Here is a 72,089-nt window from a genome sequence, read left to right as displayed (position 1 = left end):
CACTACAAGAAAAATGCGTTTTAATAGCGGACGAAAAACGCTATCTAACAATACGATAGCGGTTTATGAAGCGTTGTATCATCGTCCGTGATAGTAGGTCAGACACATTAGATAGCAGTTTTTTGAAGTGCTACCTTATTGTTATATATTATAGCGTTTTTTGGTATGCAATTAAATATTCTTTAATAGCATATTTTTTTGCTATTATTAACATTAAATTTGGTAATTTTATAATTATTTTTATTTTTATTATTTTAAAATAAAAACAAAATTAAAAATTAAAATTGATTTATATATTTAAGATTTCTTTATTATTTAAATGTATTTACAGTTAATTGTTTTACAAAAAAAAAAAATCTAATTAGATAAAAAAGTACTAAAACCAAACCAAATAAACAAAAACCCTAAACCAAGCTTAAACCTAAGTCCTAATTAACTACCATATGTCGTCTTCTTCATCTTGTTCGCCGCCGCACACCACCATGGCACCACCTACGTGGTCTTCTTCATCTTCCAGTCCTCACCAGCCCCACCACCACCTTCGTCGTTGTCTCTTCTATGCTCTTCACATCCGCCTTGATTCTTCTTCTTCACTGTGGGATTTGAGAGTCAAGCTTCAAAGATGACGCGTACTCGTCGTTGCATCCAGCCACCTTCATAGTCGCTCGCCGTCTTCGTGGTCTTCTTCTCCACGGAGCTTGCTCGCCGTCTTCCTGGTCTTCTTCTCCACGGAGCTTGAGAGGAAGCGTACAGAGTTTCCATGGCTATTGAACAGAGGCGTCGATCCTCCTCTCCAATATTTTTCTTCACTTCTTGGACCCAAACTCAAATAAAAATCAGATCTACTTTGTTGTTTCAGTGAATGTACAGAGACAAATTAAAAATCGTAGAAGAAGAAGAAGAGGAAGAAGAAGAAGAATGAGAACGTAGAAGAAAAGGATAAAAGAATAGTAGATCTCAGAGCTATTGGGAGTAAAGAAGGAGGGAGAATGATTTTAGGCCTTTCAGATCAAAAAGTATTAATGGCTAAAAATTGTGATCCTTGTCAAAAAAATTAACCAATAAAAAAGAAGGTTAAAAATAGATAAAAGATTAATTTTAGTCTTTGGATTAGAATCAATCAAAGACCATTAAAAAGACAATTAAAACTGTTTCTACATTTATTTTAGATTTCTTTTTAAAATTCCTAAATTTAAAGATTAGATTTAAAATTTTTAATGTTGACAAAAAAAGATTTAAAATTTTTAATGTTGACAAAAAAAGATTTAGAATTTTTACAATTTTTACAATTTTAAAAATTTAGATTTGAAAATTATATCTAGTGGATGTATGGTTTATATATGTTTGATGTTAGGAATTAGGGTATAAAGTTTAATTGAGGAATTAAAGTTTGTATGTTTGGAAGTTACATATAATAAATTTCTTTTGGTTTTAACGTGTATGTTTTAGTATTAAAATTTTATAACTATCAAATATGAAGTTTAGGATTTTAGATTTAGAGATTATGCATGATATTGGATTTAATGTATATAGGTTTGGTGTTTAATTTTAAAATATTTAAGTTGATAATTTTATATTTAATATTTGGAGTTTAATTTCTAAAATATTATAAAGACTATTAGTGTATTAGTGTTTAACTTTTGCTTTTTAGAGTATAGGGTTCATAAGTTTGTTTAGGGTTTAGGGATTCAAAAAGTACGCTATTATAGCGTTTATTATTTTATGTGCTATTAAATGTATGCTATCATAGCGTTTCGATTGATGCCGCTCAATCATAGCGTTTCCAAAAATATAAACGCTATCTAAAACTAACGGATATATCAACCATGGCAGAAAGCGAAAAAAACGCTATCATGGTATGCTATTAAAACGTATTTTTCTTGTAGTGTTGCTTAAGTCCATACAATGACTTCACTAGTCGACAGACTTTGTGTTCTTGTCCTGGGACAACTAACCTTTCAGGTTGTTGCATATAAATCTCCTCTTCTAAATCACCATTTAGAAAGACAGTTTTGACATCCATCTGATGGATTTCTAGGTTTCTCAATGCTACAATTGCAATCAGCATTCTGATTGAAGTTATTCTCGTTACCGGAGAATAGGTGTCAAAGAAATCCAAGCCTTCTTTTTGCCGGAAACCTTGCACCACAAGTCTACACTTGTACTTATCTGCTGAGCCATCAATATTCAACTTTCTTTTGCAAATCCATCTACACCCTAGAGCCTTAAACCCTTGTGGCAAATCGGTTAAATAATATGTATGATTTTGCATAATGGAGTCGATTTCACTACTGAAAGCTTCCTTCCATTAATCAGCATCTGGTGAAGACATAGCTTCAGCGAAACTTCTTGGTTCATTCTCAAGAAGAAAGACCATAAAGAAATCTCCACCATAAGATTTTTCCTTATGAGCTCTTTTGCTACGTCTAGGTTCATCTTCAAAGATTTCTGCATCATCAAAAGATGTGCCAGAAGTACTCGCCTCATTTGTAAAGATGTTTGCATCTTTTACTTCACGAGTTCTTGTAGGATTGTCTCTATTCTTCCACAGAAACACATGTTCAAAGAAAGATGCATTCCTTGATTCCATAATTGTATTAACATGAATATCTGGTACATCTGACTTATGAACCAAAAATCGATAAGCACCACTATTATGGGCATATTCGATGAAAATACAATCCACAGTTTTAGGTCCAATTGAAACCTTATTGGGAGGTGGTACTGCTACTTTTGCAAGGCACCCCCACACTTTCGAGCATTTGTACGAAGGTACACCACTTTTCCAAAGTTCATATGGTGTTTTACTAGTGACTTTGTTTGGTATTTTGTTGAGGATATAATTTGTGGTAAGCAAAGCTTCCCCCCATATGTTCTGGGCTAACCCAGATTCCTGCAACATCACATTCATCATCTCTTTAAGAGTTCGGTTTCTACGCTCCGCAACTCCGTTAGATTCAGGTGAATAGGGAGCGGTTGTTTGATGAATAATGTCATGCTCTTTAAAAAACACATCAAATGGTCCATCATACTCACCTCCTCTATCACTTCGAACTATCTTTATAGTTCTATCGAGTTGGTTTTCAACCACGAGTTTATACTCCTTGAATTTTTCCAAGGGTTCACATTTGCTTCTTAACAAATAGACATAACAATATTTTGTACAATCATCTATGAAAGTCACAAAATATTTTTTCCATTTCTAGTCTGAAATGTTTTTAAATCACACAAATCTGTATGAATTAAACTAAGAGGTTCAGTTGTTCTCTCAACATGAGGGAATGGAGTTTTTGTGTGTTTTGCTTGTACGCATACTTCACATTTCTCTTTGCTCAATTTGTATTTCGGAATTAGGTTTAAATTAATCAATATTTGAATAGATTTATAATTTACATGCCCAAATCTGTGCCAAACTTTGAACGGTTCAACCAAATAAGCATTTGGTTCATTTGTAAATAAAACTGGTGTACTGTCTTAATACACATTTTGACCAGTCCATCCTGAGCGTATCCCTTGCCCAAGAAATTATCATTTTTCTTTAGCACAAGTTTATCAGACTCAAAAGTTACTACAAATCCAGCTTTGCTTAATAGCGAACCGGAAATAAGATTTTTTCGCATATGTGGGACATGTTTCACATTTTTGAGAATTATCTCTTGTCCAAAAGTTAACGCAAGTTTCACTTCACCATAACCTTCAATAATGGACGAGCCGGTGTTACTCATTAACAACCGCTCCTCATCATTGCATTTTTGATAGGTACTAAACATGTTCTTATCAATGCATATGTGAGTGGTGGCACCTGCGTCATACCACTAGTCTTTTGAATTATTTTCAATCGTATTGACTTCTGTGACCGTAACACACATGTCATTTTCAATCTGAATGCTCTGATTATTTTCAGCAGACATCTCACTTTTCATAGCAAATGGAATCATAAATGGCAGACCACTCTCAAACTTAATTTGAGGCGTCGGCTCATTTAATCCATTGATGATCACACTACTTGATCTATCAATGATAAATATATTTGTGTCGTAACTCATCCTTGATTTTCAAATCTGCTCACAAAGACTAAGATACAAATTAGTTTATTTCAATAACACTCACAAATAAGTTCAACAATTTGAAAAAATATCCGATTAATTCAATAAAAAAAAATTTCAGAAAAATAAATTCTGAGACCTTAACGTTACGCAAACGATCAAATTTAACGTAATAACAAATCAACTGAATGTTTTTTTTTTTTGCAGCAAATGGCTATTCTATTACTCAAATTTGAGGTGGTCTGGGTAGCCAGACAGGAATAGAACAACCAATAAAACATAAAGATCTATGAAAAAAACGTGCATTCCTAGCTAACAAATCTGCAATCTCATTCTGCGTCCTTGGAAAGTAGCTGATCTTGAAATCCGAAAAACACAACCGAAGAGTTTGAATGATTTCCAGCTCAGTTGAGAAGTTGGGCCAAGCTTGTGGCTGTTCTATCATTGCAATCAGATCCTTGCAGTCTGTCCCAAACCTCTGACAGGTCGAGTGTTGTATCATACTCTCCATTGCCCATTGTAGCGCTTCCAGTTCCGAGTGTAAAACTGTCTCCTGCCTCCTCAAATTCCTTGACCCCATGAGTTGAATCTTCCTCATGGTATCCTTCCAAACCCATCTCATTCCACTAAACTGAGCTGTGAAGGTCCATGAACCATCCACCACACAAATATTACCCAAATTTAAAGCTTGTGTTTCTTCAGCAATCTTTACATGTGGCGAAACCGGTACAGTGTCTTTGTCTATGCCGCTAAACAACTTATCGTTCCTAGCTTTCCCGATCAAACGCAATGACACAAGATATTAAAAGGTCAACTTATAAAACAATATTACTTACTTTTCCACTAGTAACGATAAGAAAATGATAATATCAATAACAAAGAAACGATTGATTGCTGGTTGGAAATTAAATTTAACCAGGAACGTAAACCGGGTAAACCAAATAATTGAAGCACTACACAAGTCAACCTTCGACAAATAAAAGACAGCAATGAACTTTTTGACGCTTGACGTTAAACAAAAGAAAAGCGATGAGGTTGAAGATAACGATTTATATATTTTTTAAGACTTTTAACCAAATCTCATTGAAATCCCGTTTAGAAATATCAATACAGAAGCTTAAATTGCAAAAATATATAAAAATAATCCAATAGGCAAAAAAAAAAAAACTTTACGCAATACCAAATTTCTAGATGAAGGAGACACGGGTCCGATTCCAACACCCTTATAGAAATATCGATCAACACCTGTTCTTAAAAAAACAACTTTTACAATAATCAATCCGGTTACTGCAAAACAATAAACCGATATTTTGAGTTAAGACTGATAGGACCGTATTATATAAACTACGGAAAACTGAATATTATAAAGAATAAAATTGATAAGATTATACCAAAGATTAAGAAAATAATGATACAACTGCAGAATCGAGATATTATCTCTTTCCTTAACTCAAAATACGTCCCGTAGTGCGACGGTTCAATAATGTAATGAGTCCTGGATACAACTGCAAAAAATCTTCTGATTTGCGTCACTCTATCAGAAGTCTGGCGAAACTAGTTTTGTGTATACTCTTAGACTTAAAAGAAAAATCAAAGAAAAAAAAAAGATATAGGGATTTATTTGTTTTCTCTGCCTCAGATGAATGAGATGCTTGAATGTTTCATTACCACTTTTTATAGAAAGATGAAACACGTTAACCATTATGGAGTACTAACGTACACATAGTCATTAATAGCAATAAAGGAAATTGATTCCCATGACTATGATTCAAATACGTTAGTGTATCAAGTCATAATGCTGTATTCACCAAATCAAAACCAACTATTTACTTTAATTGAATTTATATTTAATATTTAATTAAATATCAAAATATTTTATGAACAAGATTTAAAACAAATTAATTGACCTTAAGTCTAATCAATTTATTAAATCTAAATTTAAACCCAAATATCCAAAGTGAAATATTTGTTAAACTTTGTATTTAACCAAATAATAGTTTTATATGCTTTTCATGTCATTCATTTTGTACCTCTATTTCTCATTCAAAACAACTCTGATTTTGACCAACAAATACACTAATTCATAGTGTTCACGGTGACGATTACATCGTGCCCAAATTTCGGTCCTTTCGACAGGTGTCTCTGTCGAAAAACACATCGGAAAAATGGTTCACACCACTTTGTAAAAAACGAGTTCCAACAAAGATAAGGTCTAGTACATGGAAATTCCTTGAAGTTGGTACTAATTTGATGTGGCTTGCAATATTGCAGAGGTGATGGTAGTAAATTTAAAATTGTGTGAGTTCTTGCTGTTTCAAACTTCTTTCACATGTTTATTCTTGTTTTGCTTGAGGACAAACAAAAGAGTAAGTCTGGGGTAGTTGATATATCATGGATTTTTCCACATTTAGACCATGGTATATAATTGTTGTAGAATCCATTATATGGGTTTGGAGTATGTTTTAGAGAGTTTTTAGGTCCAGTTACGTTTTGGAGAACTTTGGTGATTTTGAATTTTTTTGAGGTGCATAACTACACAGATGCATCATATGTTTGGCTATGGATGAAGACTTTCCCATGGTACGATTGGGCCCATATTCTGACACAATATATAGCTATGAATTAGCTTTCCAATTCCACAAGTTTGAGGTCAATCAGCATTTTGTAGCAGTTGTTATGCCCGTTTTACTGAAGAGTGGTCAATCTTCCTCGCGAGAGGAAGGTGTCGGAGAGACGAAGGAATGTCGATCGATGACACAGTCTTCCCATTCATCATCAGTGTCAACAGAAGGAGCCAGATGTTCATCATCCTATAACTGCCTCTCGAATTCTTCATCATCATAATCATCATCAGCTCCACCTCTAACTTCCTCAATAGCGCCACCTCTAATGTCTTCCCTAGCGCCACCTCTAACTTCCTCATCATGGGTATCCTCAAAGAGTGACTGAAATGGAATATCATCTCCTGCTTCTTCGATGATTTCTTCCTCAACCTCACACGAGCATTTGACTCTTCTCCTGCATCGTCTTTGTCTTCTTCACCTCTATCTTCTTCACCTTTATCTTCTTCACCATCCTTTGGTACTTCATCATCAACCTTTTCACCAACAGTCTGTTAAATGTAAATATCAACTCCACCTACTTTCATAGCTTCACTACACATCTGATTAATGAAAGCATCTGAAATGACTTCGGAAACCACTTTCACCAAATCGATAGACTCTTGTGGAAGCTTGTACCATACATGTTTCACCTTACCGCTAGACCCAATGTCTTCACAGAATCCTTGAAACATAGACCATGTCATGTAATCTGGATCGATGGCAATATCTTTATTCAGAAATCCTCCCCGATAGAAAAAGTTGTTATCTTTTCGCTCCATAACCCCTCCATAGTGTAGACTAACCTTCATCAACCCTAGTTCACTACAATCAAACCAAAGATTGAGATTTAGAAACTCAGAACACTAAACTCAAGGAAATCGAAGAGACATTACCTCATCTTCTTCGTCTCTCTGAGAACATGGAGATCGAAGCGACATGAAGAAGAAGAACAAGGTTTAGAGAAGAAGAGAGTTTGGAGCAAATTCAATTTGGGGCTAAATTAAATTTTGGCTTGTTCTCAGTCGATTTGGGATTTTAGGAAGCTTACCGAGCTTTTACAGCTTAAGCACGTGCTCAGTTAACTCTTTAACGTCGTGTTAATTTTTTTCTGTTAAACATAGTTAACGTCGTTAAAATCGCGGTGTCAAACCTGCGAAATTTAATAGTTCATCTATTTTGTTGACAACGAAAATTAGTCTGTGTATATTTCGGAAGCCTAAATAGTTCATGTATTTTGTAGACAAAGAAAAATTAGTCTGGGTATTTTTAAGAAATATTCTCTTATATTATCAAAACATAGTATCCTAATATCTTTCTAAGTATATATGTCCAAATTATGCGTAAGATATATCAAATGAAAGATAATTTCAACAGCTACGCACGGAAATAAAAATTAGAGAGATATGAGAAAAAAAAATATCAACCTTTTCAGACAATTCCGAACATGACACATGTTGTGTTACTGTTCATCCTCTTCATACCAATTTTTTGTTTTCTGCAATTTGATTGAAACCTTTTACCCTTATATATCTCTGAATACGTGATAAAGTGTTACGCGTAATATATCAATAGAAAGATAATTACAATATCTATGCACGAACATACGAAACATGCGATTCCGATTTATAATCAGAGTGATATGAACAAAACAATATTTCCGGTTTACTAAATTCATGCAATATATGCTGGTTTTAAATGCAATAATTTCTAGAAATATTCATGGCGTTCTGATGAACACATGTGCAAATTTTCAATTCATTTCATCATGCCTTCATGGATTAACCTTTTTTAATTATTCTAAGCATTAACCATTTTCCTCATTTCATCATGAACGAATTCTAGTAACTCATATTACTTATCATCCATGATTATTAAGAATGTAAATATGCCATAATCGAATCCAAATGCTCTGATACCAATGTTAGAGATTCCAAATGCGGAAGCTTGTTAAACCGACAACATACATTAGCCGGGTTCAGTGATGAACACTACTTGATACAATCTGGAATTAGATGAAAGAGTCGGGAAATCACAGATGGAAGTCAATCACTTATCACCGTTCAAGTGCCCTTCTAGTTGAATTCTCAAAGATTTCTCTCTCTAAAATGTTTTTACTCTCTCTCTAGATTTATTCATGTTATGAATATATAACTCATTTGGTTCCCTTCTCTTTGCAATGTCTCATATATATAGACATCCAAGAGACACTATGTGAAGAGTCACATATATACAAAGAAGAGACATGTATATTCAACAAAAAGACACATCTTTTAAATGCAGAGTCACATACCTTCATTAAGGAGTTATGAGAATAACTGTTGGGGTCAAAATCGGTCACGACGGAATCAATGTCTAAAAGTCACCGGAAAATATTTCTCGCAATATAAATTTCGTATAATTTTTATTGAAAAGGTTGTAGAACGTTCAAGAATTATTTTATCGACAATAAGAACCAAACATTGTTGGGGTCATAAACGGTTATCTCGAAATAAACGTTCAAAAATTGTGTTTCTGTACGAAAGCTTTCTCGACACACTCTCGACAAATGTTCCTGAGCAAAAGACTCGAGAGAAATGGATCACGGAACCAAACAAGCAGTCTAACTCAGTCATTCGGACCTTTTGGGGTAAAGAACTGCACAGATGTTTAACTATGTATGAAGACCTTACCATTGTTTGATTGAGCCCATAGTTTGAAAAAAGATAGATCTTTGAGTTAGCTTTCCAATGCCACCGTTCTGAGGTCAATCAGCATCCTGTAGAAGAAGTTATGTCCGTTTTATTGAAGGGTGGACAGAGCACACCGTCCAGCTCGGCGGATGGCCGAGCTGGATCGACCACACGACCAGCTCGGCCAGCCGCCGAGCTGAACCAGTCCAGCTCGGCCGATGGCCGAGCTTGATCGACCATGCGACCAGCTCGGTGTATGGCCGAGCAGGATCGTCGACACGACCAGCCGAGCTTGAACGGTCATGCTGTCCTCGACCCGTCCGTAAAGCTTCTTCCCCAAAATTTGATCAAACTTGCTCTTGTCTCACTTAGATCGGAGGCGCCGTTGGAACTTTATGACTTTAAAACCGCAAGAACTCGTTTTCTCATATGAAGTTCGGATTTATCGTATGAAACGGCAACGGTTAACTAAACACCTTGAACTACTTAAATCGTATGAGAAATCCGGGCTTTCTTCGGAATCGACGTCGTTTCAAGAGCTCTCTTCGATGAGTCATGAAAAATGCTTAAGCCGAGAAACGGCTCGAAAAGGCCCAGAACGCGGCTAACAGCCCACTCGCGACTTTGTACGAAATCAAGCCCAATCGATATGACGGTTATCTTTTGTGTTGTAGGAGAAGATCAATGTGAAGTTCAGAATATAAAAGCTAAGTTTCCAAGGATAAACACAAAAGATCGAAGGAAAATGGAAAGTTACCGCGAAGTGATAAACTCAACCAAGGGAAAAAAAGGAAGGGGGAACCGACCTAGGAGGATATATAAGAGGAGCAAAAGCCAGGGGCGAAGAGGACTATTCTTTTGAGACTTAGACCTCTCTGCACTTAGAAACTTTTAGGCATTATTCCCGACATGCTCTGTTTCTATGACTGGCACCCGATTACTAGACGAACTCACCCAGGCAGTTCGATCACTTGTTCTACTCTTTCAATCGAACTACGTTCCGCTTGATCCTCTAAAGGGGTATGTAGGCATCCTTTCATAAGGTTCAGCCCGAAATCAAATCAAAACCTTTTTCATGTCTTTTTTCGTCTTCTGTTATCGAGCTGCGACTCAGCTAGGTTTAAAACTTTTAGGTTGCTAGAACTATGTAACTCGCTGCCAGTTCTTGCGGACAAAGCTTTTATCATCTTTTGTAATGATCGCAACGCTCTTACGCAGATTCAAAATTAGATCAACTTTTTCTAAACTCGTTTATTATCTTTACATATTTTCTGCATTTATTTGGTCACTTGCCGTTGGCTCTCGCTGAGAATCCTGGACCTCTGGGAAAGTTAGGGTTTCTTGACTTTCCTAATTTAAATGGAAATCAACAGTGCGAATTTCGGTTCCCACAGTTTGGCGCTAGAAGGAGGGGGGGGGGGTACGGATTACTCTAACTCATAGCCGCAAAATGCTTGATCAAAACATTGTCTGGAAATACGAAAGACAAAATTGCAGTTCACAACAACGCTGGTAAGACAACTCCAGCCGCCACTGCGCCTATGGCCAACGCTTACGCAAACGCCACAGTTCTTGAGAAAATCAAAAACCTTGCCGCGACTTTTCGCCACAGGAAGTGCAACGAAACGAGCTCTCGATTTCTCTGTCTAAACATAAAGGGAAACAATAAATTTTATCAAACCCCGTAAGTTTGGCTCAATACCGAACTAAAGAAGTCTCAAAGCGTAAGGGTTTTACCAAAACACGTTTTCTGAAAACTTTTCGGAAAAGTAAAACTTGCTCTCCCCAAAACCGCAGAAAAACCCTAGGTTAATCGCGGAAAAAGGAAGCACAGCAATTCGGGTACATAACTCACCGCTGTACTTCTTCCGAATATCTTGCAGAAAAACCCTAGGTTAATTGTGGAAAAAGGAAGCACAGCAAATCGGGCACATAACTCACCGCTGTACTTCTTCCGAATATCTTGCGGAAAAAGCCTAGGTTAGTCGCCGAAAAAAGGAAGCACATCAAATCGGGTACATAACTCGCCGCTGTACTTCTTCCGAATATCTTTCGGAAAACCCTAGAATAATCGTAGAAACATGAAGCACAACAATTCGGTTACGAAACCCCCACAGCTGTACTTCTTCCAAATAACTTTCAAAGAAACGAAGTTGATTTCTATAGAATCACTCGAAACCTGAAACGGCTGACGAAGAATAAATAAAGCAAAACGGGCGATCGTATCCCCACCCCTAAAACTTTTTCTGAAGCCTAAGATTTCGTAAGAATTCAAGTATCATAGTAACAAATTCCGCGAGTTGTCGATGTTTATCACCTAAATCTTACTTCGGAAAAAACTACTCGAAACTTCCACGGATCAATCCCACGGATATGAGAAAGACTTCTGATTAAGTTTGGTTGCAATAATTAACCTCGTCACGACTCTCGTATCGCCAAAACTTGAAAATTTCTTTGCGGAACAAATCTCGTAAAAATTATGCTCGACAACATCTTGCGAAATAACCTTTGCAAAAATTAAGCTCGACAACATTTTACGAAACAACTTTCGTAAAATTAAAATCGATAATATTTTGCGGAATAACTTTCGTAAAATTAAACTCGATATTATTTTTCGGAAAAAACTTTCGTAAAACTAAAGTTGGCAACTTTTGACAACCTTCGAAAATCTAACATCGATCGTAGAAAAAGAATCTCGGATAAGGAAAGAGATGGAGCGAAATCCGAGAATCAAAAGTTCGCCCATCCGCCTCTCTCCACGGTCTCACCATCCTTCCTCTCGCGCCTTGATCTGTCGCCAAAACCTCATCACCTGGCAAGTCTTCCTGATCATCCTTTCCTTGGCATCTCTTGATCGTCCCTGGCTATTCCTAGACGCTAAAAAGTTTTTGACGAGATGCTTATTCATTTTCGTAAATCCAATGATACTAAGAGTGAAACATGGATCACGAAAACCGCAAGATTGGCAGCAGCCTAAACCCAGCCAGGAAAGCAGAGAAGTCCAAGAAGAATCAATATTCTTGCTATTCGAAATTGTCAGACAGACACAAAAAGATTAAGGGAAAATGAGCAAGCAAAACGAAGAAGAGGCTAACCTGAATCTTCGAGTGAACTAAGGTATTTCCGACATGAAATTTTTGAAATCAGACATGAAATTTTTGTTAGAAATTACTAAGAAATAAAAACGCCTTTGAGACTGCCATAGAACTTTAGGGAACTTAAAACCTATGTGGATAGTCTAGCGAACTAGGTCTTAGGCGATTTTTCCTGTCTCGATATATCGTTCCATAATTGTTCAGCCAGATCTTGCAAACCGATCTAAACTCTCTGAAAATCGAGAAACGATCGCCACACATATCCGGCTCACTTTCTAAAGAGAGAAAAAACTAGAGACATGAACATCGTCTTAAAACCGATTCGTTTCTAGCGATTTTCTCAAACCGACATATTCCAAGTCGTCAACCTGGAAACAACCAAATCACAGTCCCAGCATCGTCTCTAAATCGACCCGGATTGTCGATCATTCCAAACCTCGGAAGAAGAAACGTACACAGCCTTTCAAAATATCGGTTCAACCGTTTTCTTTCGTAAAAAAAAGGGGAGTAGGTACGTATACAATTCTCGTACACTCCCAGACTTCAAAAACTTTTGCAAATCGTCAAGAAAACACTTTCGTCAAAGCAAATCGTCCCAAATAGGCAAACGACAATCAAAAATTCGTCTAAACGCTAGCAACATATCCAGACGATCATGAACATAATCTCAAAGACTATACAACATTTCTTGTCGCAATCATGCGTATAGAAAACATGTACCAATATCAAACTAAAACTCGACGATTAGCCAAAGTCTTGAAGCCCCTTTCCGGCTTTATAAAGCCAGTTTCCTATAAAAAATTTCTACAAGGAATCTTCAAGCATAAAATCATTTCTTTCAGTTTCGAACCAGGTGAGTCACGGAAAAGCATCAAAAACATTTGCGACGAGGAAAACTCGAGAATAAATGTAGCATCGAGCACATTAAAGGGAACACTTTCTTCCCGATCGTTGGCTAGATCTACCTCTGGTTGGCCAATTCGTTCTAGAAACGAATGTGTCATGATAATTCTCTAAAAAAACCTATGAAAAACGTTATGTGACTAGATCGTAGTGAAATAAACTTCGGTAACACTCCATGAGTAACTCCAAGCAACTTTCACCTAAGATCGAAATCACAGCAGAAACGTTTCTCGTAAAACCCACAGAAACAACGCTACTTTGACATGTGTGTACATATCATCGATTTACAACCTTCGTAAAACCGGTCCCCATTACTTGCACGAAAAATCCTTCGTACAATCAGATCAAGTCTTACGAAGAAACTTTCGAAAGTAAACATAACTGGTTTTACGAAGAAGTATATATTTTGTATAGCAAACACAAAGCTCTAAGATCTGACTTTGGATGATCAATCTAAACTTTATCTCTTCACATTACGATGTAATGGCCCTGCGGCTCGCTGGCTTCTTCCTTTCTTTTCCTTTGGTCACATCCGAGAAGGCAATCATCCCGCAGCTGACTCCGCACTGGTTATGTATTAAACCTCTTAGGCTTCGTCTTTGATATCACTCAAATTGCCCTAAGGAGTGATTTATATTCTCTCAAATAAGAGGTCGAGTTGTAGTACTTAGGGATCGAATCCACAGGGAGCTAGGGAACCTAATAAATCTAATTAAGTTGATTAAGCTAGGTTGAGTATTATTAAATGTAAAAGACAGGTTTGTGAGCAAGTTAATTGCTCGATTGATTGATTGGGGTTTGATGAAAGGATGGTTTGCTAGACTTAGGGTTTCTCTTCAGGCAATAAGGATTATAGTAGTATAGAGACTAAGGTTGGATATTCTAGAACTCAAACTAAGCAATAATCTATCAACTTTCGCATGTTTAGATTATCTATTACTAGATCTAAGATCTCAACTCTTGCATATTAATCTTGAGAAAGTGTCGATCGACGCTATCAACGAGCTGTCGATCGATACACCTTTCAGACCGTCGATCGATACAACTACCGAGTTGTCGATCGACGATCCATCTAGCAAGATTTAGCGACCAGGTTTGAACTATGTTCACTAGGTTCCTAGAACAACTCTCGTCTTTCTCTAGCAATCCTAGCACAATATGAATGGTTCAGGCAATAGACCATGCTCTCGCTTGCGCCTAATTATCCTAACAACATGATTCTAGTTAGCTACTCTAGAACACAAGCAGTAAGTTCAATTCAATTGATGGATATCCTAACAACTTAGAAAGTCTATATTTTGGGCTAATCCCTCATCCTATCTGAACCCTAAACCTAACATGTGGATCTATTCAGATATGAAGTTGTCACAGAAAATCATAGAAAGAATAGATGAATAGAATAGATAAAAGCAATGATAAAACCAAAGGAGTTTCAGGAGGACTCTGAAGGAGTTCCTCCTTTCTCTCCTAACTAAGAACAATGAATAAAATAAAGCTTAGATAGCGTAACCGTCAACAATGGCTTAGAAAACACATAAATAGGGTTTCAGGTCGTCCAAGGGTATTCTGGTAATTTGTGGTTGCTTCTGGGCTTTAGTCGGTCATAAAATGTGTTCAGCCCATATTTTGGGATCACCGTCGACCGACACCAATATTGTTTCATCGATCGACAGTCCTTCATCTCCTCGACATCTTTCTCTCGCGAGGGAGACTGACCACTCTTCAGTAAAACGAGAATAACTTCAACTACTGGATGCTGATTGACCTCAAACCGGCGGAATTGGAAATTTAACTCAGAGCTCTATCTCATGCCAAAATATGGGCTCCATCTAACGGTGGGAAGGTCTCCATCCATAGCTAGACATCTGACGCGTTTTTGTAATTCTACACCTTAAAAACGCTCCAAAAGACACCAAAATCACCACTTTCCTCCAAATCGTCCATGAACCTGTAAATACTCTAAATAGACTCTATATAGTAGTAATTAGTTATTAAAATACTTATTAACTATGGCTAAAATCGGGTAAAATCCATGGTCTATCAGTCTTCCTCAGACAAAAATGAATCAATTTTCATAAGACTATAGGTAACATTATACGAAACATTTGTCGTATAACTGAAACCTAGAGCGGAGAATCGTTTTCTACGACTATCGGTCATCTTAAGACGGATAACGACCTTGGCTATCTGAGTGAACACATCCTTCACACCAAGCCAAACTATTTGAGAAACCATCGCTCCATCACTTAGCGGCTAAATGATAATCTAGGATTTGTCTAAAATCGTCGCGTGACTATTAAGAGAATAATTATCGTATAACCCACAGTCAAAAATTATATGATAAATTCTTCGTAACGAAACCTAGTCCTAACAACCAAACGGTTAACGGAAAACCTAAACTTGTCGACAATCGACCAAGTTCGATACATTCCACAATTTACTTTAAGCCCGCTATGTTTTACCCATAATATGCGGCATGTAAGGAAAAATTCATAACAAAGCTCCTAGGGCTATACGAAACATCCTAAAAATGCACGAAATAGATCTCGGAAAGCCACACAAAGCACTATGAAGGAAAACACTTCTTCCCATGGACAAATTTACGCGACCCCTCGGTCCTAGTTCCTCGATTGCAAATCAAACTATTAGCATCCAAACAACAATAACAGTTTTGGCTGCATACATCTGCAGATAAAGCAAAAATGTATCTCCGACGTAGGGTTAAGACTAAACTCTTGCAACACCGCGAAACATCTTCAAGCCCGCAAACATTTCAACAACGAAACACGACATGCAAAAGAAAAACAAACTTTCAGTATCGCGAGACGTCGCAGACGATTGAAGAATAAGTTTTTACGACAAGAATACCTTCCTCGATAAAAAAACCTTCTTGGAAGACCAAACAATCATACGCACTAACATCTTCTTAAAAACATATCCTTCGCGAAGAGTCAAAAACGGTAATATCTACCGATAAGTTTGTTACTGGTCTCTAACATCTCTAGGCAGAGTATCAAACACCCTGATACGAGATCCCAAAATTTGTCTCTTGGATAATATTCAAGCGTCTTCAGAAATCATGCAAGTTTACGCACTGCGGAAAACTCTCGAAACAAATCACGAATATAGCAGTTCACACAGAGTTATATTACGAGATGACAACTCGTAGTGTTCCCTCTTCACCCATATAAAATGCCATCGGCAACAACATGCCTGATAACCTCTACACGACATATAAACTAGACCGTAAAGGTCTCGCTGGAAAAAAGGTCATAAGAATCTTAACATCAAGACGAACTACGAAAGGCTTGATCCCTTCAACAAGGGTACGTAGGCAGCCTTCATAAGGCGTAGCCCCATTCTTACCGCATTCCACTCTCAGAAGAACGAGAAGACCACTTACGACGGACCTTTTCAACCATTAATTCCGCCTAAATTGCCTAACTTTCCTAACTTCCCAAGCCACTCGCTTGAACCTCACGCTAAAAGTTCACAACGAGCTGGGGGCTAATTGTTGGGGTCAAAATCGGTCACGACGGAATCAATGTCTAAAAGTCCTCGGAAAATATTTCTCGCAATATAAATTTCGTATAATTTTTATTGAAAAGGATGTACAACGTTCTAGAATTATTTTATGGACGATAAGAAGCAAACATTGTTGGGGTCAAAAACGGTCATTTCAAAATAAACGTCCAAAAATTGTGTTTCTGTACGAAAGCCTTCTCAATACACTCTCGACAAAATTTCCAGAGAAAAATTCTCGAGAGAAATGGATCACGGAACCAAACAAGTAGTCCAACTCGTTCGTTCGGACCATTTGAGGTATAGAACTGCACATACGCGTCCGATGTTTAGCTATGGATGAAGACCTTCACATGGTTTGATTGAGCCATCTTTTGACACAAGATAGAGCTTTAGGTTAGCTTTTCAAAGCCACCGGTCTGAGGTCAATCAGCATCCTATAGCAGAGGTTATGCTCGTTTTATTGAAGGGTGGACAGAGCACACTGTCCAGCTCGGTTGATGGCAGAGCTGGACCAGTCCAGTTCGGCAGATGGCCGAGCTGGATCGACCACGCGACCAGATCGGCCATCCTCCGAGCTGGACAAGTCCAGTTTGGCGGATGGCCGATCTGGATCGACGACACGACCAGCTCGGCCATCCGCCGAGCTGGACCAGTCCAGTTCGAGCTCGGCGGATGGCCGAGCTGGAACGGTCATGCTGTCCTCGTCCCGTCCGTAAAGCTTCGTCCCCGAAATTCAATCAAACTTGCTCTTGTCTAACTTAAATCGGAGGCGCCGTTGGAACTTTACGACTTTAAAACCGCAAGAACTCGTTTTCTCTTATGAAGTTCGGATTTATCGTATGAAACGGTAACGGTTAACTAAACACCTTGAACTACTTAAATTGTATGAGAAATCCGGGCTTTCTTCGGAATCGACGTCGTTTCGAGAGCACTCTTCGATGAGACGTGAAAAATGCTTAAGCCGAGAAACGGCCCGAAAAGGTCCAGAACACGGCTAACAGCCCACTCGCGACTTTGTACGAAATCAATCCCAATCGATATGATGGTTTATCTTTTGTGTTGCAGGAGAAGATAAATGTGAAGTTCGGAAGATAAATGCTAAGTTTCCAAGGATAAACACGAAAGATCGAAGGAAAATGGAAAGTTTCCGCGAAGTCATAAACTCAACCAAGGGCAAAAAAGGAAGGGGGAACCGACCTAGGAGGATATATAAGAGGAGCAAAAGCCAGAGGCGAAGAGGACAATTCTTTTGAGACTTAGACCTCTCTGCACTTAGAAACCTTTAGGCATTATTCTCGACATGCTCTGTTTCTATGACTGGCACCCGATTACTAGTAGTTCGATCTCTTGTTCTACTCTTTCTATCGAACTACGTTCCGCTTGATCCTCAGAAAGGGGTACGTAGGCAGCCTTTCATAAGGTTCAGTTCGAAATCAAATCAAAACATTTTTCCAGTCTTTTTCGTCTTTTGTATCGAGCTGCGACTCAACTAGGTTTAAACGTTTTAGGTTGCTAGAACTATGTAACTCGCTGACAGCTCTCGCAGCCAAAGCTTTTATCATCTTTTGTAATGATCGCAACGCTCTTACGCGGATTCGAAATAAGATCAACTTTTTCAAAACTCGTTTATTGTCTTTACATATTTTCCGCATTTATTTGGTCACTTGCCGTTGGCTCTCGCAGAGAATCCGAAACTCTGGAAAAGTTAGGGTTTCTTGACTTTCCTAATTTAAACGGAAATGGACAGTGCGAATTTCGGTTCCCACGATAATTTTCCATAATTACCGGTTAACCAAACCAGTTCGGTATGTTTCCTAACCATGGGCGCAAACCGACCATAAACTAATAGTAGAGTGAGGATACCATAGATTATTCAGCATATTTCCACAACAAACTCTTATTTCAATGTTGAAGAACTCGTTAGGGACTAGTAGAGGGTTCGACTTGGAATTATCACCTAGCCAATTAATCGGAAATTTTCCCGGGATTAATCCAAGACTTGTTTTTTGTATTTTTATTACAAATAAATTCACGTATACAAAATTGGTATATAAAATAAAATACGTTGTGGTCTAGTGGTGCATAATAATGTTTTTTTTAATAGGTCTACCAAAACACATACAACAAAGTAACATATCAGTATGATATAAGGAGGGCAAGTGTTGAAGGCATCTATTAATAGTCACAATAGTCGAAGTCTTATCTTGAAATTGAGCTTGTATTATTAGCCTACGTTTTACTAAATAGTTCAAATTTATTGGTGTTTTAGTCGGTAAAGAGGGTTCAAAACTGATTAATTGGTTTGTCGGCCGATTATCCAGTTTTCGATTAGATAAGCCGATTTTCCTTAATCGCGACGGTGGCTCACCGCCGAACGCCTAGCCTGATTATTAATCGGCCAGATGCCCATATTTTAGAACATGTGTCTAAGTTGATCGACTTCGCTATTCTCCTTATCAACCATGGTCTAAAGTTTTCCAAACCGTATTGTGACTAAGAATTATGTTAGCTTAGACACTACTAATATCATTTGTCGACACTCGTAAACTTAAAATAAACTTCCTTACAGTATCTTGGGTTGTGTCTAAACCTCCTAGACTAATGTAATCAACACAAAAACCTCTCATCTTGGTAGCTCCTCAAAAAACTCATACTTAAAAATCCCATCAGTCTTGTTCCAAAATTATATTTTAGAATCAAATATACAATACTTCTCTTAAGCTGCTCCCAAGGCAAATAAATCTTTCTTTAATGTTCCAACCAAGAAGAACAATTCCGCAGGTTCCACGTCACACCCTTTGTGCAGTAGTTCATGTCACACTTCATGAACTACTTCAGCTCTTCTCTGATGATGCATCTTCAATCTCCCTCTTTTTAGTTTGTGAGACACATAACTATCTGAGATGAAGACAACCAATCCAACCACACACAAGTATGCAAACATGAAAGTATCCAAAGGATCATGACAAACATAAATTAGATTTACCTAAAGGTTCAAGCATTTAATATATATTTAGAAAAGCAATTATTCATGAAGCTCAAGATAAACCTTGACTTCCTGAACTACTCACTCGTGTTCAAAGACTTGTACTAAGTCTCCTGAACCACTCACGCTTATACCCCTTAACGTTTTGCTTCAACTTTCTATGATTCACAAAAACTCTCTCAGCTAAAAGCACTCTCTTTGTGTTAACCGACACAGTCGATGCCCACATTGCTCTTAATACTTAGAGGGAAACTCTAGACCTAAAGATCTAAAAATATTAGAAAATTTCCTTATGTGTTCTTCAGCGAATTGGTCAATCTCCCTCAGTGTGTAAAGCCAATTTTGTCTTCTCCAATACTTCCCTTAAGCTGCTCCCAAGGCAAATCTTTCTTTAATGTTCCAACCAAGAAGAACAATTCCGCAGGTTCCACGTCACACCTTTTGTGCAGTAGTTCATGTCACACTTCATGAACTACTTCAGCTCTTCTCTGATGATGCATCTTCAATCTACCTCTTTTTAATTTGTGAGCCACATAGCTATCTGAGATGAAGACAACCAATTCAACCTCACACAAGTATGCAAACGTGAAAGTATCCCAAGGATCATGACAAACATAAATAATTAGATTTACCTAAAGGTTCAAGTATTTAATACATATTTAGAAAAGATAACACACATAAATACTCCTCCATACTCATGGAATTCGAGGGTATCACATATGTAATGACTGCTTTTGAATGAGTCCACTCTATGAAAATGAGTTCTCTCTCTCTCTCTCTCTCTCTCTCTCTCTCTCTCTCTCTCTCTCTCTCTCTCTCTCTCTCTCTCTCTCTCTCTCTCTCACACACACACACACAGAGGATGCGGTGAGGAACCGGATGAACTCACGATGATCTTTTGAGTATAAGTAAAGGTCTGCTCTTCTCTAGGATTTTATATGTATCATTAATCAGTGATATAGCATGGTTTTATGGGTTTTGACCATGTTGTAAGTCCACTTTGATAGTCTATATTATGTGTTTTGAAGTCATTTTGGGGTATTTGTAGGTTCATATGTACTTTGGAGCACTTTGTAGATTTTGGAACAATTTGAGATGCAAAACTTTGCAGATGAGTCAGATGTTTAACAACAGATGGAGGATTTCCTACCAAGGGATGAAGCTCATATTTTAACAAAAGATAGAGAATTGAGTAATATTTCCAATGCCACCGGTTTGAGTCGATCATCAGTTAGGTCAAAAGTTATGCTTATTTTACTGAAGAGTGGTCCGTTTGATGCACAAGAGGAAGTTGTATAGGTTGTGGTCTAGTGTCGAGCGACACTCCCTTAGTGACGAAAGACACTACCTTAGCGTCCAACGACACTACCTTAGCGTCCAACGACACTACCTTAGCGTCCAACGACACTCCCTTAGTGTCGAACAACACTACTTTAATTTCGAATGACACTCATCATCCACAACAGCCTACGTGTGACTTAATGAAGTTTCAAGAACTGCAAATTGGCCTAGAAATTCCTTATTTACAAAAGTGTCCAGAATTTTGACCTATATTACTATTGTTAAGCCATTGTGGAGGCTAAGCTTTGTTTTAGATTTCGGAGAGAAGAGAGGAAAATTTTCAGAGATTTCTTGGAACTTCTGTTTTGATTTATGATATTTATTCGGTATTTAACTATGTTTTCTCTAATCATGTCTGAGTAAAATACTTGTTAGGTTTATGGATTTCTATGGCTTAATGTCAAACAAATGATTGGTAGGATTACTCATCGTATTCTGCACCAAAATCGTTTATCATACTAGTTTCTATAGTAGCTAACTAGAACCTAAAATCTTAGGATAGTTGTGAGACACGAGAGTGTAATCAATTACCTGAACCTAATCATGTTGGACTAAATACATATTCGCAACGAGAATTGGTCTAGGAATTTAGTTGAACATAGAATCTGATCTAATGCTTGTCTGAATCATTGAATTCACTAATAAACTTAGGCATCTGATAGGTTTTTTGCAGTGAGAGCTGGGTAACTTACAATTGAATTCGAGTTCTAAAATTGTTCTTACCAAATGCTTGACACCTGTTGGTTGCAATTGGAAATCCCTGATTTGATTTCTCTAGATCTAAAGCTTTTCCCATCTGGATTACAACTTTTCTTTTATTTACTTCTTTGTTTATCACTTTCTATGATTTAGCCTAGCTTAGTCTGAAATAAAAATCTATTGTATGAAACATAGAGTCTCTATTGATTCAATCCCTAAGTACTGCAACTGACCTATGAAATTGCAGAGTTGCTCTCAGGGTAAGTTTGAGCATATCAATCGGCTTTCAAGGGGAATGTCAAGGTGCATTAAATTCCATGTTGACTTTCATTCTGATTTCGTTGGTTGCAAAAAATTTATTGGGAGAAGAGTGCTTGTGCTTCATCTTCCTGCATACTCTCGTCAAGGGATCAGGCCTAACGTAGTTCGATTATTAATCGGGCATCTTTCTATTTTTACGATAGTTAGAGATGTTGGGTCGTGGTAATGTTCGTCCTATGATTGGTAGGTCGATTACATGGTTGAAGATTTGATATCCTTGAAGCTAGCCAAATGGCATGTCCTCGAGATTTTTTTGCTTCCTCGAATCGTTTTGACATATTTTGGAGTCGAGAATTTTAAGCATTGGTGATAAGTCGATGGTATGGCCGTCATGTTGTAGAGCCATAGTCTGCCGAGTATTGCATTGAACTAAGCAAGTCAGTTTATTACGAAAAATTCAATAATTCGTCGAATGTTACATGCGGTTACTGCCAGCTTGATATATCTGACCGAGAAGTTTGTTTCGCCGGCGAAGCCGATAAGTGGTGTAAATTATTGCCTTAAAAGTGATTTAGTGTAACCCTTTCGTTTAAAGTGTCGTAGAATACGAAACTAGCTGAGCTTCCTGTATCGACCGTGACTCGTGGGATCTTGCATCCCCCGACGTCTTACTCCAAAGAATTATGTCAATTTATCTTCTGTTAACTTGTTGAATCATTCGTTCTTCATCGAACATCTTATCTTCTGAGTCGTCGGAGTGTGTCACATCTTCGGGCTTAGAAGTTGGTAGTATCAAGAGACTTTCCGCACCTCTTGTGTCACCATTCGATCCACATCCCTTGATCTTTTGTGCTTTCTAGCTCATTCGGTACAAGGTTTATCCAATCCACCAACCTTAGACTGATCCTTCAATTTAGGGCGTATCATGTGGTATCAGAGCCACTCTGAGGTTTGGAGTTCTTCACAGTCAGCCATTCGTAACCCTTCATCTTCTAAGAGATCATAAGTGTCTTTTGGACTATTGAAGAGAAACCATGAAGAGAAGCCAACCATTCTTAACTCTTCATCTTCTACGAGATCATCTGTATTTGGACTACTGATCAACCATGAAGAGAAGGCAGCGAGCAAAGCACAAAAAGAAAAGTTGTGAGAATGGAGGTACAACAAACGCACAGCCGAGATGATAGCAGAATATGAGTGTGACAAAGAGAAGGAAGCCAAGAAGTCACGACGTGAGAGAGACAAATGGAAGAAACCTGTCAACAAATAGGCCACACAATCTTACTTTTGTTCTAGATCAAATGGAGTTAAACCGAACAGTCCAAAAGCCACAATTGAAATCGGTTGTAGAAACTCCATCGGCCAAAACTAAAGAAAAGAGGAATGAGGGTTTAGAGAGATGTCTGGAGAGTTTCAAGGCTAGGATCCATCAAATTATCACAAACCCACGTCCATCTTCAGTTTTAGGAGAAGATCAGGAGGCCAAAGATATCGAACCAGAGCTATCAACTGTTTATGTCCGAGCAGAATCTAAGTACGATCTCGGTCCTATCTTTGTTGAAGAGGAAGACCCATTTGATTACCCACATCAAGGACCACCTCTTGTCACTAGGAGACACTTGGACGATGATCTTGGTCCCATCTTTGATGAGGTAGACGATCACTTGGACGATGATCTTGGTCCCATCTTTGTTGAGGAAGACGATCACTTGGACGATGATTCTGGTCCAATCTTTGATGAGGAGGAAGAACCATAGGCTGTAAGTGTTCTCGTGGATGTCCACAAGGTGGCTGAAGATGTGGTTGATAGTGGACCAGAAGCTGATCATGAAAAAGATATGACAACCGCTTATGCTTCAGGTGATATTCTCGGTTCTTTATCAAGTGCCAAACTGGTTCAACCATTTGTTTGCAAGGAATACGACCCAGTGGAGCAACTGAGCCTGAAGAGGGTCTACAACACTTCATCTTTGAGCCTGGAATAGGGGCGTGTGCGCACAAGAACAGTAGACACACCTTGACTGAACAAAACCATGTCGGTTCATTCATCCTAGAAGGTCTGGATTTGAGGACAAATCCTTTTAAAGGAGGAGGGGATGATGCAACCCAGATCAGCAGCTATGTCTCAACGAGGAGCTTAAGGTACGAACCAGCTAAGAAACTAAGCAATTGATCATAGCTTGGCTTAATGGGCATTTCATGGTCCTTATCGGTTTGATCCATGAAGTTCTAGACCGAGAGAAGCTATTGGGCTTGATTCAGAACATGGAGGCCTTATGCTCAATAAGAAATCAGTGTTTGGATTTTTCCAAGAAATGGCCACCAAGAAAATACAAGTCATGGTCGTATAATCTATCAATCTGACGGCAATTCCGAGATCTTCAACCATGCGAAATGACGCAACCAGCCGAAGAGTTCTGCGACAAAAACTTTCAATATTCGGTCAACAGTCTTGGTCTTTGGTCAAGTCAATATTCCTAGTCAAGTCTTCATGGTTTTAAGAGCTTTATAGTTTCTAGGATTGACTAGAATATTTATTTCTTCCACAGCCTATTATATAAAGGCTTGCTATTGTATTGTTTTAATCATTCAACTTTTTAATAAAAACTCTTCCTTATAACTTGTTCAATCATTTATTCTTCATCGAACATCTTATCTTCTGAATCGTCGGAGTGTGTCATATCTTCGGGCTTAGAAGTTGGCAGTATAAAGAGACTTTCCACACCTCTTGTATCGACATCCCTTGATCGTTTGTGCTTTCTAGCTCATTCGGTGTAAGGCTTATCCAATCCACCAACCTTAGAGTGATCCTTCAATTTAGGGTGTATCATGTGGGCCTTTATATAATAGGTTGTGGAAGAAAAAAATATTCCAGTCAATCCTAGAAACTATAAAGCTCTTAAAACCATGAAGACTTGACTAGGAATATTGACTTGATACAGATCAGCCTACAACACTTCATACCTTTCCTTTAAAAAAAAAAAAAATCATGATACGCCCTAAATTGAAGAATCACTCTAAGTTTGGTGGATTGGATAAGCCTTGCACCGAATGAGCTAGAAATCACATACGATCAAGGGATGTGGATCGAAAGGTGACACAAGAGGTGCGGAAAGTCTCTTGATACTACCAACTTCTAAGCCCGAAGAAATGACACACTACGATGACTCAGAAGATAAGAAGTTCGATGAAGAACAAATGATTCAACAAGTTAATAGGAAATGTTTTTATTAAAAAGTTGAATGATTTGAAACAATACAAAGAAAGCCTTTATATAATAGGCTGTGGGTTAGACAAAAGGTTTAAACTTATTCTAGGAAATATAAATAGCATAATTATGGTGGACTTGACCAAAGACTAAGACTTGACCGAATTTTGAAAGTTTTGGTCGCAGAACTCTTCGGCTGGTTCCATCCTTTTGCATGGTTGAAGATCTCGGCTTTATCGTCAGATTGATATATTATATGACCATGGCTTCTATTTTCTTGGTGGGCCTTTCTTAGACAAATCCAAACACTGATTTCTTATTGAGCATAAGGCCTCCACGTTCTGCATCAAGCTCACTAGCTTCTCTCGGTCTAGAACATCATGGATCAAACCTATAAGGCCCATAAAATGCCCATTAAGCCAAGGTATGATCAGTTGCTTAGCTGGTTCGTACCTTAAGCTCCTCGTTTAGACATAGCTGCTGATTTTGATTGCATCATCCTCTCCTCCTTTAAAAGAATTTGTCCTCAAATCCGGACCTTCTAGGATGAATGAACCGACATTATTCTGCTCCACTTTTGCTATGTTTTTCTCCAAGGACTGGTTATTGTTGCTTTGATCACGTGTCTCTTCTCCTGGCTCAAATATGAAGTGTTGCAGACCCTCTTCATGCCTTAGTAGCTTCACTAGGTCGTACTCCTTGCAAACGAATGGCTAAACCAGTTTATCACATGAAAAAGAACCGAGAATATCACCTGAGGCATAAGCGGTTGTGAGATCTTTTCATGATCAGCTTCTGTTCCACTATCAACCACGTCTTCAGCCACTCTTTGGACAGCCAGGAGAAAACTTACAGCCTCTGGTTCTTCCTCCTCATCAAAGATTGGACCAGAATCATCGTCCAAGTGATCGTCTTCCTCATCAAAGATGGGACCAAGATCATCGTCCAAGTGATCGTCTTCATCATCAAAGATGGGATCAAGATCATCATCCATCGTTCATCGTCCGAATGGATCTTCCTCTTCGTCAATGATTGGATCGAGATCGTCATTAGATTCTGCTCGGATATAAACAGTCGATAGCTCCGGGTCGATATCTTTGGCCTCCTGATCTTCTTCTAAAACTGAAGATGGACATGGGTTTGTGATACTTTGATGGATCCTAGCCTTGAAACTCCCCAGTCATTTCTCAAAACCTTTATTCCTCTTCTCCTCTTTTCTCGTTGGTGGAGTCTCTACAACCGGTTTCGATTGTGGCTTTTGGACTGCATTCTTTGGACTGCTCGGTTTAACTCCATTTGATCTAGAACAAAGGTAAGATCGTGTGGCCTTTTTGTTGACAGGTTTCTTCCATTTGTTTCTCTCACGTCGTGACTTCTTGGCTTCCTTCTTTTTGTCAAGCTCATATTCTGCTATCATTTCGGCTGTGCGTTTGTTGTACCTCCATTATCGCAACTTTTCTTCTTGTGTTTGCGCGCTGCCTTCTCTTCATGGTTTATCGGTAGTCCAAACACAGGTGGTCTCGTAGAAGATGAAGAGTTAAGAATGGTTGGCTTCTCTTCATAGTTTCTCTTCAGTAGTCCAAAAGACACATATGATCTCTTAGAAGATGAAGAGTTACAAATGGCTTACTGTGAAGAACTCCAAACCTCATAGTGGCTCTGATACCACATGATACGCCCTAAATTGAAGGATCACTCTAAGTTTTGTGGATTGGATAAGCCTTGCACAGAATGAGCTAGAAAGCACAAACGATTAAGGAATGTGGATCGAAAGGTGACACGAGAGGTGCAGAAAGTCTCTTGATACTACCAACTTCTAAGCCCGAAGATATGACACACTCCAGCGACTCAGAAGGTAACATGTTCAATGAAGAACAAATGATTCAACAAGTTAAAAGGAAAGGTTATTATTAAGAAGTTGAATGATTTGAAACAATACAAAGCAAGCCTTTATATAGTAGGCTGTGGGTTAGACAAAAGGTCTAAACTTATTCTAGGAAATATAAATAGCATAATTATGGTGGACTTGACCAAAGACTAAGACTTGACCGAATTTTGAGAGTTTTGATCGCAGAACTCTTCGGCTGGTTGCATCCTTTTGCATGGTTGAAGATCTCGGCATTGCCGTCCGATTGATGTATTATACGACCAAGGCTTGTATTTTATTGGTGGGCCTTTCTTGGAAAAATCCAAACACTGATTTCTTATTGAGCATAAGGCCTCAATGTTCTGCATCAAGCCCATTAGCTTCTCTCGGTCTAAAACTTCATGGATCAAACCGATAAGGCCCATAAACTTCCCATTAAGCCAAGCTATGATCAGTTGCTTAGCTGGTTCGTATCTTAAGCTCCTCGTTGAGACATAGCTGCTGATTTGGGTCGCATCACCTACCACCGAATCTATGAATAATGTCTCTAAACCTTAGCCACCACAACTATCATTCATTGTTTCGTTAAATTTTTAATATGTTGTGATTAGTTTCTTTTATAATATTGTGTTTTACTTCTTCTTAAAATGTAATTTTATTTATAACACTATAATATGTTGTAATAATTGTATTAGTTATAAAATTTAATGTGAAAACTATTTGCTTTAATAGTTGTATTAGTTGAACTATTTTTGAAAAAAAATGCATCTTCATTTTTTTGCTCCGCATTTTTTGCACCTGTGGAGCCAGAGGGTTGCAGTAGATCGAAGAGGATTTTAAAAGTATTTTCCAAAATATATTTTTTAAATTTCAATAATTAAGAAGTTGAACCAGATGAACAAGTATTACATGTCTGATATATAATACAATGTTATATCAGTTGTACTAGTATTACATGTTTGGTATATAAAAAGTTGTACCAGTAATACCAGTTCTTTATATGTTTAGTTATAAGAGTTGTACCATATTTTATAACTAAATTATACTGCAATTTCATGATTTAACTTATGATAATATCATATTAAACTTTCAAAATGATACACTAAAACTGAGTCTTGCTCTACTGTCAAATTAACAGTGGTTGGTGAAGTATGTTAGATCTAATTTCAGAGGATCAGATTACACTTTATTTCTATGGGATCAATCCACTTTTGTGTTATTTCACCTTTTCTGGACCAATCTTAATAACTAAACTGTCGTTTGGATCGAGATGGAATGACAAGTATTAATGGAAAATTCTATACTGAATCTATGAATAATGTCTCTAAACCTTAGCCACCACAACTATCATTCATTGTTTCGTTAAATTTGTAATATGTTGTGATTAGTTTCTTTTAATTATATTGTGTTTAACCTCTCCTTAAAATATAATTTTATATATAGCACTATAATATGTTGTAATAATTGTACTAGTTATAAAATTTAATGTGAAAATTATTTGCTTTAATAGTTGTATTAGTTGAACTATTTTTGAAAAAAAATGCATCTTCATTTTTTTTTTGGCTCTGGAAGCCGAAGAAGGCAACTGCGGAGCCACAGGGTTTCAATGGATCGAAAGGGATTTTAAAAGTATTTTTAAAAATATAATTTTTAAGTTTCTATAATGAAGAAGTTGAACCAGTTAAACAAGTATTACATGTCTGATATATAATGCAAAGTTATATCAGTTGTACTAGTATTACATGTTTGGTATATAAAAAGTTGTACCACTAATACCAGTTCTTTATATGTTTAGTTGTAAGAGTTGTACCATATTTTATAACTAAATTCTACTGCAATTTCATGATTTAACTTATGATAATATCATATTAAACTTTCAAAATAATACACTAAAATTGAGTCTTGCTCTACTGTCAAATTAACAGTGGTTGGTGTAGTAAGTTAGATCCAATTCCAGAGGATCAGATTACACTTTATTTCTATGGGATCAATCCACTTTTATGTTATTTCACCTTTTCTCGATCAATCTCAGTACCTAAACTGTCGTTTGGATCGAGATGGAATGACAAGTATTAATGGAAAATTCTAGACTCTGGGTTTTTAGGCAAAAATTAGTGTAGAGAATAATAGAAAAGAGAAATAGAGCATATATATATCAAAGTCGACGGCGGCTCAGAGAAAAATAAGGGATCATTAAGGTAAATCACTAAATATTTTTGAAGTCCTTAAAAATCTCAGTAGCCAGAGCGACTGATCCAATTGAGAACGGCTGCTCCGGATAAGAAATTTCCAAGTTTCACTCTTCTATGCATGCATTTCTACAAGAGCCATCCAACCTACTCCGGATGTTATCAAAAGAAATATACCTTCACCGAGAAAATGAAAGATGGTACATAAGCCATCACAAGTCGAAAAACAATGCATAAGCATTCATGTTTGGTGTTTGGACTACAACAATAATAGTACATAATAATTGCCAATAAGACATAAAAAAAATTAAAATAGTTAGGAGAGTCCCTTATAAACACATACCAATTTGGTCAGTTGATTTCTTTTTCATATGGAATTTTAAAAATTCTATAATGAAAAATTTGAACCAGTAGTACCAGTATTACATGTATAGTATATAATATGAAGTTGTACTAGTTAAACCATTATTACATGTCTAGTATATGAGTTATATGTTTAGTTACATGATATGTACCAGCTGTAGTATCTTCTATAACTCACTCCTTTAGCAATTTCATAATTTAACTTAATTAGCATCATATTAAACTCTTAAAAACATTCATTACACTAACATTTATTTAAAACGTGATGCACATTTAAAACAATACTAAATAAAATAATAACATAATTGTCTTAGTTTTGAGTTGTACCATTTTGTGCATAGTTGTACTTTGGCGGTGAAATCGAAAAGTATTAGTTGTAGTAATAATAAATACAGTTACCTCAGTGGTACCAATTATATATGTTTATATGCATGTGCCCGGTTACAATGAAGTCATCAATTTCGTAAAAATACATTTCATGTATGTTTTCCCAAAATTATGTGGATTGTCGACAAACAATTTAACAAACCTTAAAAGTATAAGGTAAATGATAAAAACTTAAGTGATGGTGTAGAATTGCAAAAAACAAAACAAAAAACCATAAGAAATAATAAGAAACATATCCTAACATTTACCAATTTGGCTATTTGATTGTTTTTTCATATGGAATATATTATATGCACTTTGCGCTAGATGTTTATAATATATACATTTTTTTTTTATATCGAATATATAATACCTAATGGAATATATAAATTTCAGAAACTGAATAGTTGTACCAGTATCACTTTTCTCGTACAACTATTCAAGTATAACATGTATGGTTTGTACCAGTTTTACAAGTATAACATGTATGGTTTATACCAGTTTTTCATATGTTTAGCTTAAAGAGTCGTATCAATCTATGTCCAACATATTTTAGAATCATCAATTTTGTAAAAAATACTTTTCTAACAAAAATTGTAAAAAATATGAAGTATGTTTTTCCAAAATATTGTGGCTAACCAAATAAGATAAACCATAAAAGCATAAGGTATATTATAAACTTATAGGGTGGTGTAATTTTATTGAAATATTTTTTTATAAAACCTTGATAAAATTAGGAGAAACTATTTTGGTACATAATGGTATATACCGTTGATTTTGTCAATTTTTAAAATGAAAAAATTGTGTCACATGTATCAGTAACATCAATATATATAATAGAAAATTATACTAGTTCTACTAGTAATATTTGTTTATAAAAAAAAAATTATCTCATGATTTTAATAATTTTTTTAAGTCATCTTAGAATAATTTTAGATGCTTATATTATATACATTTACATACTATATTGGTTGGATCGCACATTTAAAAGTTTGGGGTTAATACAAGAGGATTCATCTGTACATTGAAAACTTTAGGGGTTGAGAACAACCTAAAGCTAAAGGACCAAAGGCGCAAACAATGAGGGACCATTTCAAAATATTAAGGAAGTTGGGTTGGAGAGGATTGGTCGCAGATCGATCTCTAGTTTGAGTCAATCGGGAGCTGGACGCCACTGTTTTAGTGGCTGCGACGGAAGGAGCTTAGAGCGGTGTAGGAGATGGATTGCATCCCTCCACAAGGTCCATCGAATAACAAGGTCTAGCCCATCAAGCTGCGAACTTACTTGGGTCGGCGAGTAAAGTTGTCAGCTCGGTCTGAGAGTGTTTTTAGCCGACGACCAAGCCGACCAAAAGCACACGGCTCGGAGGAACTCCACCAAGGCCCGAATACTCGGCCTTCTCAAGTTAAGGCCCAAAAGGGGACCGGATCTATGGCACACAAGGACGGAAAGCCTATAAAAGGAGAGGAGGAAGCAACAAGAAGGGGATCGACACTTCACATACACACACTGAGCGGCTAGGTCAAGGGTTTTAGTCATCTCTTTACTCCTAATCGCTTTGTACCTTTTCCGGTTTGCTCTTCGAGCTCCGGCTTGTCCCCTCAATCTCTTGTCACTCTTGTAACCCTTTGATCAAATCTAATTTAACGTCTTTAACCATCTCATTTCCGAGTTCTTTCAACCTAGTCGACTGAATCACGTACAAACAAACGGCACAATCGGATCACGAGCTCGGCCACAGGTTGGAGAAGACAAAGGAGGTCAGAAGCGAGCTTGCGGTGTCTCAATCGGCGATAGTGGTTGACGAGCTTCATCTACGAGACAAACTCCGTGGGATCAGGTTTACGTTGGAGGCGCTGTGTGTTGCCATCGAAGTTGAGACCGGAGACGCTGTGTTTTGCCTCACGCCAAAGAAGAAGACACAAATTGTTTTTGGTTGTAATATTTTTTTCAGTCAATTAGTTTCTTTAAGGGTATAAAATATAAATGTAACTTGACATTATTAAGAGCATTATTATCTCTAAAACCCCTAATGGGGTTCTTAATAATTTTTTAGTAATAAATATAATCTTAAGAGCTTTTGTTAAGAAACACCTAAAATTTGTGCTGCAATGCTAGTTTCTTAGTTAAAGGTTCTTAAAAAAAAATCAAACATTGTTGTATGCTTGTTCTTTTAACTTCTACAAAATCAATCACCAAGATATGAATATATGAGATGAAAGAAGGGAATCCATGAGAAAACTAGAACAATAACGAAGAAAACAAAGCGTTACTGGCAACATGACGATGAAACAACGGATCTACATTGTGAATCATCCAATCATAGGAATCAAAAGCTGTGTGAGAGACAGGATAATCTGAAAAAAAAAACTGACAGTATAAGCATCACTTAGACATGTATACATCATCAAGTTCTTGTTTTACCTGCTCCATCTGTGAAGCTAAACCGAGTGCGAGTTCTCGGGGTAAACCAACAGCTACTCCTCCATCAGCTAAAGCTTCAATGGCTAGGAATATGTACACTGGTCAACTTCCACTGTAACAAGATTGAAGTCTTCAGATGGTAACATGATTACTTGATCGGTGACTTAACAACTTGAGCATTCAGAAACGTTAAGTACCTGAGACCAGTGACAGCATCAAACATTTTCTCATCAGCTTTGAACATCTACCCCACAGAGCCAAACAACTAAGCAACAAGTGCTCCATCTTCTTCCGTCGCGGCTGTTCCAAGGCTCATCACTATTTTATACGACATAATGTTCCACCATCAGTAAGCATTTGATAGTTTCAATGAGAAAATAAACCACATTTAACACTAACACTAACCATATATCTAACACCAACCAGAATCAAGACATGTTCATTTAAGAGTGAGCTGTAAGGGAGGGAACGAACCTGGTGACATGGTGATCAGAACGATGAACCTCGTAGACATTTTCATCTTCTCTCTCCAGATATCATCCAAACAGACAACTCTGAACATTTAAAGACATCAAGAGAGATCATAGAGTATATCAATTTCAGTGAAAAAGGGTTTAGGGACTCTCTTGGTGTCTGCCGTATAACAAAGATTCCTGCATTGGTACAATAATGATCACAATGTATATCAATTTCAGAGAGATCATAGAGTAACCTAACCAACCATCATCAATAAGTCCAGTGAACAATAAAGAACTCCGTAAGTCAATCAAATAGCCATCCAAGATCAGAACACATTGCGATCCAAGATTAGAACAATGATCCAACCGTCATCAACAATTACAGTGAACAAGAAGACGTTAGTAACTCAAACACATTGCGATCCAAGATCAGAACAATGATCAACGATCAATATTAACCGCAAGAGAATGAATCCAAAGGCAGATCGTAAGATTCTCTAGATTCTAAGCAGTTATTCCTCTACGATAGCTTGAGAGTTGATCTACCTTTGTTAGAAGGTTTCTTAGCCATATCAGGCATCGAATCGACGGGGCGGATCACGGATTCCAAACCAAACTTAGAAGAATCTCGCCGATCCTCACCCTCGGAGCTTCCGACGGACCTTCCAGCAAACGTATCGATGAGAGATCAACCGAGGAAGAGATGGAATTGACTCAACGTCGAACTCATCCTTCGGGAGAGAGAAAGAGAAACCCAAACTCTTCTTCTTCTAACACGTGTCTCCAAGATCCGCTTCTTCCTCCGCTTAATTAAGAACCAACTCTTAAGGTATTTTCTATTTTTCATTTATTTTAATTACAATTAAATGCTAAGAACCTCCTTAAGGACCACAGTTAATCCTGGTCTTAGGTCCAACAGATTAATTTAGGTTGTGATACCTTTCTAAAATTCATGTTTTAAGTTTTGAATAATAGCATGACCGAAAAACAAGACTGCAAGATTCATTTTTTGACAATAACTTCTCTGATATAAAATTGGCTTTTTTCCTTCTTCTGACAAGTGGCAGAGGGCTTTTGCGACGCGTGTCATCCATCCATGTATTTTTTTAATACATTTTAGGTCATTTTTCTTTTAGTTGCAATTTGGCCAAGTACTTTATAATCGTGAACTATCTAATCATTTTCGCACTAACTATTATCTTATGAAGTTTGATAATCTATTTTATTGTTCACTAAAATTCAAGATGAATAAAGAAATAAATAAAATAATAAAAATATATTTTACATATTTAATTTATTCACAACTAAAATAACATAATTTTTTGTTATTTTATTATTTTTTACCATTTTCTATTATTTAATTTACAAATTATATATTTATTTAACTATTAAAAATATAAAATGACCAAACTAATAAGAATAAATTATAGTGCAATACATAATCTAAACATAAAACTTTCACAGCATAGAGAAAAAATAAGATACCATAGTAACACTAACTTAATAAATGTTTGGAGCTGAAAAAAGATCAAAAAACACTACAAGAAAACATATTTTTTACTAGGGCAGTATTCGTTGTAAATTCGTCGTAAACGGGGTGTTACGACGAATTAACGTCGAAAGACGTTTCGTTGTTAAACGTCCGTCGTAACGGAGGTTTCGTCGTAAACGACTCGTTACGTTTACGACGAAATATATTCCTCGTAAAGCACAGGGAAAGGATTCGTCGTAAACGCCACGTAAGACTTTGTCGTAAATCCCACGTAATTATTTCGATGTAAAGCACACGTAAATACTTTCGTTGTAAATCACTCGTAAACATTTCGATGTAAAATCCTCGTAAATATTTCGATGTTAATCACTCGTAAATATTCGTTGTAAACTCCATGTAATGTTTACGAGGAGTTTACATCGTTTCTTATTATATTATTATTAATTAGTATATAATAGATTTTAATTTATATTTAATATTCAGAATTTAAAATAATTTAAATTTTAAAACAAAATATGAAATTGGAAAACATATTTTTAAAAAGTCATACAATAATATTTAAATTCATAATACAAACAGAAAAAAAAAACTACATATTGTCGAAGTAGTTGGTGGGGTTGCTCGGCTGTTGACGGGTTGGATCGGACTCTTGGGGATCTCGTGGTGGCATTCCAAGAGCGGCTCGTCTCTCACTCAACATTCTCTGCATAACCGGGTTTCCCACGGCCATCACGTCTAGCAAATCCTCAAGAGAGTCTAAACGAACCTGCTGGCTATCCATTTGAGCCTTCTGGCTATCCATTTGAGCCTTCATCTGAGCAGTCTCTTCATCCCGTCTCGAAGTGTATGACGAAGTTGCCCTTGCAACTTCGTTAACAGAGCCTATACCGACTATCCGTCCCTTCTTTTTAGGAGCCACCTATAAAATCAAAACATATATTAATATAGTTAATTATGTTAAAATATTTAAAATAATGTAAACTAAAATTTTAAGTTACCTCTTCGAAGATTCTGTCGACCTCTTGGTGGACAATGTGACTGGTAATCCATCGGGAGACTCCTGGGTTAGTTGCGTCTCCCGTTCTTCAATCCGACCAGCCACTGTTCGGAAGAGTTTCTCAGATGCAGGATCCACAAAAACTCCGTCGGATGTGGCGTGAGTCATCTTGAATAGGTCAGACAGAGAAGGTAAGACTCCCGTCTTCTCGAACTACAAAAAAAAATTAAATTAAATATTATAAATTATATTAATTGAATATTTTAAAATATATATTTAAAACAAAACTTACAGCTTCTAGACGGACTCCTGCATGAGGTTTTTGTCCGGTTCTGTGAAGCATGGGCAAATGACCATTTTTATCCTTCGTCCTTCGAGAAGCCGAGCACGAATTGGCCTTTCTGATCGAAGAGGGGTGCTCCCAATAGGCGATGAGGCCATCCCACACATCCGTCGTGAGCTCAGTGGGCTTTCCCTCATACCCGTAGATCTCCCACTTGTCCTTCCAATCAGAGACTGTGTTGCAGAGGCGTATCTTTGCCTTTGCAACGAATTCCGCCTTCACCCTCTCGGTGATTCCCAAAGACCAATGCCACTTTTGCTGAAACATAAAAATTTTGAAAAAATTACAATTAATAATAAATATTAAAAAAATATATATATATAAAAGTGAAAATTTAATTAAATTTAAAAATCTTACCGCAAAACATTTAAACCACGTGATCTTAACGTGATTTGGTGTCTTGCTCCAGTTCGGGTATGCCCCGTCGTAGTAACCCTTAATCGTCGCCGAAACGCTCCGGCTAACACGGTTGTTAGCCCCAAACCTGAAAAAAAATAATTTAACCGTTACAAAATAAAAATTAATTAAATTTTAAAGTAATAAAAATTAATAACTTACCAATAAGTTCCTCGGGATCTATCGGGATCTAGAACATCCAAACCCTCCCGTCCAGGCTGGGCAAGCAAATCCTCCACCGTATATCTCGCGAAGGGAGCATATGAAGGCACACGCAAATCCGGATGAACTGCACCTTCTGGGACAGGCTCAGGTGCAGCCGCTGGAGGAGGAGGTGGAGGCATCTGCGGTGGAAGAGGAGGACTCGAAAAAACTCTCTGAGAAGTCTGAGAGTCTGGAACTGCATCGGAAGACGATGGACCGGAAGAAGATGTACCGGAACCATCGCCAAACAACTGGGCATAAGTAGGTGCTGCTGGTTTCCTTCTAGGAGCCATCTAAAAAAAATTTAAATAAATTTAATCAATTATGACGACATAATTAAAAAATTATTCCGTTACCTAACTAATCACCTAAACTATAGGATTCCGTCATCTAACTAATCACCTAAACTAATTATCTAAATAATCACCTAAACTAATTACCTAACTAATTAATAACCTAAACTAACTTAAAAAAAAAAAAAAAAAGGAGGGAAGAGAATGTACCTTAGGGAGAAGAGAGGAGTTTAGGAGGAATGGACGAGGCAGCCTCGTCTCGGCGTCCCAATATATAAAAAATGTTTCATCGTAAACGCGACGTAACATTACGACGAAGTTACCAGGCCCGCGTTTTTTCATTTACGACGAAGTTACCAGCCCGCTTTTTCAATTTACGACGAAATTACGTCGAAATGTCGGTTTACGACGAATTTACAAGGCCCACGTTTACGACAAAGTTACCATTCCCGCGTTTTTCCATTTACGAAGAAATTACGTGGAAACATCGGTTTACGACGAATTTACAAGGCCCACGTTTACGACGAAGTTACCAGGCCCGCGTTTTTCCATTTACGACGAAATTACGTGGAAACATCGGTTTACGATGATTTTACAACGCTTAACCCTAAACACCGAGAATGAAATCCCTAAACCCCAAAGTCACATATCATCTAACATCATATTTTCTTCTCTACTACTTTATGCTCTTTCTCCAACTTAAACTCTAAAACCCTAAAACTCCAAATATTTTTTTTAAAATTAACACAAATACATATTATATAAAACAACATTTGTTACACATACATTAGGATGGTAAAAAAATAATATTTCTTTAAACATACGTTACAATAGAGAAATACAACATCAGAGACATATATTACATCACTCTAAATCGTTTTCGTTCTCATCAATATTACATCACTCTAAATCGTTTTCGTTCTCATCACTATCATTACAATCATCATCGTCGCTTCTCTCGAACTCGTCTTCACGTGCTTCATCTGTCGCATCTTCGGGAATATCTTCATATTGAAAGTTTTGCGGGTCGATCAAAAGGATTTCATCAGTTGGTTGTTCTGGTACCTCAACTTCATTGATAGCGTCTTCTTCTTGCAAGGGCGGTTCTTCTCCAGCGACAATGCGTCCACGAGGTGTAATTTTGATAGCAGCTAACCAGTTTATCCCGGAAGTTCGAAGCCGAGGATAAGGAAGGAAGCTTACTTGCTCGGCTTGTGAAGCTAAAATGAAAGGCTCAAATTTGTTGTATCTTCTCCCAAAATTGACATCCACAACACCAAATTTGTTATACCGAATCCCTCGGTTCACAACAGGATCGAACCATTCACATTTGAAGAGGACGCATTTTAGCTTCAATAACCCCGGAAATTCCACTTCAATAATCTCCTGCAAGATCCCGTAAAAGTCCGTTTCACCTTTCACACATATTCCGTAGTTACTCGTTGCCCGATGTCTCCCATACTCGTATGTGTGAAAGGTAAATCCTCGTGTGAAATACATAGGTGATGTGGTGACCTTTGCAACTGGACCTTGAACCAATTCGTGAAACCATACGGGATAATAAGGATCGTCATAATCAACCTGCCAAAAGCAGTTATTCTTAATTAATATTGAAGTATCAAAACACTTACTTAATTAATCAATGTATGAGATATATTACGTACCTGTGATTTTAACCACTTGACAAAGTGCTTATCTTTACGTGTGTCCACATCAGTTGCAGATATTCCTGGTATTGCTTCTTCAACTTGAGATACAAACATGCTGCAAATTAAACAAATAATCAAGTCATACATAATTAACTGCAATTCATATAATTAACATTCACAAAAATATTTACCTTTCAAAGTAACGGGTCACTGCATCCTCGCAGTTGAGCAGAATATAAGTGTGGGCACTATGTTTATCCTCTTCACATGACCACCATACTTCTTTCGTTTTACCACCAAACCGTGCAATTTCGCAGAAAATGTCAGGAACACCATCAATTGGATATGATGTCGGTACTCCACCATCATCATATCTTCTAGGAACTCTTTTCCTCGTACGAACAGTTGGAGCAAAGTAGTATGATGTGAAGTTAGATGTTTCGGCTGTCAAACTTCCCGCAACTATTGAACCTTCCACCTTTGCAAGATTTCTTGCTTTCCCCTTCAAATGTTTCATCTGTCGCTCATACGGATACATCCATCCGTTGTGAACAGGTCCACGAAGCAATGCTTCATACGGTAGGTGGACAACTAGATGCTCCATGACGTCAAAAAATGAAGGAGGAAATATCTTCTCCAGGTTGCACAATATGATCGGAATGTTATGATGAAGTTGTTCGATGACTTCTTCCTTGAACGTACGTGTGCTGAGATCTCTGAAAAAAGCGCCGATGGCTGTATATTGCAAAAGTAATCAAATTAATAACATTTCATAACATATGTATATATATTAACGTTTTATAATTACCTGCAAGTGCTTCATGGACATTTGCTGGAAGGAGCTCGGCAAAAGCAAATGGAAGTAGTCGTTGCATAAACACATGACAATCATGACTCTTCATTCCGGAGAACTTTTGACCTCGTTCAACACATCTTGACAGATTTGAAACATAACCATCAGGAAACTTAACTTCTGATGCAACCCAGTCAAACAAGGTTGTTTTGGCTTCTGATGACAACCGGAAGATGGGAACAGGAACGTTTCCATTGCTCTTGATATGTAACTCACTTCTTGAGCAAATATCAGGTAAGTCCATCCTTGACTTTTTGTTATCTTTTGTCTTCCCAGGGACGTTAAGTAATGTATTCATGATGTTCTCAAAAAAGTTCTTCTCAATATGCATGACATCCAGATTGTGGCGTAAGAGAAGATCCTTCCAATAGGGTAGCTCCCAAAATATACTCTTCTTATGCCAATTGTGAGACACACCATATCCATCAGGCATATTTCCAGGAACATGCCAATTTCCTCCAACTTTAACTGTTTCCTGAGCTCCGTAATAATCAATGTCTGCTTCGATCTGCTGGCCGGTGAGATATGGAGGAGGACCGTCTCTGACAATTTTTTTGTGCCGAAACAATGTCTTATTTCTTCTGTACGGATGGGCAAGTGGAAGAAAGCGACGATGACAGTCAAACCAACAACTCTTCCTACCATTCTTCAGTTGAAAAGCATCCGTCGATCCAAGACAATATGGACAAGATAATCTTCCATGTGTTGTCCAGCCAGACAACATCCCATAAGCAGGGAAATCACTTATCGTCCACAGCAGAACTGCTCGCATCGTAAAATTGTTTTTCAAGGAACAATCGTACGTCCTCACCCCTTCTGACCACAATTGCTTTAGCTCTTCTATCAACGGTTGAAGAAAAACATCAAGAGACCGTTTTGGATGCTTCGGCCCAGGGATTAATATGGTCAAAAATAGAAATTCTTGTTCCATGCACATATCCGGCGGTAAATTGTACGGCGTAAGAATGACTGGCCACAAAGAATATTGTCTACCAGACATTCCAAATGGACTAAATCCATCGGTGCATAACCCAAGATAGACATTCCGAATATTTGTAGCAAAATCTGCGTGTACCTTGTTGAAATGTTTCCACGCTCTTGCGTCTGATGGATGTGCAACCTCACCATCTCTCTGGACATGTTCCGCATGCCACCTCATCGACGCAGCAGTCCTCTCAGATTGATATAATCTTTTCAATCTGTCTGTAATTGGTAGGTACCACATCCTTTGGTACGGTACCCTATTCCTCCCACGGCCTTGCGGTTTGAATCGTGGTTTTTTGCAGAATCGACACTCTTCTAACTTGTCATCTTCTTTCCAGTAGATCATGCAGTTGTCGATGCAAACATCAATCATCTCCGAAGGCAACCCAAGACTATAAACCAATTTCTGAATCTCATAATAAGATTCAGCAGACACGTTGTCTTCTGGCAAATACTCTTTAAACAACTCCGCCCATGCATCCATGCAATTCTCAGGTAAATTATGATCCGTTTTAATATTCATCATCCTAGCTGCTAGAGACAATTTAGAGAGACCTTCTCTACAACCAGTGTAGATTGGTTGATTTGCAGCATCTAGCATTTCATAAAACCTTTTTGCATCCAAATTAGGTTCTTCTACATTTCCAGTTCCATCAGCTATTGTTGTAGTTGTTTCTAAAAATGCATCACTAATCATATCTTGAACCCTATCATGATCTACCATCTGCTCATGATCTTGATGATAATTATATTCATTATGCAAATGATTCGGTTCTTCACTATGATGACCATCCTCAAAATTATTATTACTACTACTAGCTTCATTTCCCCCATAACCCTCTCCATGTTGATACCAAATGTAGTACTGTGGTGTAAATCCTCTGTTCATTAAATGCTTCCATACAGTTTCACTACGTGCAAATTTTGAATTCTTGCATTTCCGACAGGGGCAGAACATTTTACCGCTTTCCTGTGTGATCGGTGTACAGCCCGCCTGGTGCATGAATGTCTCTAGCCCGCTCAGAAATGCGTTCGTCACCCTCCCGTCGGAATCTTTGTGCAAATACATCCAACTCCGTAATTCGTAAATACTACCGCCACCGGCCATTTTTTTCTTAGATTTTTTTTTTTAAATCTATTTTTTTTTTATTTTTTTTTGGATTTTTTTTCTCCCGTTTGTGTGTTGTGAGGAAGAGAGTTGTGGGAAATGACATATATATAGAGATATTTTCGAGTTGGGTAGTTGAAATATAACAACGATTTTACAAGGAATATTTTACATGGATTTTACATGGTTTTAACATATTATTTACAACGACTTTACGACGAAATTAGGTAAGTTAAAGCACATTTAATACACGTTTTCACCTAAATATAACGGTAACATGCTTCGTTGTAATGTCGATGTAATGATTATGACGTATTTCTCATTCCACGTACATTCGTCGTAAAATTACAAGGAGTTTACGACGAAATCAGTTCGTCGTAAATTGACATGGTGTTTACGACGAAAGTTAGATTCCTCGTAATTTCGTTGTAAAGCCCATGTAAATTTACGACGAAATATTTTCGTCGTAAATGTTTGTTGTTATGGGCACGTTTTCTTGTAGTGAAAGAAGATTAACCTATCTCATCTTACCATAGAATGTCTTGGCTACAATAAGCAGATGTCAGAAAAAGGTAAAAAGATAAAATATGAGGTAAAGCAATCCCTGGAACACAAAGGATCGCGATCAAGCACCATTACAAGAAACCGAAAAACGGGTGAGAAAAAGAATAATCATCGGAAGAACAAAGTCACCACGAAACAAAATGACGCATGTCTAAAGCACCAGAAACGCAACCATCAGCTAAGAGATAAAAGCACCTCACAAACTAAACAAGCACATACAAGGCGCTCATGCCAGCGAAGAACCACAAAACTCTGAATAGAAGAAACAAAAGTTCTAAAAGACTAACTCCGCACCTACACCGAGTGATGCATGGGAAGAAGATAAACAACCTGAGTGGGGGAGAATGGAAGCCAACTACCAATAAACCAAAGCTTAAGCTTGAGACCATAAATAACCTTCCAAGCGTACAAAGCATACACAGAGAAAAACACTATCCAAACCTGGAGTAGCAAATAAGGAGAAAGGGAGAGCCACAAGATACGTGATCAGCGATGAAATGTGCAATGAGATGAGAGAACAAAGAGATAAAATGAAATCAACAAACCGTGGAGCCATCCTCAAGCTATGAAAAAGAGCGTACAAGTCAGATCACCAAAAACCCTATCTTGAAAACCAAGACGAACATAGACTATTGACGGCAAACGAGCGACGAGGAAAACAACATCAGTGACAACTAAACTCTGACCCAACCCAACGAGATGTAGTTTCTAACCTTAGCAAAAACCTAAGGAAAAAGAAAACCAATATTGACCGAAATAAAAAACAACGGCGTGAGAAACAACCGCACTACATGGAACTAATATGCCTCATCTATAACAAATACCAGATAATCTCACAAAAAAAAGAAGGTGAGGAAAAACAAGAGAACGGAGGTGAATCTTTTCCCAGTGATGGTGAGAAGCACTGCACACCGGAGAGGTAAACAAAATACATAGATGGTGATGACTCAAGGTCAAAAGATGGGGGAGAGTGCAAAATACACCTAAAAAAAAGTAATGTTCAAAAATGTGAAAAATTAAAATACAATTTTAACGCCGTTAATTTTAGAATCAACAAATGCCCAAAGAAAAAGTTATTGAAATTCAATATGTTTTACATCAAAAACTCACTTCACCACTAACAAGTAGTATTATACATACAACAACGCATTATTTAGAAGACAAACACATAATATATTAATTTATTACCTACTATTACATAACATAATAAAACATCAAATAATGTTCTTCAGAAATAAATACTAACCATATAATCACATCATCAGAAAAACATATTTAAGAATAATAAAATAATATTCTGCGCGAAGAGCGGACAACCCTGGTAATAACTTAAAAAGAAAAATTTATACATTATATAAACAAATATTAATATGCATACAATGCTAGAGCAGCGCAAAGTGGATAAGATAACATCCAATGAGAATCAAGTATATCAAACACCGGACCCTAAGAGCCACAAAATCTCCCGAACCAGATCCTCTGTCATGCCACATCAGCATATGCAATCTCAAGTCTATTAGATTTGCTTATTTCTTCAGCACATACTGAAGTTAAATCTGATTTAAAATTCATAAGAGCCACAACATTTCATAAAAAATAATGGCAACGACTGCATCTCCAATGGCGAGCCAGCTAAGATTAAGCTTCTGTTCTGCTACTAATGTGAGGCGTCTCGCTGTTCCTAAGGGCATATCCGGGGCTCCTTTCGGCGTTTCACCGACCAAGAAAACGTTTTCTTTCACCGTCCGAGCTCTCCAGTCAGACAAGGTATCTTCTTTACGTTAACAAATAGTATACGATGCAGATCAGATTGTGCCAAATCTGAAAATTACTTAAGCACACACATATGTCAATACCATAATCAGTCATGCGGTATGATATCATATATCTTAGGAAAATTAGGAAAATCAATATTTTATATAATATTATTAGTTAGGATTAAATGGCCAGAATATGGTATGACTTCTTTTTTTGAAACATGAACAGGGCATGACTAATTTAGTGATTTTATAGAACCTGTACATTATGACTGAAAAGAAAGAGAACTTGGGGTTTGACATATCACATATGAGTTGTTCAAAAAAAAGAAGACATATCACATTTGTAACTAAAAGTTATACGCATCCATCTTCATATATAGATACTGATCTAACAGTTAATATACAAATAATCTGACATGGATAACTTGGCAGCCAACATTCCAAGTGGTCCAACCAATCAACGGAGATCCATTCATCGGAAGTTTAGAAACCCCAGTGACGTCAAGCCCATTGATCGCGTGGTATCTCTCCAACCTCCCGGCTTACCGCACGGCCATCAACCCTCTCCTCCGTGGTGTCGAAGTGGGTTTGGCTCATGGTTTCCTCTTAGTGGGTCCGTTTGTCAAAGCAGGTCCATTAAGGAACACTGCTTACGCTGGCTCCGCCGGCTCTTTGGCCGCTGCTGGGCTTGTAGTCATCCTCAGCATGTGCCTCACTATCTATGGAATCGCTTCGTTCAAGGAAGGAGAGCCGTCGATTGCACCAAGTTTGACTTTGACCGGGCGGAAGAAGCAACCGGACCAGCTTCAGACAGCAGAGGGATGGGCTAAGTTCACTGGAGGGTTCTTCTTCGGAGGGATCTCAGGTGTGACTTGGGCTTACTTCCTTCTCTACGTTCTTGACCTTCCTTATTACGTCAAATGAAAGTAGTAAAAATATGAGTTTCACCAATATTCTGGACCTTCAAATACTCTCTTGCATCATTGTTTTTTTTTACTCTTGTCTTCATCAAGAATCTTGAATTTCATGATGCTTAATGTATACTACTATGAATATTTTCTTAGCTTTTCTTCGTGTTTGTTGACATTAATTTATATATGTATTAAAATTGCTTTAAACTGAGTTAGTAATATTGACACTACAAATATCAAATAATATGAATGTGGAGATATTTTGTTTTAGTAAAAATCATGTTCTGAATTAAAAAAAAAACTCATCTATAAATTTTATACAAATATGAAAATAAAAGTAAATATTTGCACGGTCCAAACAAAAGACACAATATAAAAAAATTTCACAAAAATCATATCGGAACATAAATAAAACTAAATTATTCAAAATAACATAAACATATTACAAGATCTGCACTGGCAAAATAAAAATGTATTGTGGACCCTTTAAAATTATCTCAACAAATACAACAAACAAATTCAATTGAAAAGATTATTAAACAACCAGCCACACAAATAAAGATGCACACATAATATAATATTAAAATATTGAAGCTAAAACGTATATTAATATAAAAAATATATGATAAAGACACTTCTGGACCGGCATCTCTCTCTCGCTCTCTCTCTCTTCCTTAAGGGAGAGAACTTTCTCTCGAGACTCCCTTCTGTAAGTGCAATATGCAAACACAATAAGGTAGTGCAGAAGATAATTCAAGAGACAAATACACAAGTAAACACCAATGCTTTTATTAGAATGTCATTTAAACAATCTTTACAAGACTTGCTTATTCAGCTTTTACACATCTAGTGTTAACACCCTAACACACGCTACTGAAAGATTCCTAAGCTACCCGCTTATGTCTCTTCTCCGTCAAGTACTTCAGCCACTGCTTCAGCACGACCCAAAAACACCTCCAAGAGCTTCTCTCTCTCTATAAGATCAGCCTCCGTGTCTCTGTCTCTATACAGACGACCCCATAGCTATCTTATATTTATTCTCCATGTTCCTGAAACCCTAGTCTCCAAGGCAACATGTATGGACATCTTCCATAACAATAAGTGCAACTTTCCTTTTCTTGGAATGCACTTATTCCCCTTTCTTTAAGTCATAAACTTGCTCCTCAAGTTTATTCTTCTTTCCATATCTCCAAGATACTCCCTTGCTCTCCAATTCTACACGACTCCAGCTCAGCATCTTGACTCCACATGGTCTTCACCACTTAACCCGACGTCTGCTTCAGCCACTACGTCAGCGACTACTTCAGGGCAGACATCTTACATCTTCAGTCTCCCCCTTTTAGTTTTGTGTGCCGATCAAGCACAACACTCTTCTGGTTCAGCAACCACGTTTCTCACCTAGAAACTGTCATACTAAATGTGCCTTTCTCCCCCACGAGATGTGCACCACACCATGCTTTTCTCCCCCATGAGATATGCATCCTCTGTACCAGAATATCACCATTCTCCCCCTGCTTGATTGCATACTAAGCTAAAACACAGATGCTTAGATGTCAAGCCTTACAGACCCATCCGTCTGTTTCTTCATGAATAATCATGACACAGCCCCTGCTGCAGCGGAATAACAAGTACTGCATCACGATCTGACGCACCTGTCGAGCTACCTCTCAACCCACTTCTGTTGAGGACCTGGCTACCTTCATGTGTCGTCTCCTTGACCATGAGCCCTTCCCCATCCGCACCGAGTGCCCTCTGCACTCGTTGCTATTGTCTTGGAGTGATTTCACACCCCTGAAGATCATCTCGCACCACTTCCTGACGCACTTCGATCTCCTTCCCCTTTGTGTCACAGACAACTCTGTGTCCTGACTCCACGCTTGATGCTTCTTGATCTTCCTGAAGATCACTCCTAACAGAGCTGCATCCATCTTCTGATGTCTCATCCTTGATCTCATCAAGTAAGCCACTCTTGGCTAAGGACACCTCTTCAACCCTCCTGGGCTTAGTGAACGTCTTGTTCACCTTCGTGGCCATGTTTCTGCTCTTTTCACGAGCAAAACACTCCACCTTCTTGTGTCCAACCTTCCCACAGAACCAACAACACATCCGATGTTGCTTCTTGCTTGGCCTGACACAGTTGCTGATGCACCGATCAGTCTCCTTTCTTGTACCAGCTGCACAACCATTCTTCAGAACCTCCTGTCTGACCTTCGTGTTGTTGCACTGATGTACTACTTTCGGCTTGTTACTCACAGCTGCGCGCTGTAGAACTTCCTGTCTTACTCCCTGTCGTACGTCCCGACGTACTTCCTGACATGCTCCTTTCGCTCTACTTTTTGATGTGCTCCCATGCACGAAATGTGATAGCCCCTTCTGTTGTACTTCCTTAGTACTCTCAGCTCCTCGATATCCCAGTCCCCAATTCGTCTTGGCTGGTTGACCCATCGAGAGTATCTTATCCAACTCTTTGGATCCACTGTTGAGCATCCTGATCTGTTTGCGATTCTCAGCCAAATCACGTTCCAGCCTCATTGCTCTCTCACGTTCATCAATAGCAACCTCCCTCAATTTGCTAACCTCCTTCTCTAGAGACTCATAATTCTCATTTACAGCATCAAGTTCTTCAGCAAGATCTTCATATCGTGTTGCAACCTCAGATTCTCATTCTTGAGATTCAACCACTTGTTGAGCATCACTTGATAATCCTCAGAGTCTGTACTGACATCTGAATCCAAGGATTCACTAGATTTCTCCTTGCGTGCACCAAATGCAACCATATTCTTCATCACCTTTCCATCTTCCCCAGACTCTGAATCATCAGACGACTGCAGTGGAACTATTTTTTCCTTCTTTGAGTTTGGACATTCACGTTGTGTGTGTCCAACACCTCTACACTCAGAACACTTAAGTTCTCTCCGTTGTGGTACAGGACAGTCAGCCCTTATATGACCAACACCTTCACACTCATAGCATCTAAGACGTTCTCTTCTTCTTCTGCTATTGCCACGATCACCTCCCTGGCGACCATACTGATTCCACCCACCAGAGGAATTCATCATCTTACTCAGATTCCTAGCCAACATCCCCATGGCATCTTCAACATTCGGAGATATATCTCCATCTTTGTCAGCAGCAAGAGCTATACTCCTTGATGCACCACCTGACGTATAGACTGAACTACTATCTTTCTCCATCTCTTGTGCCTTTAGCATACCCACAAGTTTGTCAAACTTGAGCTCATCCGTGTTTGTAGTCATATGCAAGACCACTTTGTGAGCTTCAAACTTTGTTGGAAGACAACGTAGTAACTTCTTTACCAGCTTCTTCTCCTTGTACTTCTTCCCAAGTACAAATGCTTCATGCGCCATACCACTGAGTTTGGCACTAAAGCTCGCCACAGAATCATTATCAGACCACCTGAGATTCTCAAACTGCGACCCAAGATGATCTAGACGTGTCCTCTTGACACTCTCATCTCCTTCAAACGAATTCAGCAGGATCTCCCACGCCTCTTTAGCCAAAGTACTCCCCTGAATCAGCTGAAACTGCTCTGCTTCAACAGCTCCAAAAATGACCGACAACGCCTTTGCATTAAATTTTGATGCATTGCGTTCTGCCTCTGACCAATCTTCTTTTGGTTTAGGCTTCTTCTCACTTCCTGTGACTATGGTCGGCTCCTCCCAACCGATCTCCACAGCTGTCCACGCATCTTCATTGATTCCTCGAATCATCTGCTTCATGTGAGCCTTCCAATGATCATACTGGTCCGCATTCAACACGATCGCCTTCTGCACAGAAATAATCGTGTCCATCTTCACCTTCAGGATAACACTGGTAACTTAGGTGCCCCGCTCTGATACCACTTGTAAGTGCAAGATGCAAACACAATAAGGTAGTGCAGAAGATAAATCAAGAGACAAATACACAAGCAAAACCAGTGCTTTTATTAGAATCTCCTTTAAACAATCTTTACAAGACTTGCTTATTCAGCTTTTACACGTATGGTGTTAACACCCTAACACACGCTACTGAAACATTCCTAAGCTACCCGCTTATGTCTCTTCTCCGTCAAGTACTTCAGCCACTGCTTCAGCACGACCCAAGAACACCTCCAAGAGCTTCTCTCTCTCTATAAGATCAGCTTCCGTGTCTCTGTCTCTATACAGACGACCCCATAGCTATCTTATAGTTATTCTCAATGTTCCTGAAACCCTAGTCTCCAAGGCAACATGTATGGACATCTTCCATAACAATAAGTGTAACTTTTCTTTTCTTGGAACACTTATTCCTCTTTCTTTAAGTCATAAACTTGCTCCTCAAGTTTATTATTCTTTCCATATCTACAAGATACTCATTTGCTCTCTAATTCTACACGACTCCAGCTCAACATCTTGACTCCATATAGTCTTCACCACTTAACCCGACGTCTGCTTCAGCAACTACTTCAGCGACTACTTCAGGACAGAGATCTTACTTCTTCACCTTCTTATTAAACAAATATCTTTCATAAGGGAGCTCGATGTCGTTTTGTTATATAGTATATTCTATCAATAGATCGACTCTTGTCTTCGCTTTTGCGATTTAGTCTTCGCATGGAGATTTTGTTTTAAGTTTGTGTTGCGTTCTAAACCAAAAATCAGAGCTATTTTTTTTTTTTTTTTTTTTTTTTTTTTGAACATAATCTGAGCTGTTCTTAATGGCTATTTACTATCTCTTTTTTTTTTGTAATCCTCTTTTGCAAAGAATCAAAATCATGTTTGTTTTTGGGTTGGGTTTCTTCCCCTTCCGATTATGCTCTTATTCTTTGCTTATGGGAATCAATCTTTACTCCCACCTGTGTAAGCCAAAAAGGCTTATGAGTAAAGTTTCCTTGATGCAAAGTAATACGTGTTTGTTGGAGTGATCTTGGTTGATTCTTTAGAGGTTTAGTAGAATCGGCGTCCCTACTGATGGCTCCTCTTGAATCTCCTCTTGAATCAAATGTCGAGTATTTCCCAGTGTGATCAATCGGCGTTGAAGGAATCTTGGTTATAAACGACGGCTGAGGCGAAATATTAGAGTATACGAGATAGGAAAGAGATTGATGAGTTTCATAAAAGCCGGGGTCCTAAAGTTCTGCGCGAATCGACTATGGCGGAGCTTGCGGCGGAAAAGCATCGGAATGGCGGGATAGACGTCGTCTCACAGAAGATCACATGTTGATACACGTGTCCTAAGATGCATCTGCAGCTAGCACGTGTAGATTGAAGATGATGCTGAGTCGGTGTTAACCAGGGATGTTAATATGGGCTCAACCCGTGACCTGTGAAACCATTTGTAGCCCTGAACTTTATTTATGTAACATGGTTTAAAAAGGGTTGATCCTATTAGGTCTGGCTTAAATTTTAATTTTTTAATTTTGATTCACAAAAATATTATACAATATTTAAATAAATACTGAAATTTTAAATTTGTTAGATAATGCAAAATATATTTTTTCCGTCAAAATTTCAAAAAAAAAAATAAAAATTTTCTGCCGAAACGGAAAATCAAGTTTTAGCTAAAACAGAAAGTCGTGTTTTTCCGGCAAAAACTAAAAATCGAGCTTTTTTCCCCACAACTAAGAATCAAGTTTTCCCGTCAAAAACGAAAATTGAGTTAAACTGAATTTTTTCCGCCAAAAACTAAAAATCGAGTATTCCAGCCAAAACTACAAAATCAAGTTTTCCCGCCAAAACAGGAAAATTTAGTTTTCAAGCCAAAACAACAAAACCGAGTTATTCCGTCAAAAAGTGAAAAATGAATTTTTCCGCCAAAACCACAAAATCAAATTTCCCGCCAAAACCGAAAAAACTCAATTTTAAGTTATGGCGGGAAAATCGATATTTCGTTTTTGGCGGAAAAAACTCGGGTTTGCGATTTTGGAGAGAAAACTTGGGTTTGTGGTTTTGACGGGAAAACTCATTTTCCGGTTTTGGCGAGAAAAAATCAATTTTTCGGTTTGACGGAAAAACTCGGGTTTGTGATTTTGGCGGAAAAACTTGTTTTTTGGTTTTGGCAAGAAAACTTGATTTTGTGGTTTTAGCGGGAAACTCGATTTTGCAGTTTTGGGATAACTTGATTTTTCGGTTTTGACGAGAAAACTCGATTTTCTGGTTTTGGTGGAAAAACTCAAATTAGGTTTTGGCGGAAAAAACACAATTTTTGTTTTTGACGGAAAAACTTTATTCTTAGTTGTGGAGCAAAAACTCGATTTTGCGATTTTGGCAAGGAAAACTTTATTTTGAAACTCAAGAAATTGAAAGAAAGAATCATATCATATCTTAATTTTTCTAGTTTATCTTTAAAATTTAAGAACAAAAATAAATAAAATATTTTTTTTCAGTTAAATGAGGTAATTCTGGTACTAACCCTAACTCTTGATTATAATAGGGTTAAAATAGGATTGAATTTATAATAAATAAAAGATGGTTGGGCTCTGCTCTGACCCTGTACTTAACATCCCTAGTGTTAACACATATGGGTTAAATTATATTCTTTCATGTAATGGGCCTGTTTAGATTAGTCCAATTTCGCTGTACTTTATCTTTTGGGACCGAAAATAATAAAACTGGTTGACAAAAAAAAGACACTTCTAAACCATATCCATTAGTGCTTTATTTTCCAGGTTTTTATCCATTTCGAATAAAGTTTCGCTACAATGGTATTTAGATTTGAAGATATAATGTTCACATCTTTATTTTTTAAGATGAACTTTTTAAATTACAAATGGATCGTTAAACTTTTACTTATTCTTATCTTCTACTATTACCCAATTAATTTTAAAGATTCAGTTATTATTTCCATCTAATTTTTTATTGAAAAGCATAGAAATATTAATTTCAAAGAAAATTTAGCTCAAGTAAAAAACACATCAAAGATAAATATGCTTATTTTTTCTTTAAAATACTTTGTTAATCGCTTGTAGAAATTATATATATTTAATGATTCTTTATAAAAATAAGATGTTTTTTATTGGTTAATTTATGTTATGTCATAGTTTTATGATATGGTTATGTTTAATCTATGTTAAATAGTAATTATGTTGGAGAATTGTTAAAACAAAATATTTGAATAGCAATAGTAAACATGAATTAAATGTTTTTGTTTTCATAAAAATGTATTAAATAATTAATAATAAATTGGAGATGAAATGTATTTAGAATAATCATTTTTCAAAGAGAAAATGAAGAATACCACAAGAGCAAATACTGGTTTATTTTTTCTATTGAAAAAAGTGAACTTTTGAAAATAGAAACGAAGCCAACTATTCTAGACGCCCTTAGTGCGAAATGTGATATATCATAGATTTTACCCACATTTAACCATGATTTATATTATATTTTTAGAGTCTTTTATATGCATTTGGAATCTTTTCAGAGATTTTACAGGTTTAAGTACTCATTTGAGGAAAATGGTGATTTTGGAGTATTTTGGAACCTTTTTGAGAGTTATGCTGAAATTACTAAGGCGGATCGATTATTAAGGATAAACATCGACCGGCAGATCACCTCTAACATCGATCAACAGAGCACTATCGACGTCGAACGACGGCGAGCCATTTGGAAGAATCAGCATTAAAGGAAATCACAAGTTTTACCTAAAACTCCAAGTTATTGCACCTTAAGTCCCTGAACGCATGTTATGCTATTTATTAGGGTTTTATATCATTTTAGAAGTAGACCTTCTTGAGACTTCTTCCACCATTGTCACACACTTGAAGAGGAGGCACACTTGATAGGTTGGAGAGCTTAGGATAGAAGAGAGAGAGAGAGATCTAAACTTCATAATCGAGAAGATCTTGAACTCCCTTGTTTCTTTACTGTGTCATGTTTACTTTTCATACTCATTTCATTTAAGAATTATTCAGATCATCATGACCATGTTTCTTATGAATATGTCTGAGTAGTCTTATTGTTAGATTAGGATTCTTCAAAGGGTGATCTATGTATTGCTAATATGAATTGTTGTTAGGATATTTTAATAGTTCTTCATATAGTTGCTCTTAATGCTAAGTCTATGATTGATCACCCTAAACTTAGATCTTGGGTTTAACTAGCGCAAACAGAAGCTTGGTTAATTGCCTGAAACTAAATTAGTATGATCTAATTGACTAGATACACACGGAAGTTGGTCTACAATATTAGAGAACCTATTCAAACTTGTTCGTAAAGCGTGCTAGAAGGAACGTCGATCGACAACTCCATAGTTGTATTGATCGACGGACTGAAAGGTGTATCGATTGACATTCATATAGAATCGTCGATCGACACTTTCTCAAGATCAACAAGCGACAGCTGAGATCTTAGATCTAGACATTAGATAATCTAAACAAACAGAAGTTGATAGATTATACTTAAGTTTGAGTTCGAGAACATATCATTTATAATTCCTGATAATTTAATTAAGTTTGCATACTTGTCACACCTGAGATTTATTATAAATCTAGCTGTTTCCCAAATAATTTACAACCCAAAAACCTTTCAACCGAACAACTATCTTGTTCAACCAATTTACTGCTTTAATCATAATCATCTAGCTTTACTTAGAAAACTGCAAATCTATTGAGTAATCCTAAAGTCTTTGTGGATTCGATCCCTAAGTATTACAACTGAACCTCTTATTTGAGAGAGTAGAAATCACTCCTTAGGGTAATTTGAGTGATATCAAATTTGGCGCCGTTGCCGGGGACTCTTTCTTATTACCATAAGATTAAGTTTAGAATATAGTCTAGATTTTGTTACTTTGTTTACTTAAAGTTTTTCTTCTTTTCCTGCTGAAACATGTACCTTATAAGAAAAGAATGGATTTCAGACGGACATATATCGACGACACGACGGACACGTCGAGCGATGAGTAGATAGAAGAAACGATCGACACTTCGCTACTAGAATTGATCAACACCAATGGGCCGGAAGCAGGTAAGTGTTTACTTACCAATCTATGTGATAAGGAAGTAGTCTTAGGAGAACCGAAAGGTCGACATGCAACGCAATTAACCAAATCATTAATGAGCAGGGGGCTGAAATCCCTGATAAAATTAATGTAAAAATAGTTTATGAGGAATAATTGCCTTTGCAAGACTACCTAAATCATGGATGGACCTATTCCAATAGGTCCACTATCCGACTACCAGAAAACAATTTAGGAGGATCTAAGTTTAATCTTGACTTCCTAATTTTGGTACGTCAAAACCCCTTCCGTGGATTGTTTCAGAACATCCACATGATCACATCAAAAATTTAGAAGACCTGATGGGACACAACTACAATCGTTGCAAACTATTCTCGTTCTCCCTAGCAGGAGACGCCAGAAGATGGCTAGACCAGTTACCGGCAGGGTCTTTAACCTGCCGGAAGGAGATTAGGAGTGTCTTCATTAATCACTTTTTCGATGAAGCACGTTACTCAGACGTGAGAAGAAAAATTTCCACCTTTCACCAAGGCCAAAGAGAGCCCTTTAAAGATGCATGGGCGAGATTTAAAGATTTACAACTCGAATGCCCGCAGCTGATCAACTTTTTCTATGGAGGTGTTAATCTTCGGTATCAGACTACGTTAGATACATACAGCGAGGGAAATTTCAACACGAGGAGTCCTACAGACGTGATTTGGCAGATGGAAAACGTAGCTACCATTAGAGCCTTCAAGAAAACGAATGATGAACTATCTGAAATTAAGGAAATCTTAGACTCGCTTCATTCCCTTTTAACAGATCAGAACAAATCCCGAGTTTTCGAAATAGAAGACGATAACCCGATGAATCTCGAAGGACGGAGATAATCCATATATGAAGTGGACCTTCATGATCAGCACCCTGAGCTTAGTGAACCTAGTTTTACCAGCAGATATGACGAAACCTACAGCCGACACAAGGGAAAGGCTAAGTCAAGGTTAGACCAAGCTTTCACTGAAAATCGGAAGTAGCCGCCAATCTGGGTGGAAAGATAGACTTAGTTCACTGTGAACTGATAAAAATATTTGAAATCATAAGTGAACATATTAAGCGATTAGATAGTCAATTAGCGCATATTGCGATAGCTAAAGAGGGAAGAAGGACTTCTTCCAGGAAAAACTGACCCTAATCCTCGACGCCAAGTAGGAGCTGTCACCTTAAGGAGCAGTAGAAACCTCACCTCGAACGTAGAAGAGGGTATTGCCATTGATGAACCCACGGAAATTGAGAGAGACGGGAAGAGTAGATCTCAACCAATAGTGTTTGATGACCTTGAGCCTGAGTCGGAGTTTCCCCCTAAAAAGGGAAAGCCAGACCACACCAAAGACGTTGAGAAACCTCAACCCGATCTCGACGACCGAGAAGGAGAATCAGAGGATGAGGAGAATGTCGATCGACAAACATGCGACGACGTCGATCGACAGGCCGCACCTACCGCACCTACCGCACCAAAACCAGTAACATCCTCTAAACCTACGGTGGAAAGGGAGTATAGAACTTTGCCTCCCTTGCCTCCCATCAAGTCAAAAACAAAGCGCGAAATAGATAAAGCTATTTGCAAGAAAGCCTTTGACAAAGTAGTCATTGAGATGCCACTTACTGACGCTATGAAAGTTTCCCCCTCCATAAAGAAATATGTTAAAGATATGGTGTCACAAAGTTTACCAACATCAGAGGAGAGTGTCATGATGATTCCAGAGGAGGTTAGTGCTAGGATCCAAGGAGGAACCCCGACCAAAGAATCAGATCCTGGGAGTTTCGTTTAAGATTGCACTATTCGCAATAAACGATTTTCTCGATCTCTTTGCGATCTAGGCTCCAGCGTAAACCTAATGCCGCACTATGTCACGATATCTCTCGGCTTCACAAGATTTCAGCCTACGAGGATCACTTTAGTTCTTGCTGATAAATCTGTTAGAGTACCTGAAGGAATTCTTGAAGACGTACCTATCATGATAAACGGATGTCATATGCCTATAGATTTTATAGTGTTGAAATACAAGCACGAACCTAAGGACCCCTTTATTTTAGGAAGACCATTTCTAGCTACTGCTGGCGCGATAATTGAAGTTAAGGAAGGCCGCATATGTTTGAACGTCTGCAACCTTCCGATGACCTTGGACATGGAAAAGATGATCAAACGCCCTTTAATAGACAATCAAACCTTTTTCGTCGATCATGTTCCTAGGCTAGCTGAAAAATCTTTCGCTGACATATGTTTAGATGACCATTTAGAAAAAGCCCATACTACCTCCGTAAACGACACTCTCAGCATTGATAGCAGAGTTGATGAATATGCTCGATTACTGGACGCATGTGACGAGGTCATGAATGTCGATACAGCAGAAGACGACAGCATAGCGATATATGTCGATCGATATTTGCAAAGCGCCATCGATCGACAGCCGCTCGCGCTAGACTATTGGAGCTCGAAAAAAGCACCAAAAGTTGAACTGAAACAATTACCAGCTGGGCTGAAATATGCTTTCCTTTACGACAAATTGTATCCCGTTATCGTTAATGCCAACCTTAGTAGTGGAGAACTTGCGTTATTATTAAACAAACTTCGCAAATACAGGAAAGCTATTGGCTATTCTTTGGTTAATATTCCCGGTATCTCCCTTGATTTGTGCATGCACCGTATCCATTTAGAAGACAGTTCTAAATCATCAATTGAACATCAAAGGAGGTTAAACCCAAATTTTAAAGTAGTAAAGAAAGAAACCACCAAACTCCTAGATGCATGAATCATCTACCCTATCTCGGACAATAATTGGGTGAGCCATGTGCATGTTGTACCAAAGAAAGGAGGTATCACAGTGGTGAAAAATGATAAGAACGAGTTTATTCCTACGTGAACTGTACTGGACATCGGATGTGTATTGATTACAGAAGTCTGAATGCAGCCACTAGGTAAGATCACTTCCCACTACCTTTCATAGATCAGAGGTTGGAAAGGCTGGGAAATCACCAATACTATTTCTTTCTCGACGGGTATTCCGGATTCTTCCAGATTCCTATAAATCCTGATGACCAAGAAAAAATGACTTTCACATGCCCTAACGGCACTTTCGCTTACCGAAGGATGCCATTCGGCCTATGTAATGCTCATGCTACCTTTCATAGGTGCATGATGTCAATCTTCACAGATATGATCGAAGATTTCATGGTAGTCTTTATGGATGACTTTTCAGTTCACATATCTAATTTTTAAAACTACCTAGACAACTTGTGTAAAGTATTGGCTAGATGTGAAGAAAAGAACCTCGTCCTAAACTGGAGAAAATGCATGTTTAATGATGGAATAGTCCTTGGGCACAAAGTATCCGCAGCCGGAATATAGGTAGATCGTGCCAAAATAGAAGTTATGACTGGTTTACTTGCACCCACGACTGTAAAAGACGTGAGGAGTTTCCTCGGACATGTTGGATTCTACCGGAGATTTATTAAGGATTTTAGCAGAATCACTAGACCTCTCACTGCTCTGCTTTGCAAATATGTTAAATTCGATTTCGCACCAGAATGCTTAAAATATTTTGAGGAGATTAAAACTGCCTTGATAACCGCCCCTATCATGCAAGCTCCATACTGGAGCCTCCCATTTGAGATAATGTGTGACGCGAGTGATTTCACAGTCGGGGCTGTCTTAGGTCAGAAGAAAGATAAAAAGTTACATGTTTTTTATCGCGCCAGTCCCACTCTCGATGACGTGCAGCGAAACTATGTGATGACGGAAATGGAATTACTCACTGTTGTTTTCGCATTTGAGAAATTTAGACAATACTTGGTTGGTTCAAAAGTTGGTGTCCACACGGACCATACCGCATTGAAATATTTAATGCAGAAGAAAGAAGAAAAGCCAAGACTTCTGCGATGGATCCTGTTACTCCAAGAATTTGATATAGAAATAAGAGATAAAAGAGGAGTTGACAACGGAGTTGCCGATCACCTTTCCCGAATAAGAGTTGAGAATGATGTTCCCATTGACGATTTCCTACCAACGGAAAACGTATATCAAATGGACTCTTTATTCATCGGTAATATATGTCTTACATCTGAATCAATTTCGACCGATACCACTGATGGAATGTCGATCGTTATCACGCATGAATCGTCGAACGATACCATCCCTGGATCATCGATCGACGATACTAGAAACTGACATCACGACTCGTTTTCAATAAGATTTTTATCGACTTAGAAGTCAATGTTGCTTGCAGCAAACTTAACTCTAAATCAAACCCTACCGGAGATAGGAAGTTAAGTCAGGAGGTGCACGCAATAAATGGAAATATCACAGATAGACCCTGGTATGCTGATATAGTAAACTATCTAGCTGCTGATATAGAACCAGAAACTCTCAAAGGGTATACAAAGAAGAAATTTCTGAGAGAAGTCCGAAGATACAACTGGAATGAACCATATCTCTACAAACACTGTTCAGGTGGAATCTATAGACGATTTGTCGCGGAGAGTGAAGTTACAGATATCCTATTTCATTACCATGGATCTGATTACGCTGGACACTTTACCACCTTCAAGACGGTATCGAAAATTGGTTTTTGGTGGCCAACCATGTTTTGCGACACTCATGCACACATACCTAGATGTGATAGATGCCAACGAAGACGAAAAATCAGCAAAAGACACGAGATGAAACATAATTTTATCCATGAAGTAGTAGTTTTCGACTGCTGGGGGATCAATTTCATGGGCCATTTCCCCTCTTCATATGGAAATAAATACATCTTGGTTGCTGTCGACTATGTGTCCAAATGGGTTGAGGCGGTGGCTTCCCCAACGAAAGACGCAGCAGTTTTCGTTAAACTTTTTAAGAGCATCATTTTTCCGAGATTTGGCGTCCCTCGAGTAGTGATAAACGATGGTAGCTCCCATTTCATTAATAGAACATTTGAAAATTTTCTCAAAAAGCATGGAGTTCACCCCCGAGTTGCCACTCCCTATCATCCTCAAACGAGCGGACAAGTAGAAGTTTCCAATTGCCAAATAAAAGAAATCCTAGAAAATACTGTATGGACCACGAGAAAAGACTGGTTGGACAACGCACTATGGGCCTACAAAACAGCTTTCAAAACATCTTTAGGGACAACACCGTTCCATTTACGTTATGGAAAATCTTGTTATTTACTGGTTGAGCTATAACACAAAGCAGCTTGGCCAGTAAAACTGATCAACTTCGACATCAAGCCAGCTGCCGAAAGGAGACTGATTCAACTTAATGAGTTAGGTGAGATTAGACATCTTGCGTATGAGAATTCCAAGATATACAAGGAAAAGGCGAAAGCCTTCCATGACAAGAAAATCATCTCCAGACATTTCGAACCGAACGACCAAGTACTCTTGTATAACTCCCGTTTGACACTTTTTCCTGGAAAACTTCGTTCTCGATGGACAGGCCCCTTTACGGTCAAAGAAGTATGACCTCACTGAGCCATCACTTTAGTAAGCAACGAAGAAAATTTATTCACAGTGAATGGACAGAGAGTAAAACATTACTAGACGAAAGCATTTGTTCCAAACTGTCAAATTCTACGATTGGATCCTCCAATCGCCGATTAGTTCCGTTTGAAAGTCAAGCTTACGACTTGAAATAAGCACTGAGTGGGGCAACCCACTAACTTATTTAGAAAATTAATCTTAGATTTTAGATCTTTCTCAATTATAAAAAAAAAAACTAACTCAAAATAACTTTCACCATTAAAATTCCAACATCGATCGACATTGCACTCCCTATGTCGATAAATGGTCGCTGTCGAGTCACGGACCTATTTAAGTCGACACTTCGTTGGTTTTACCCTAAATCGTGAAAACACTATGAAACCTTCACCCCTCGATTTCTCTCTCGTTTCTCAACCGATTTTGGCTGTTCTTGAGCCTAACCCATACAATTTTAACTTCTCTATCTGTTTAGTTCACTCAATCAACCGATCTACAAAGTATGACTTCGAAATCTTCAAACTTTAAGGTTTTCTAGGGTTGATACTTGAGATGAATTACAAATCGGAATTATGGCTCAATCTAACAATATTAGGACTACTAGAACAATGGGAAACTCGTACTGAATTGTGTGACCATTGTGTTATATGAAATCGAATTACGATGGTTAGATTTTTGCAGGTTTCGGGACTGAACCGTCGACCAACAACACGACATATCCGTCGATTGGCGATTCACTCAGGCTGTCGATCGATGTCGACATTCGTGTGTCGATCGACATCGATCATCGTTTCATCATCCTCGCTATTTACGAAATTTTCTCTTGTGTTCTTTGTTTGCAGATGACCGACAAAGAGAGGAGAACAAATAGATGTTTCAATCGTCCTAGCAGCTCCAACGCACGACCACCACCTCCGGAAATGGACCGTGATCCTTGGCCGAGGGAAAGGGTAGGAGAAACCCTTAAGACCTTTGAGCATTATGCCGACCCTCACGATGCCGTCAAGGACATCAAATGCACCCACCGTGAAGTCAAAGAAGCGTGGGACGACTATGAAAGCTTGTTCTACAATGAGTGGCTAAAGGTCACCATCGTACCCACACGTTTCATCGACTGGGCAACTATACAAAGACTTGGGCTCGAGACGGACTTAGAGGAGATGATCCGCGAGTTGGGTTTGGGAACCATGGCTCACACGTTGCGTCGTCCCCGCCTTTCTCGGACAGTCAAAGTTCTGGGGACACTTGGCATCTGGCCATTTCAACTCGTGCACAGCCACTCAGACCGATATCCGCCATCCCACCGTGCGCTACTTCCTCAAGGTCCTTGCCAACACGCTGTTGTACAAGATGGAACCGAAAAAGGTTTGGGTACAGGAGCTCACACTGCTTTACTACACGGTGAGGAGTCTGGTTCCGTTGGGTGAGATCTCAGAGCCAGCGGATGATGCGGATGATCTGTGGCCCAACCTCGGGGCTGTGTTTGCTGAGCACTTGGTGAAGCTGAAGATGAAGCCAATCAGAGGAAGGGGACGGAAGAAAGAGACAGTAGGGAGTCTTCTTACTACGATCTTCATGCACATTGGGATTCCTCTGGATCATGTATAGGTTTGGGTACATTTACCAGGGTGCATTGAACCGTACCAAACTGGAAAAAACAAAACAAAATTAAGCTAAAATTCATAAATAGCCGAGCATATCCTATATCTTTGGAACCGGGAATAGAAACTGAACTGAGAACCAAATGAGTACTTAAATTTTTAAAATACAAATTATATACCTACAAATATTAATTATATTTAATTTCTAAATAACCAAATATTTTATAAATACTATTTATAAACCAAACTACGCAAAAAAAATAAAAATTAATGACTCGAATATTTTTTATTAAAATAATTAATAGTTAATTATTTATCCTATTTTTTTCCAAACAACCTAAACTACCTGATTTAAAGCGTAAGATATTTTGCATTTGTGAAAATTCAATAAAACGCATCATAGACATTGTTAGAATTTGTAAAGTAAATAAATATGTTCTATTTAAACCAGTCTTTTTTTACTTAGTCCATTTAAATCTCCAACTCGTTTAGACCATTTTTTTTTAATTTTATACGATAAGATTAATCATTTAGTTCATATATAAGAATGTAAGATCAAATCTTAATAGTTGATTGGATGTAATTAATTAAATTAATGTTTCATAGTTGAATAGATGACATTAAGGCTTTTAATTTCTAATTCATGTAAAAAAATTGTTATACACCAGAGGATTCTGCATTACAACCTATACTAAACATAACTAAACCATTGAAAAATTTATGCTATTAATGGAATTATATGTTGTAATGATCATGTCATGTGTAAACATGTTTGAATAATCTATCATATATTCATGGTGATTTATTGTTAGAGTAATTATATAATAGATTATGGGAGAATAATAAATGAGTTCATTTTTTTTTTAAATTAAGTAAAGTATTTAAATAGTTAGAGAAATATAAAGTAAGACAAAAAAAAAATAGTTAAGTTTAATGAAATGGTCCAATAACTTTGTTTAAGTAGATTTTTAAAGAATTTTCTCCTTTTAGTAGTATAGATTCTCCATTACAACCTATATTAAACATAAATAAACCATTGAAAATTTTATAATATTAATGAAACTATATGTGGTAATGATCACGTCATGTGTAAATATGTTTGACTAATCTATCCTATATTAATGGGGAATTATTGTTAGAGTAATTATATAATTGATTATGGAAAAATAATAAATGAGTTCATTTAAATTATGTAAAGTATTTATATAGTTGAAGAAATATAAAGTAAGACCAAAAAAATAGTTAAGTCTAATGAAATGGTTCAACAACTTTGTTTAAGTAGATTTTTTTAAGAATCATCCCCTTTTAATAGTATAGATTCTCCATTACAACCTATATTAACCACAACTATACCATTGAAAATTTTATACTATTAATGAAACTATATGTGATAAAGATCACGTCATGTGTAAATATGTTTGAATAATCTATCATATATTAATGTAGATTTATTGTTAGAGTAATTATATAATAGATTATGGAGAATAATAAATGAATTCATTTAAATTATGTAAAGTATTTATATAGTTATAAAAATATAAAGTAAGACCAAAAAAATAGTTAAGTCTAATGAAATGGTCCAACAACTTTATTTAAGTAAAATTTTTCTAAGAATCCTCCCCTTTTAATAGTATAGATTCTACATTACAACCAATATTAACCATAATTAAACCATTGAAAATTTTAGGATTTTTAAAGTTAAAACCCTCAACTAAGTTTGTTTTGGGTAAACACCCCAAACTAAGTATTTAACGAAAAAACCTCCAAACTAACTTTATTTAATTAATTAAACACTAGAAAGTCATAATTACTATTACTACCGGTAAATCTTTAGTTTGAGTGTTTCTACATTAAAGAAACATAGTTGAGGGGTTTTACCTTTAAAAATCTAAAAGAAAAATCAAAATTTTATAATATTATCTAAAATTAGTAACTTAAATTTTTAAAATTAGGATTTTAAATTTTTTATTGTAAATATATGAGTTTGATGTGTTTTTAACATCAACAATTTTAAATTAAAAATGTAAGAACCCATATAATATACTAAAAATTATCCAATTTTTAGGTAATGTTATAAAATTTTGATTTTTTTTTAATGGTAAAACCCCTCAACTATGTTTACTTAATGTAGAAACCCCCAAACTAAAGATTTACCGGTAGTAATTGTAATTATGACTTGCTAGTGTTTAATTCATTAAATAAAATTATTTTGAAGGTTTTTTCGTTAAATACTTAGTTTGGGGGTTTACCCAAAACAAACTTTATTGAAGGGTTTTAACGTTAAAAATTTTATACTATTAATGGAACTATATGTGGTAATGATCACTTCATGTGTAAACATGTTTGAATAGACAGTGCGGCCAAATCGAATGACGGAACTTCGACCCATCAGTTTATGTAATGTGGGATATAATATTATTTCAAAGGTGCTTTGCCAACGGCTACTACCACACCTGGTCTCAGAAACACAATCAGCTTTTGTTTCTGGGAGGTTGATTTCAGATAATATTCTAATTGCGCAAGAGATGTTTCATGGATTACATACGAATAACTCATGTAAAGAGAAATTTCTGGCTATAAAGACGGATATGAGTAAGGCTTATGATAGAGTTGAATGGCCCATTATCGAAGCTATTTTACTAAAGTCGGGTTTCGCACAACGATGGGTATCTCGGATAATGTCTTGCATCTCTTCGGTACAATACAAAGTTTTAATTAATGGTCAGCCAAAAGGACATATTATACCAAATAGAGGACTGCGACAGGGTGATCCTTTGTCGCCTTATTTATTTATTTTGTGCAGTGAAACACTAATAGCAAATATTCGGAAGAAGGAAGAAGAAAAGTTACTAACTGGGCTAAAAATTGCGCGCGGCAATCTGGCAATTTCACATTTATTATTTGTTGATGATAGTCTCTTTTCCTGCAGAGCCAATAGGCAAGAATGTGAGGTCATTCTTCAGATTTTGAAAGATTATGAAAGAGCGTCAGGACAGTAGATCAATATTTTGAAATCGTCCCTACAGTTTGGACATAAGGTACCAGATTCAGTACGATTAGAGGTACAACAGGTATTGGGTATTACTACAATAGGTGGCATGGGAACATACTTGGGAATCCCAGAGAGTCTTGGTGGCTCTAAAACACAAGTTTTTGGTTTTCTCAATGAAAGTGTTAATAATAAGGTCAATAATTAAACTCTCCGATTTATCACGAAGGGCGGGAAGGAAGTCTTAATAAAAGCAGTAGCATCCCCCATGCCAACTCATGTTATGTCTTGCTTCCGTTTACCAAAAACGGTTACTAAGAAACTTACGAGCACAGTTGCTCACTTTTGGTGGGGTGGCAGCGGCAATACAAAAGGCATGCATTGGTTTTCATGGGACAAATTGTGTAAAGATAAAGCTGAAGGGGGCATTGGTTTTAGAGATATTCAGAATTTTAATACAGCTTTATTAGCAAAACAGTTGTGGAGATTAATCGACAAACCAAATTCTTTGTTTGCAAGGGTTTTTAAAGGTAGATATTACCGAAAGTCAGATCCTTTGGATCATATCAGATCACATTCTCCCTCATATGGGTGGAGGAGTATCACATCAGCTATATCTCTGGTTAATAAAGGGCTAATTAAAAGAGTGGGAACAGGTTCAACCATTTCAGTCTGCAATGATCCTTGGATCCCCGCTCTTCGCCCGAGGTCAGCAATCCCAAAATTTTCAAATCAATTCTTGAATCCATTACTTAAGGTGGAGGATTTAATTAATCCAGTTGATCTTTCTTGGAACCTGGATTTACTCAACGCATTTGTCCATCAGGACGATGTGAGTACTATACGGAGTTTAGCCATTAGTCGTAACCCTAAGCCAGATTCATATGGCTGGCATTTACGGATCATGGTAGATACACGGTAAAATCAGGCTATCAGACAGAGAAATTATATCCTGATAAGGGTACTCAGGATAGGGATATGGGACCGGATAAAACCATTATTAGCGCACTCTTGGAAGTTACAATGCTCACCAAAATTGAAACATTTTGTTTGGCAAATAATTTCTGGTTGTTTACCGGTGTCCAGGAATCTTCACTCACGGGGAATCAAATGTGATATGCAATGTCAAATGTGTGGGGCTGAAGAAGAATCTATTAATCATGTGTTTTTTGAATGTCCATTAGCACTTCAAATTTGGGCTTTATCTAATATCCTATCATGCCCAAGGATTTTTCCGACCCCATCTCTTTTTACAAACATGGACTATCTCTTTTGGCGGACACCAAAAGAATTAGATTTGAACTATTTTCCATGGATTTTATGGTATATTTGGAAGAATCGGAATGCTAAGATTTCTAAAAATCAGATAAGGGATCCTTTAAATCTTCTCCGGACTACGGAAATTAAAAGTGTTTTGTGGGCTGAATCTCAGACCAAAAATTTAATAAATTGGGCTCCCCCACATATTGTGGAGAACCATGATGCTTTGGCGATAGATAAGTGTTACATTGATGGGGCATGGAGGGCACATGATTTTTGTACGGGACAAGGATGAGTTTACAAAACAGGTGGATCAACTGATACTATGATGGGTGCAGTGGCTATTCGCAGGAGTCTATCACCTTTACATGCTGAATGTGAAGCTTTGATATGGGCGATGGAGTGCATGAAGACCCTACAAATCTCAGAAGTGGTGTTTACAACTGACTGCTCTCAACTGGTGAAGATTCACCTACAGAATGGCCAGCGTTCACTACACACATGGAGGAGTTTATGCGATGTAAGGAATTTTTTCACCCCTTTACTATTCAACATATTCCGAGGGCACAAAACACAATTGCGGATAAGCTGGCACGAGGTGCTAGGAATCAGCCTTCTGTTATGGTTTATGTTGACTCAATTCCCCCAAGGCTCTTGGATCAAGAATCACATTAGTTTCATTTTAGCCTTTTGTTGTAAAAAAAATAAAAAATAAAAATAAAACATGTTTGAATAATCTATCCTATATTCATAGGGATTTATCGTTAGAGTAATTATATAATAGATTATGGAAGCATAATAAATGAGTTCATTTAAATTATGTAAAGTATTTAAGCTGGCACGAGGTGCTAGAAATCAGCTTTCTGTTGTGGTTTATGTTGACTCAATTCTTCCAAGGCTCTTGGATCAAGAATCACATTAGTTTCATTTTATCCTTTTCTTGTAAAAAAAATAAAAAATAAAAATAAAACATGTTTGAATAATCTATCCTATATTCATAGGGATTTATCGTTAGAGTAATTATATAATAGATTATAGATTATGGAAGCATAATAAATGAGTTCATTTAAATTATGTAAAGTATTTAAGTAGATTTTTTAAAAAAATTTCCTTTTTATCAGTATAGATGAAGGAAAGAAGATGATTTGAAATTAAAACCCCTGTTTTCTCGCGGGCACGAGCTTGTCGTGTTCTGTGGATTGAAGATGAAGTTGGAGAACAAAAATCTTGTTCTACCTAGAAAACAATGTACGTAGGAGGTCTCTGTTCAATGGCGATTACTGTCAGAATTTGTCCCATCATCTCCTCAGTTTCGACGAGAGCTTACAATCTCGACTTTTTCTACCGGAATTCAATCCAACGATCGACCTCTGTCGCGTATGGTCCAAAACTCAGAGGAAAGGTGAAGGCGACCGTGAATCCTTATTCATTCAGCGAGGTGGCGCAGCCAGAAGTGCGGAAGAGTTTAAATGATTTTTTTGTGGAAGCTGGAGACTTTTTAAGTACAGATGGAGGTCCGCCACGGTGGTTCTCTCCGTTAGAATGTGGGGCAAGAGCTCCAGGATCTCCTCTCCTTCTCTATGTACCGGGTTCGTCTTTTTAATATATGGATGAAATCAATGACAGCTTGATCTATATTTTTGTCCAAAACTGCAGGGATCGATGGTACTGGATTAGGGCTCATTCGCCACCACAGAAGGCTTGGAGAGTAAGCCAACTTCACCCAATTTTCTTTATTTCCTGATATTTATATTTTTAACAGAATAATTTTATAGTCTTTGTTTCCTCATCTCATTGTCTTTTGACAATAGGATATTTGACATATGGTGCCTTCATTTTCCAGTCAGTGATCGTACCCCTTCTCGAGGTATTTCTTAATTTGTCAAACATTCTCTGATTTTATAATTACTCTTGTGTAACCAACCAATGTGTTTCAATTCTTTCTGATTTCAGACATTGTGAAGCTCATTGAGAGGACAGTTAGATATCATCGTTTCCCAAATTGGCCCATATATATCGTTGGAGAATCTATTGGAGCTTGCCTTGCTCTAGATGTTGCTGCGAGCAACCCTGACATCAATCTTGTCTTGATTCTTGCTAATCCAGGTAAAACAAAATAACACTACGTACTCCCTTTTTTTCCTAGATTCTTTATTGTGATTCTTGATCATGTTTGATGCAGTCACACGTTTAAACAACTTCATTTTGCAACCTTTATCCGGTCTACTGGAATTCTTGCCTGACCAAGTTCCCATCTTGATAGAGGAAAACTTTGGGTTTAAGCTTGGTAAAGTTTCAACTCCTTTTATTTCTTGCACCTGATTAAATGGAAATACAAAAAAAAAAGGGTCCGAAATTTTCTCTCTGAAAGACGGGTTTAAGTGTCTAGTTTTGTTACAAAATCAGGGCTAATTTTAAAAAACATAGGTTACCCGTTGGCGACAATCTTAGAGACTATCCTGAATGGAGCTGATGTTGCGCAGATTGGCAGAGGGATCTTTGGAGACTTCTTTGCAACTTCAGCTAATCTATCTGTAATACTATTTTCAGATAACAAGTGATATAGCAGATTTTAGTGTTTAACAAGCAATTTGCTCATGTGTCTTCTTCATTTTGCTGTTTCTATTTTACTTTCTCCATTCATTACATGTGTTATGTGATAGAACTCAAGAAAGAAAATACTATTTACAGACGTTAATTAGGATCTTGCCTAAGGGCACACTTCTATGGAAGCTTCACCTGCTTAAGTCTGCTTCAGCATCTCTTAATTCTCATATGTACACAGTCAAAGCCCAAACACTGATACTTCTGAGGTTCATAAACTTGTCAACCTCCCTGTTTCATTATTAGTCATACGTAGAAGTTTAGCGATCTCTGGAAGCTGAATTGTTCCTTTATATGGTTATGAATATTACAGTGGACGCGATCAGTGGTTACTTAACAAGGAAGACATTGAAAGACTTCTTTGTACATTGCCGAAATGTGAAGTCCGTAAGTTTAAGAATAATGGACAGTTCCTCTTCTTGGTAAGAACTTTATTTGCGTCAGTGCTTTAACAATGAATTTAAAACATCTTCTGCTTTCATTGACTATCTAGTTTCTACCAGCTTTGGTGCAATGGAACTTCTATACTGTGTTTGATTTACAAATAATCTTACAGCTCGACTGATCAATAATAGTGTAATGCTAGGAGGATGGAGTAGATCTCGTGACTATCATCAAGTTTGCCTATTTTTATCGCCGTGGAAAGACACTTGATTACATTTCCGATTACATTATGCCCACTCCGTTTGAGTTCAAAGAGTTTGAAGAATCACAAAAGTCAGTTTCTGCATCACTATTCTGATCTTATCTGTCCAATTTCTGTGTCCAAAAAAAAAAAATTTTGACTGATAAGGTAGTGTTACTATTAATTCCTCTGGTACAGATTAGTAACCGCTGCGATTTCTCCAGCATTTTTCTCAACTCTAGAAAACGGCACTATAGTAAGATCACTTGCAGGAATACCTTCAGAGGGCCCGGTTATTTATGTTGGGAATCACATGTTGCTTGGTATCGAATTGCTTCAGTTAGCAATTCATCTCTTGAAAGAAAAGAACATTATGTTGCGTGGACTGGCCCATCCCATGATGTTTAGCAAAACAGTAGGCTCAAAACTCCCTGATATGCAGATGTTCGACTCGGTTAGGATAGGTGGGGCGGTCCCTGTCTCTAGTCTCAATTTCAACAAACTACTTCGTTCGAAAGCTCATGTGCTTTTGTATCCTGGAGGTGTCCGTGAAGCTTTGCACAGAAAGGTAATGCTTTATATTTTCATTATTTGGCGGCCTTCTTGTCAAATCTGTGGTTATTCACATTTTCTACAGGGTGAAGAATACAAGTTGTTTTGGCCACAACACTCAGAGTTTGCAAGGATCGCATCTAAATTTGGAGCAAAAATCATTCCTTTTGGCGTTGTTGGAGAAGATGATCTCTGTCAAGTAAGCATAGTCTCTTTTCCGTATTGGATTACAATGATCAACATTTTTAAAACTAGCTTTAGAGTGCCAAGTCTATTCTGTGTCCACCCATTTCAATCGGCTCTTTTGAGTAACTTCTTTGAGCGATTCTCAGATGGTTTTGGATTACAATGATCAAATGAAGATCCCTTTCATAAAGAATTTCATACAAGAGATAACACAGGACGCTACCAAATTGAGGTATATTATTTCCATCACTTCTTGAGACTATATACCGCAACTCCTCCTTCTGAATCTGGTAATGACAATAAGATTAGGAACGGTGAAGAAGGTGAATTGGGGAATCAAGATTTGCATGTGCCTGGAATAATTCCCAAGATCCCTGGACGTTTGTACGTGCATTTCGGAAAACCAATAGAAACAGAAGGCAAACGGAATGAGCTAAATGATAAAGAGAAAGCTCACGATGTTTACTTGCAGGTCAAGTCTGAAGTAGAAAGATGTATGACCTATCTGAAGATGCAAAGAGAAAGTGATCCTTACAGAAACTTATTTCCGAGGTTTCTCTATTTCGTCTCACATGGTTTCTCTTCTCAGATTCCAACCTTTGACCTCTATCAAGCTTTTGAAAGCTACGGTGGAGAAGATGAGTCTAAGACGAGTCAAAGAGGAAAAGTTTGTTACGAAGCGTTAATCTCCCTCGTGAATTAATTACGTACAATATTGTATCTCTCAGGGTTAACTATCTACATCCCACAAGAAGTACTATATAGCATCAAATATCTCTCAAATTATGATTTCATGCTAAATCTCTCCCGATAAAAATTTCCTAACCTATTTACACATCAAATTTAAGTTTAAAACATATATACACATAATAGTTGATTTGACCGGTTTACTATCTAATTTTAATACCAAACCACCTAAACTAGTGTTAAAAAAAATTAAAACCGACCCGCTCCAATCTAAGTGCATCTTCTTCACCTAGTTGGTATGTTTTCCCTCTTATTGCTAGGGTAATTTTAAGTAAGGTTTTCCGTGATATTACAGAACCAAGAAGCAAGTAGTAAAGACAAAATTTAACGGTCAAAATAATTGTTAATCAAGGGAGCTAGAATTACAACATATTAGGTAAGAAATCCTAATTCTGGCCGCAGCTATATCTATAGTTAAAATCATGAATAGTCGATCCCTTGTTCTAGGGTTTGGGACCCCTTGTTATAGGTTGTCCTTAGTCGAGAATTAGGTTATATCTCCCCATATAATTTCTCTTTATTAGAAATTTCTTTTTTTACCTGGAGGTAGGAGCAAAACCCGGCTCAGGAGCCGTAAATCTTTTGGCCAAGAGAAGAAGGTCGATATCCTGCTCAAGAGGAATGACTTCCTAGATTAATTATCCCCAGCAATTTTCTCCTTATCATTCAATCTCATAGGTGAGGTCGGGAGATAACATATGCACTTTGGTCGACCGACGTTAATCATCGAAGGTAAACTGGAACTACCTTTTTTAGATTTGTTTTTTTTATGTGGCGGTTTAGAAATCGTCCATAACTCCCTAACCATTTTTGAATCTAAGGCCACCATTTCTTTTTTTGAATCTAAGGCCACCATCGTGTTTCTCTCACGGAGACGAGTCGAAACAGGAAGTTCAGCAACAATGCCTCCATAAGGCACTTCCACACACAGGCCATAAGTTTGGGGGGGGGGGGGTGTGCATCTCACGCTCCACCGCAGCTAGCCGGATTTACACGCAGCTCCCTCGCCACAGGCCTTTGCCGGAGCTGCCACCACTAGGGACATTTTCCAGTAAGCCGACGTCAGTGACCATCACCAGAGTCAGTGACTTGGCAATTCGTCTGAGTCGTCAACTAAGTGACCCAGTCAACTGGTTGGTTTAATTAGATTTGGATTCGGTTAGGTCAAACCAGTTGGTTAAAATTATTTAATTTTGATTAGGATAGACTGGTTTGTTTAATTAATTTGATTTCCAATTGCAATAAATTTCGTTTAAGGAAAACCGGTTGGTTCAATTTGATTTCAATCTGGTTAAGGGTTGACCGGCTTGTTTCAAAGTTGATCGGGTTGATCGTTGACAAGACCAATATTTTTTCTGTTGACTTTGACTATTCCACTGGTTATCCTTTTCCAACTGTTCAAAGCGCGGTATGACTCGATTTTTTTGCCATGTTTCAGATTTGGAGTCCGTTTGAGCATTTGGAGTTAGTAGACATCACTTTTACACATTGATAAGGTGAGGGCTATTCCGTAAGATCACATAGTAGTGTAGAACTACTTCTATGGTAGTTTAGTTTCCGAAGCATGTTCCATACGTATGAATTGTGTCTATTTGAGTCTTGAGTCGTAGTTAATATATTCATTGTAAACTTGAAATATAAGTGTAGAGGATTCCACTGTTGTTTGGATTGCATGAAATTAAGTGATGATACATATATATAGTTATGAAAATAGGGACTATATGGTGATTGAGGGGGCTAGAGACATCTGAGATAGCGACACAAATGTATAGTGATTGAGGGGTGCAAATACATTTGCATATCAACATAGTGATGATTGCAGGGTGTGCTGAGATGTTTGCATATCGATGCAGAACAGAGATTACGGAGGTACAGAGACACAATTGCGTACTGGAAAATGACATATTTGTGCCTGCACTATGCCCAAGCGCGACGATTCATACCCGAAAATAAAGAGCTAAATGATAAAGAGAAAGCTCACGATGTTTACTTGTAGATCAAGTCTGAAGTAGATAGATGTATGACCTATCTGAAGATGCAAAGAGAAACGTATCCTTACAGAAACATATTTCTGAGGTTTCTCTATTCCGTCTCACATGGTTTCTCTTCTCAGATTCCATTCTTTTACCTCTCTCTCAAGCTTTTGAAAGCTATGGTGAAGAAGATGAGTCAAAGAGAAAAAGTTTGTTATGAAATGTTAATGTAACGACCGTAACCCGGTCTAATTTAATTATTCATTTAGACTAAACAGAATGGTTTGGTTTTCATTTATTCTATTCAATTATTGTTAATCCCAAACCCCACCCATTTTTCCCAAACCCCACATGTGTGTTTCTAGACCTAATATATAAATATAAATATCTCCTTGGACACGTTTCGTGCATACATGCTTCGACTTTGTGACATGGCATCCTAGGTGGCCCAGGAGAGAAGAAACCCTTATATATATCTCCTTCTTCAATCCAAGCCGACATTGTTCCAAAAGCATGAGAGGTAGTAACGCGCTCCGTAAAACCATATATCACGAACTTCCTCCA

At 37.5% G+C, this 72,089-nt stretch overlaps 2 protein-coding genes and 1 long non-coding RNA gene across 4 annotated transcripts; 2 read left to right on the top strand and 1 right to left on the bottom strand.

The window, feature by feature from the left end:
• Window positions 1-32,240: 32,240 nt before the first annotated feature.
• Window positions 32,241-33,803, bottom strand: LOC106414104. 2 transcript variants are annotated; one of them, XR_001282766.3, is made up of 5 exons: window positions 33,551-33,803; window positions 33,021-33,199; window positions 32,744-32,864; window positions 32,547-32,658; window positions 32,241-32,479 (listed from the first exon to the last, which is right to left on the bottom strand). It is a non-coding gene; the product is annotated as an uncharacterized LOC106414104 (long non-coding RNA). The 2 variants fall into 2 exon arrangements; XR_001282764.3 differs by having other exon boundaries at window positions 33,021-33,797.
• A 9,520-nt stretch (window positions 33,804-43,323) lies between these two features.
• On the top strand, window positions 43,324-44,716 carry LOC106415248 (photosystem I reaction center subunit XI, chloroplastic-like). Its single transcript, XM_013855898.3, has 2 exons — window positions 43,324-43,654; window positions 44,080-44,716. The coding sequence occupies exons 1-2, from the start codon at window positions 43,487-43,489 to the stop codon at window positions 44,569-44,571; spliced, it is 660 nt and encodes a 219-aa protein (XP_013711352.1). The 5' UTR covers window positions 43,324-43,486; the 3' UTR covers window positions 44,572-44,716.
• Window positions 44,717-65,670: 20,954 nt separating this feature from the next.
• On the top strand, window positions 65,671-69,687 carry LOC106414337 (phytyl ester synthase 2, chloroplastic-like). The gene is made up of 13 exons (XM_013855007.3): window positions 65,671-66,427; window positions 66,495-66,546; window positions 66,650-66,705; window positions 66,792-66,944; window positions 67,021-67,125; window positions 67,266-67,372; window positions 67,530-67,651; window positions 67,756-67,864; window positions 68,029-68,159; window positions 68,266-68,635; window positions 68,705-68,818; window positions 68,952-69,037; window positions 69,115-69,687. The coding sequence occupies exons 1-13, from the start codon at window positions 66,085-66,087 to the stop codon at window positions 69,506-69,508; spliced, it is 2,142 nt and encodes a 713-aa protein (XP_013710461.1). The 5' UTR covers window positions 65,671-66,084; the 3' UTR covers window positions 69,509-69,687.
• The last annotated feature ends 2,402 nt before the right edge of the window (window positions 69,688-72,089 follow it).

Source organism: Brassica napus, chromosome C8 (assembly GCF_020379485.1).
Source record: "Brassica napus cultivar Da-Ae chromosome C8, Da-Ae, whole genome shotgun sequence".
NCBI classification, from domain to species: Eukaryota; Viridiplantae; Streptophyta; class Magnoliopsida; order Brassicales; family Brassicaceae; genus Brassica; species Brassica napus.
Note: the sequence above shows the minus strand (reverse complement) of the source record. Positions and strands in the feature narration are given on the sequence as shown.

Bases quoted from the DNA above. Each gene is read 5' to 3' on its own strand.
- LOC106415248 (XM_013855898.3), top strand. From the start codon at position 43,487: ATGGCAACGACTGCATCTCCAATGGCGAGCCAGCTAAGATTAAGCTTC. The intron at 43,655-44,079 runs GTATCTTCTTTA...ATAACTTGGCAG, and splicing joins GAGCTCTCCAGTCAGACAAG to CCAACATTCCAAGTGGTCCA.
- LOC106414337 (XM_013855007.3), top strand. From the start codon at position 66,085: ATGTACGTAGGAGGTCTCTGTTCAATGGCGATTACTGTCAGAATTTGT. The intron at 67,865-68,028 runs GTAAGAACTTTA...GTGTAATGCTAG, and splicing joins ATGGACAGTTCCTCTTCTTG to GAGGATGGAGTAGATCTCGT. The intron at 68,636-68,704 runs GTAATGCTTTAT...CATTTTCTACAG, and splicing joins GTGAAGCTTTGCACAGAAAG to GGTGAAGAATACAAGTTGTT.